Below are 72,089 nucleotides of genomic sequence, written 5' to 3'. Positions count from 1 at the left end.
GAACATACATCACTTCAAAATGTGCGGGATATGACCAAAACATACTTCAGAGGTTTAGCTATAACTTATATGGCAGAAATGGCCCAACAAATTAAAAGGGCAAAACAAAACTTTTTTGAAAATGCTAATAAACCAGGTAGATGGTTAGTCTATAAATTGAAAAAGGGAAAGGAGAAGAAATTAATAGACTACAAGATGGGAAAGGATGTTTACAATTTCAAAATGAAACAATAAAAAATAAAGAATTTTATGAAAAATTATATGATACAGAAGAAATCGCTAAAGAAAAAATATATATGGAAAAAGCCAAATTACCAAAAATACCTGAAAATTTTTTAAATATGTTAAATGAAAAAATAACAATGATGGAATTGACAGAGGCTATAAAAAGATGAAAAAAAATTGACAAGAGTCCAGGACCAGATGGGCTACCCGCAGAGTTCTATAAATGTTTACAAGACATATTAAGCTTATTAATGAAAGAAGTCTGTAATGTGGTACTATCAGAGACCAAATGACCAAATACCTGGACAGAAGCTCATATTACTCTAATTCCAAAAGAAGACTCAGATTTGACTCAGATAAACAACTATAGGCCAATAACACTACTAAATGTGGGCTATAACCTTTTTGCTTCAATAATAGCAAAGAGACTGAAAAGATTTTTGACTGAATTTATTCATCCAGACCAAAATGGATTTTTACCAAAGAGACAAATAAAAAATAATTTCAGAATTATTTTGGATACACTGGAATATTATGAAATGCATCTAGGGAAACAAATGGCACTAATTTTCCTAGATGCACAGAAAGCCTTTGATAATGTAAATTGGCAATTTATGACACAACAATTAAATTGTATGGACTTTGGAGAAAAATTTATAAATATAATCAAAACAATATATTTTAGACAAACAGCCAAATTAATTATAAATGAATTTTTACAGAGAATCTTAATATAAAAAAGGTACAAGACAAGGGTGCCCACTATTTCTACTGCTAGTTATATTAACTTTGGAAGTGTTGAATAGAAATATTAGATGAGATCCAGAAATTAAGGGAATGGAGATAAATGATGAAAAATATAAACTACAAGCATGTGCGGATGAAGAACCCTTGGAGACAAGGTCTAAATTACTGAAAAAAATAGAAGAATTTGGAGAAGTACCAGGACTGAGAATAAACAGAGAAAAGACTAAAATTACACTTAAGAATCTTACAGATAAAGAAAAAAATCAGTTGTCAGGAAAAATAAATCTCCAGATAGTTAAGAAAGTTCAATGCTTGGGAATATACATAACAGCAAGATGTGCAACAATAAAAGAAGACAATTATATAAAACTGTTAAAACAAATAAAACTAGGCTTGGAAAAATGGAAAAATTTATAATTGTCAGTGTTAGGAAGGATAGCTATGGTAAATATGAATGTTCTACCAAAACTACTGTTTCTATTACAAATAATACCTATAAAAATAGAGAATATTTTTGAGTTAAATGCATCGATTTTGAAATTTATCTGGCAAGGGAAAAAAGCTAGAATAAGACTGAAATTGTTACAAGAAACTAAAGAAAATGGAGGCTTTGGACTCCCGGACTGGGGCTTATAGTACCAAGCATGTGCATTAACATAGTTAAAGGAATGCATTGCTCTTAGACATAAAAGATTATTATACTTAGAAGGACATGACCTACAAGTGGGATGGCATGCTTTTCTCTGGGACAACAAAATTCACAGATATTTCCAAAATCATTATGTAAGAAATGCTTTATTTTTAGTATGGGAAAATATAACAGTGAAAATCTATATGAAAATAACAGGCTGGCTTTCAACAATGGAAATGTTCGCTCACCCAAATTTAATTAACCCTGAGAAAATTGTAATTTACAAAGGCATCTTGAATCCTGAAGGAAATTAAAAACTAAACAAGAGTTGGAAAAACAGGGCATTGAGTTATCATGGTGGCCTCATTTGCAAATACAAACGAGATATGAGAAAGATGTTAAAATATATGGTTTTTATAAAGATAATGTTTGATCAGGTATTATTGACATCAGATGAAAAACTGATTAAGAAATTATATAATTTTTGGTTAAGCTTAAAGATAGAAGATGAACATGTAAAGGAAACAATTATAACATGGGCTAAAAATTTTGGCACAATGTAGAGTTAGAAAACTGGCAAAATCTTTGGGGAACAAACTATAAAATAACAATGGCAATTGCATATAAAGAAAATTTATATAAAATGTTTTATAGATGGCACTTATCACCTGCTAGGTTAGCAAAAATGTTTAAAAATATGTCTAGCAATTGTTGGAAATGTAGGCAAAAATCAGGCACATCTTATCATCTTTGGTGGACATGCCCTAAAGCAGGGGTGTCAAACTCAATTTCATTGAGGGCCGCATCAGCACTGCGGTTGCCCTCAAGGGGCCGGGTGGGTATGGCCAGGGTGGGCGTGGCCTACTGGGTGTGCGTGGCTAGAGTGCGTATGGCCTACTGGGTGGGCGTAGGCAGCTCTACATCATTGGCATCAAGGGTGCCTATGGGGTCCTGGGCAGGAGTGGGACAGATCTGAGGGTCTCTGGCAGAAGGAGGGTCTCTGGGCCAGGGCCAAGGCAGTGGGGGCTGTTCCCTCACTGTTTCCAGGATGGCTTCGCGGGCCGCATGAAACCACTTCGCGGGCCGGATCCGGCCCCCGGGCCTTGTGTTCGACATGTCTGCCCTAAAGCAAAAAAAATGGACAAAAATTCATACTTGGTTAGAAAGAATGTTAAGAAAACATGTAGATTTTAAGCCAGAATTATTTTTATTAGTTATAATTTCAGGAAAATATGAGAAAGAAAATGTATACCTAATGGTACATGTATTAACAGTGGAAAGAATTGTTTTTGCGCAGTATTGCAAAAATAAAGAAACGCCATCTGAAGATGACATCATTAAGAAAATACTGGAATGTGCAGAAATGGACAGACTTACATTGAAGATTAAAGAAAAAGAAGATGCAGAATATTTTCAAATATATTTATTTTACCAGTGGCTGGAAAAATGGGGTAGAGATTAGGATTTTAATATATATTATTAAACTAAGACCCAGACAACACGTTGCTTATTAAGCACTTATGAAATGTAAACATTAGAAAAAAACTAATAAAAAACAAAACGCATGATTGGTTTCTGGGATGGGATAGCAAACTGAAGACAGCTCTGTGAAAGTGGAGCTGACAATCATGGCAAAAACCAAGGAACCCATGGGTAGACTAGTTTCTTGGAACATCTCCAGATAAGGAGAAGACAGAAGATTGCCCACGTATACTCCAGATCGCCCACATATACTGTGGCTGCTCCTCACAAGGAGATTGCAGGACAGTGGTTTTCTAAGAGTTTGAGGACTGAGAGAACAGGATTAGGCATCTTGCTTGCAATTATGGCAGAGACTTTTAAAGGACACTAAGTTCACAAACCTTACTTTCTAATCACTTTTGGAAATTGCTTATTAACTTTGGAATGACAAGTCTAAATGTTTGTGTGCCTTCAAACCTAAATGAAAGAAACCTAAATGAAAAAAAATAATTATAAGAATTTAAAGAATCTGAAAGAAAGAGTAAAAAGCTAAATAATATTTTGATTTTAGAAAGTTATAAATGGACTAAGAATCTGATAAAACTGAAATATTGAAACTTTTATAGTAAGATGTTGGAATAAATTACAAAGAGCAAACATCTTCCTGTGGGAAATAAATTCTGTTTTGGTTTTTACAAGACAAAATGAAGATAAACAAATCCATGATTTCAAAAACTGAACAATAGAGGGGACTAAATTACTTGAGTAGAGAAAAGATTTTCAAACCTGCAAAAGTATTCCAACAATTCCAATAGTGAAGGACACTTTTGAAGAATGGGATCAGAAAATAGTAGCCACAATATCAACAATATCAGTAATAATGCTTCTATGAGCAGACTATATGCAAAAGATGTTATTGAAGAAATGACAGATGTAGAACAAATTTCACCTGATAAAGATAGACATGGTATGAAAGTGATTTTACAACTAACATGCCCAGAGAATGACTTAGAAAAGAATGTTTCACTGGATTTACAAAAGAAATAGGCTGAGGTTTTACAAATTAAATGGGAAACACAAATGGCATATCAAGAGAGTGTGCTGGATTTTTTTTCCTATTGGATTTGTAAAAGAGGCTTGCTAAAATCTTGAAAAACTCTATGCGATGGGACAAAGATGAAATGAAGAGAAATCTAAGTCTATGACAATATTTGAATGAATTAAAATTAAGAGTGTTAGAAGTAAAAGCAAGGAATATAAAGTTGGTTTATTTGATTAAAGTTAAAATGCTGTTAGCTCTAGCAACCCTTTTTGAAATTTCCTTTGATGCCAGGATTTTTTAAAAATGATGTTTTATGGATTTGTTTATACATAAGAAGTAGCTACCCTGTGCTCTGGCCCTGATCATCTCCTGTCTGGATTAGTACAAAGACTTTTGGGGGTGCAGTGGTTAGGATGTAGTATTGTAGGCTAATTCTGCCAACAGCCAGAAATTCGATCCTGACCTGCTCAAGGTTGACTCAGCTTTCCAAGATTGGTAAAATGAGGAGCCAGATTTTTGGGGAAAATATGCTGACATTTGTAAAGCACTCAGAGAGTGCTGTAAAGCAATATGGGGCAGTATATAAGTCTAAGTGCTATTGCTATTCAGTTTCTCTTAGTAACTCAGTAGGAAGGAGACAATAGCAAACCCCTTCAGGAAAAAAAATGTTTCTGGGTCCAATTCAAGGTGCTGGTGTTGACCTTTACATGGCAAGGGACCGGATCATTTAAGACACAACCTTTCTCTGATTTCATATGCCAGTCCCATCAGATCTAATGTAGAGGGCACATTATAGATTCTGCCACCTAAGGAACTAAATTTTCCTGGTCCTAGGCCATGGGCTTCTTCTTGAAATATTCTTTTCCCCAAGGTCAGGCCGGCTTCATCACTTCTGGACTTCTGATGATCCTTCAAGATTTGGTTATGCCAACAGGCCTGTGACCTCAGGAGATTGGCAAGCTAGTAAGGTGGGCCTTCTATTATCAACATTACCTGTTCCTTTAAAAATAATCTTTTAATGTTCTTACTAATGAGGGTGATAACTGTTTTAAGATTGTATCGATTGTTTTATCTTTGTTGTATACTATATAGTGCCACATTTATATCATGTAAATTATACATGAGATTGAACAAAATATCAGATACCTGTAGCAATGTTTCTTCAGCTCATTGTCTCATAGCCAATTGAACTCAAAATCAGAGCAACTGATATCTTTGCTTTTGAGGACAGATCAGGGCAGAACTACCTGCACTGAGAATGCAAGAATCTGAATGTTCATCAGAGGGCAGCAGAAATATCAACTATTCTCTTTGCTGCCATCTAATGGTTGTCTTGATTCATTATTTTTTATTTGATTCTTTAACAAATGTTAGCAGCCCAGATATGTGTATCCTTTGCTGGCTGAGGAATTCTGGGAGTTAAAGTCTACAAGTCTTAAAGTTGCCAAGGTTGAGGACCCCTGTCCTAGGGTGTGGAAAAGATAAAGTCAAAGGGGGGCTCTCAGATAGGGACTCAGTGATACCTGACTTATCACATATCACTAGCTGAATGTATGCATCCTGTTAAATCATAAACTGTTTTGTCTGAGTGTATGTTAAAACAATCACATCTGGACTGCAAAAATCCAGACAAGAACTACATTGGGAACCCAGAATTAGAATTTTCCTTACATCTTTCCTGCCATCTAGTGGATGTCTGCATTTTTAGAGCCCACGTGTGATAGCCTATTTAGTATAATTTATTTCATTCATTTTAATGATTTATATAGCGTGTTGCAGGTCTAAGAATAGTATATACAGTCCATCTTCCCTTAAAAGATTATGTTATATGTCATGTGTGGAGTATGTGTGACATCTATCTCCCTCCTTCTACCCCAGGCTGAGGTGTGAGTTTTCCTTTTTTCACACAGTGGTATATCTTTGTGACTTACATTGTCTACCTGGTTTCATCCTTTGAGATTCATCAGATGTTGGTAGCCACATGTGAATTCTAGGAGGTTCAAACTCTCCACCTAACAGGTAATATTTAGAAGCTTTTGAGGAAATCTACTCTGAGAGCTTAAGGCATGCTAGACTGTCTGTACTATTCTGAAAGATTTTATATATTCCTTCCTGCAACTGCTGAGTACCAAGACCTAAGGCTAAATGCTAAACTTTATTATTATTATTATTATTATTATTATTATTATTATTATTATTATTATTATTATTATTATTATTATTATTATTATTAGGACTTATATGCCGCCCTATCTCCCGAAGGACTCAGGGCAGCTCACAACAATAAAACAGCTATAAAAAACAGTAATACAAATATTAAAAAAGAATTAAATGCACTCTACATATAGTATTCTACAGTGTGAAGGTCTAGTTCAATTCCCAGTAGCTGTTGTTAAGTGAATCACACTGTCATTAAGTGAATCTACCTTCCCCCATTGGCTTTGCTTGTTGGAAGTCAACTGGGAAAGTCAAAACTGGTGATTTCATGACCTCGGGGTGCTGCAACCATCCTTGGCCAGTTGCCAAGTGCCCAGATTCCAATCATGTGACTGTGGAGATACTGTGATGGTCATATGTTCAAGGATTGGTCATAAGCCACTTTTTTCAGTGCTACTGTAATTTTGAAAATTTGTTAAGCAAATGGTTATAAGTTGAAGACTACCTGTATGTTGCATGAACGCAGCCATTGTGAGTTGTTAACCTTGGTTCATGGCTAAGTATGCTACATTTCTAAAATATTTCCAATTTCCATGATATCAAATAAATATCAATAAAGAAAAAGCACATAAAGAAAAACTATGGCATTACACAATTCTAATTTTAATAGCAAGTAGGCTTGCTGGTAAGTAAATAATTAACAAATATTATTTATAAATGTAGGGACCAGCCAGGGGAAGAGAATAAAAAGAAAATAAGGAAATAATAAGATAGGTATAATTCTTCTATTCTATTCTGTTCTATTCTATTCTGATACGTTGCAAAGAAATCCAAAGAAGCTATGGGATGCCTTTTTCAGAAGATTTATGGATTTCAATAGCTATATAAAGTGAATCGCTTGCGCTGAGGATGAAGAGACAATTGTGTATTTAAGTAAGGACACCTATGAGAGATCAATGATGGTGCAGTGAGAAACATCACACAGCAAGCCTGAAGATCCTCTGAGAAGAGAATGGATGGAATGACATCCAAAATTAGTAGCTGTGTTGAACATCTAATATGAAAATAAGGGGGATAAACAGAAATACGCCATAAAGCCCATTCAAGCAGAATTGATCGCTGTATGGAGCATATAATCAGGGTAGAAGCAACCTCAGTTAGTGTCATAATAAAGCAGTGTAAATTCTGTCGAAATGAACAGATCCTACAAATATCCACACAAATTACATATGATCAAAAGTGTGCTTTTATTTTGGGTTGAACTTCAGTGGTACACAACAGTTTGGCTCTGAAAGAGGAATCTGCTCTGCTGTGTTCGTTTGCCATTAATTTCACAAAGGCCACTGTGTATTGTGAGCTCAAAGACCATGCTGGTACACACATTGTCTGCATCCGAAGTGTTCAGGCCAAAGCCAAATGCTTGATTTGATAAATGGAAGTTCATGGTCGCCACTGTGATCAGTGAAGTGCATTTTGTTCCATTTTGTGAGATCAAAATCAAAATAGAAAGTGAAGTTTAATCATCCCTCTGTTAGGTATTATGAACTTTTGAGAGTTTATCTGCAACCTACCGTTTAAGTGACACCACCAAGAAAAGAATGCTATTCTTTCTTTTTTATTGGAATATATTTTTTTATTTTATTGAAATCGTCCACAACTACATCATAACAATACATCACAGTGCTTATTAAAATTCTTTTAAAAAAACAAAACATAATAATATTCTAATAATTTAGACAAGTTGCTGTTATATTATATAATCAATACTTCCTGTAACCATCCCTTTTTGTCAACCATTCATACCACGGTCTCCAAGATAAATAATAATCTGTATCCCCCCTTATCTTTCAACAGCATGGTCAAATGGTCCAATTTAATTTAATTTAATTTAAATTAACTTATATACCGCCCTTCTCCCATAGGACTCAGGGTGGTTCACAAGTTTTTTTAAAAACAATACAATAAATTGCAAAAATAAAAACAATTAAAATGATTACACTAACCTTGAACTAAAAAAAACAATTACAATTAAAATACAGTTAAAACCCCAGTTAATACTCTCAGTCCAGGCCAAAAAGCTCGAAGAGCCAGGTCTTCAGGTCCCGGCGGAATGAGCGAAGGTCAGGGGCAGTCCTAAGCTGTATGGGCAGCTGGTTCCAAAGGGCCGGCGCACCCACAGAGAAGGCCGTCCCCCTGGGTATTGTCCGCAGGCAATCTTTTACCGGCGGTACCCTGAGAAGACCCTCCCTGTGGGAGCACACAGGACGAAGGGAGCTTGATGCCGGCAGCAGGTGTTCCCTCAGATATCCCAGACCCAAGCCATTTAGGGCTTTATAGGTCATCACCAGCACCTTGAATCTCACCTGGAGGGCAACTGGAAGCCAATGCAGCTCGCGGAGCAGAGGTGTTACATGGGAGTATCGGGAAACCCCCATCACAACCCGCGCGGCTGCATTCTGCACCAGCTGAAGCATCCGAGTGATCCTCAAGGGTAGCCCCATGTAGAGAGCATTGCAGTAGTCCAATCGGGAGGTCACGAGCGCATGAGTGACTGTGCGCAGGGCATCACGGTCCAGGTAGGGCCGCAACTGGCGTACCAGGGCATATTCCACACTCCAGATGCACACTGTGAATCAGCAAAAATGTAAAGGAACTAATCAGCCAGAAAGATATTAATTGTTAATTGTTCAGCAAATCCTTGCACAGCCAAACAGCCGCTCGATAAAGCAGTCAGGAGAAAAGCCATCTAAAAAAAGGGAGACTTTTTAAAAACAGATCGCAAAGTCCAGAATCCAACTTAGTTTTTAGATCCAAAAGAAAGTAAAAGTAAAATTCGCCACCATCAATCACTAGCTCAACTGCCGCTCCACTCCGAAGCTTCCACTCTTCCCCCAAGGAAAGCTGATCTCCAAGCCAGGCATAAACAAGAAAGTTCTTTATTGGGACTTGCAGACTATCCTTATCCACCCGCACTGCACAGCTGGTAATGTCCAAGTTAGTGGCGTCATGGTATTGGGGCCGCCATTATGGGGCCAGCTTTTTGCCCTGGGATCAGAGCCGTGCAACGATCGTCGGAGAGCTTGCACTGCTCCCCATGTTCTAGCACATCCACTCTTCCTTACCAGCCTCTCTGGGGCTGGCATCAGCCACGTTTGGCCGCAAATCAGTGAAAAGATCAAGCTGGGGGGGGGAAGAGAACTTTCCTCACCCGCTCGCCTGGTCTGCGACGTAACCGGAAGTCCCAAAAGAATGCTATTCTTGATCTCTCTTTCAATGTCTCAGAATTCATAAAAGTCTTTTATAGTTATGTAACATTTATTACTATTCTTACAAATATTGTTTAAAAAAATTGAACCAATCCAAATGCATATGCTTCCCAAATCTTTAGTAAAAAGGTAAAGGTAAAGGTTCCCCCGCACGTGCGTGCTAGTCGTTTCTGACTCTAGGGGGCGGTGCTCATCTCCATTTCACAGCCGAAGAGCCAGCGCTTGTCCGAGGACGTCTCCGTGGTCATGTGGCCGGCACGACTAGACGCCAAAGGCACACATACGCTGTTACCTTCCCACCGTGGTGGTCCCTATTTTTCTACTTGCATTTTTACGTGCTTTCGAACTGCTAGGTTGGCAGAAGCTGGGACGAGTAACAGGCGCTCACTCTGCTACGCGGCACTCGGGATTCTTTAGTACTGGAGCTTAAAAACATAATTTAGCTACACAGTTAATTTTGTTCTCTTACTAATGCATTTGAAATTATACACTAACATTGTTAAAATATTATTCCTCACCTTCAGTACTTATTTTTACATTATGTATAAGGCCTCCAGGAATGGGAAAAATAAAACAAAATCAACCTATTGCTATCTTCACTAGAAGAATAATCCATCTTCTATCCTATATTTCCATTAATTAACTATAATGAATATGCAAACCCAATCTTGATAAAGAGATTGGCTTTATGATACATTCAAGATAGTCGACTGATTTATTTTACTGACTACCAAGAACAACATTTCACTACAAAAATTTTCGGTTGGCACCCTCAACCTGGCTTTCCAGATGATCAGTGGAGACGTTTCCATATGCATTTGCCATGGAAATGTAATAGAAACATGGGAATAAAAATAACAACAAACAAAAGAGCGTACTACTAGAAAGAATGTTATATGCTGGTTATTCACATATCCCCATTTACAACTTAAGTACCAGAAACTTGAAATGTATCCATAAGAATTTTGTGAAAATTTTCCTTAATTTTCTGGAAGAAAAAAATGAAATATATTTATCAGAGGAGGAGGAAGGAAAAGGAGCAGGAAGAGGAGAAGGAGAAGGAGGAGCAGGAGCAGGAGGAGGAGGGGGGGAAGGAGACACTATCCAGAATCATAGAATTCCTGTGGTATTATGAGAGAATTTGGAGTAACAAGAATGGTACAGGCAAGAAAGATAAATGTAGGATAAAATCTTCAGTAGAACAAAGAAGAAAAAAACAGACTACACTAACATGAAGTGTATTTTGGCTGGCAGAATCTGAGGGCTCATAGAAAGAATATAAAACAGCCTGAAACGTACTGCACAAAAATAATGTAGTGAATTACATTACAGTATTTTGCACGTGAGGGACGTGGTGGCTCAGTGGGTTAGGACGCTGAGCTTGTCGATCAGAAGGTCGGCAGTTTGGCGGGTCGAATCCCGAGTGCTGCGTAACAGAGTGAGCGCCTGTTACTCGTCCCAGCTTCTGCCAACCTAGCAGTTTGAAAGCACGTAGAAACGCAAGTAGAAAAATAGGGACCACTACGGTGGGAAGGTAACAGCGTTCCGTGTGCCTTTGGCATCTAGTCATGCCGGCCACATGACCACGGAGACGTCCTCGGACAAGCGCTGGCTCTTCGGCTTTGAAACGGAGATGAGCACCGGCCCCTAGAGTCGGAAACAACTAGCACGCATGTGCGGGGGAACCTTTACCTTTACCTTTATTTTGCACGTGATAGATGCTTTCAATAGTACTTCCATATATAGATGTTTTCTATATGAAGAAATTTGTCCTCATTTACTAAATATAGAAACACACGATAGATATGCATATGATGGCTAACTTTAACCAGTTTAATCCAATCCAAGCAGTTGGCATTTTTTCTGCTATATCTCAGTTTGATGTCTGTTATATTTTACTTAAAAAAATCTGTTTCCATGAATTGAATTTTCCAGTTCTTTAAGGATGGTGCCTATTATTTCCTTTAAAGAGTTCACCAGCACCAGAAATGCAAACGAATAGTTGTTAATAATAGATTAGAAGAGAAATCCAAGCAGGTGAGTGCATGATTTTCCTCCTCCTTTTCTTCCTTCCTTCCTAACTTTTTAAAGGATCTTTTTTCCCTACTAGGGATACTATTTATCTCCCTGTAATTTACTAAAAAAGATTTAAAACAAAGGACTCTCTCTTCACTACTTATCTTCTTGACTGCAAACTCAACTCTTGTTGAAAGATAAATGTTGCAATCTGACTCAGATTGTAAGTGCACCATTTAGAGTAATAACTCAGAAATTCCACTCCTTCTATATTAGATCTGGCAGACAGAACAGGCTTTGAATCCTGGCTGCTGTGGGTCTCAGGAGGCAGGCTTTCTTTGCCACAACGCCCACCTTATATGGAACATTCTTCCTGACACCAAAGTTGGTCCTTCAAGATTTGGCTTTGTCATCAGCCCCTAGGGGTTCTAGAGGACCAGTGAAATCTCAAAATGGCTCTAGTATCACATTTAGTCTAATCTCTCCTGTACTGGATGGTTGTAGATAAATTTAATGACTGTTTTAATAACTGCCTTTTTTATTATTATTTTATTTTTGTGACCATGTAATCCTTTAATTTGGGTTAGAGTCGAGGAGACTGGATGGATCTGAGCGTTTACAGCACGGATGCCCTTCCTCACACCTACATGGAGTTTGCAGCAGATATTTTCTCTTTGCGCTCTAGGAGAGAAACATCTGCTGCTACCTAGAATTGATCTCTCAACCTTCCAAGTGGGAGGTGAGTGCCTTCACCACTAGGCCAGCACACCACTCTTTTTATATATTTATTGCCTGATTTTAATATTTGTATAATGCCTAGAGTCACTTTGTGTGAGGTAGGCAGCCATATTTTTTTTCTTCCTCTTAGTTGTGTCCAATTCTGAGACTGCTTGGATTTTCTTGGCAAGGTTTTTTGGAAGTGGTTTGCCACTGTCTCCTAGGGCTGAGTGAGAGTGACTGGACCAAGACTGGCTTTGTGCCTAAAATGGGACTGGAACTCACAGTCTCCTGATTTCTAGCCTGATGCCTTAACCACTACACCAGATAAATTTGATAAATAAATAAATACATACATATATAAATTATCACCCAGGTAAACCAAGTGTTTGCTATCAAAATTATCAGAGGTGACTTACAGCCATCTGTAACTGGCAACATAATCAGAAATAGCCTCTCTCCTTCTGATTGTCTCTAGGGGAATGTTAGGATATCACCTTCAGAATTGCTTACTTCCTGTCCTTCTGCCACTTAATCTCAGTTATGCAATCTATAAATATTGAATTCATATTTTGAACATATAGCCTAAACGTCTAACGGTAAGTAGGCAGTTTATGGTCATCATCCTGGTATGCAAGGTATAACTATTACTTACACTTCTCTTAAAACTGTTTGGAAAATGATAAGGTAAATGGTAAAGGTTCCCCCGCATGTGCATGCTAGTCGTTTCCAACTCTAGGGGCCGGTGCTCATCTCCGTTTCAAAGCCGAAGAGCCAGCGCTTGTCCGAGGATGTCTCTGTGGTCATGTGGCCGGCATGACTAGACACCAAAGGTGCACGGAATGCTGTTACCTTCCCAGCGTAGTGGTCCCTATTTTTCTACTTGCATTTTTACGTGCTTTCGAACTGCTAGGTTGCCAGAAGCTGGGACGAGTAACAGGTGCTCACTCAGGTGCTCACGCAGCACTCGGGATTCGACCCGCCAAACTGCCGACCTTCTGATCAACAGGTTCAGCGTCCTAACACACTGAGCCACCGCATCCAAAAATGATAAAGGTTAACATTAATATTAAATTATTCATAGCATAGTTCAACATTATGCATTAAAAAATAACCCAGCACTTTTTGCCTCCTAGAAAGTCATATGACTCATCTGGATGATTGGGTTTATCTGAAGCTAACATATTAATAACTGACATATTTAAAACTGATATTTATTTAAACTGAAATTTATTATTTGAAACTGACCCACATCTGGATGGTTGGATGATGATGATGATGATGATGATGATGATGATGATGATTATATTATTATTATTATTATCAGTGCTTTTTTTGTAAAAGAAAAAGGTGCCAGAACTCACACGTCATACAACCCGCCTTGCCTACCCTACAAGGTTCCATCCAAAAAAGGTGCAGGAACTCTGTTCTGAGCGTTCTATGAGAAAAAAAGCCATGATTTTTTATTATTATTATTATTATTATTATTATTATTATTATTATTATTATTATTATTATTATTATTATTATTATTATTATTAAAATGCTACTTCCTGTTGTCCCAAGAAGTCATCTAATTAACACCATGCTCATGACTGAAGTTCTGTCAAGCCCCACAATGCTTACAAACTAAAGAAGCAAAAATCACAGAGATTTCAGAAATGCGTCTTTAATCTTAATCTGGGATAACAAACATATTCTTGAAAGCTATAAAAGTAAATTCCCTGAGATGTGTAGAGTGAGTTAATTAAGGCAGAGTCCCTGAAATGCATTCTACCTATACATCTCACATCTGGACCATGCTGCCCTTCCACTTTCTTTCAAGAGCCTTTGATAGGTCAGTGCATTCTGGATAAATTAGAAAGAGAGAAAAAAATAACCTTTATGGTGTATGCATACACAGAAAAATATCAGAGATTTACAGTAATTGGCTCAAAACCTAGAGTTTGCTTCTACCCTTATGAAAATCTACGAAGGAGAAGTATTGAACTCATTTTCCCAAACAGAAAACCTACTTTACTTCATAAGAGTTTACTTCCAAATAGTAAATAAATATTTTAGTGTGACTACTGGGGCTGTGTCTGAATTCAATTTCTTTACAAAAAGAAATTGCATGTTTTTGAATGCAACATTGGGTGTGAATATAAAACCTGTCTGAATCTTTTAAAAGCAGCCATATAATTTTCTGGGATTTTGGAAGAAGGTGCATCTGTTTTCAAGAGTTGCATACAAGTGCTATGTTTGCACTGTATCCCCCCTAAACATCTTTTTGGAATAAAGTCGGAAGCAATTATTTCTAAAGCCTCAATGAGTACCTATTTAAACTAGTTTAAATATGTATATTATAACCTATGATATACCCTATACCACATAACCTAAGCAATATAACATCCAGTATAAATCAAATGCATCCACATTCACAATAGAGAATTTTCACTAAAAAATTAAACTTTTGAGTACAAGCCTTCATCTCTTTTTTTCATGAACTATCCACATGATTTTCATTTATTATTCATTAAGTGATTTTACCCCTTTGGGGATTTTGTTTAACTTTTAGCATTCCCTATTTTTATTGCATCTCTGATAATGCTTTTATTTGAACACATCCTGGTTAACTACATAAAAACAAAGACTGGCTTTATTTTTATTTTTTTTATTGAAAAGTTTTACAATACATTTTTGAATACAAAACCCCCCTCCCCCTCCCCTCTCCCCAACCCTCCCCAACCCTCTCCTCCCCTCCCCCCTCCCCGACTTCCCAGAGCTAAATACAGGGTATAAAAATACAAACAAACATAATCTAAAATATACAAACAACAATAAAATATTAAATTCTATCACACTTTAACTCTTAATAAAATAACTACAAGCTAGTTATACATCATATAAATCCGCTACTTATTCAAATGCTAAGTGAAACTTTTTAGTCCCATATTTATTCTGAATATAATCAATCCATCTCCTCCACTCCACAATGTATCTCTGTTGCGATTGGTCTTTCAAATACACTGAGATCTTTGCCATTTCCGCCAAGTTAGAAACTTTTAAAGTCCACTCTTCTATAGTCGGCAGTTCTTCTTTCTTCCAATATTGCTCTACTAAAAGTCTCGCTGTCATAATTAAATTCAACATCAACTTAGTATCTACAATGGTGGTATCTGTAATAATACCCAATAAAAACAGTTGCGGAGAGAACTTTATCCTTTTCTTAAATATTTTTTGCATGTTCCACCAAATTTTAATCCAAAAAGCTTTAACCTTTTTACAAGTCCACCATATATGAAAATACGTTGCATCCTCACAACCACACCTCCAACATTTGGGCTGGCAATTCGGATACATACTTGCTAATTTTTTAGGATCTAAGTGCCACCTATAAAACATTTTATAAAAATTCTCCTAAATTTTGGGCCTGTGTAAATTTTACATTTCTAACCCAGATCTTTTCCCAAGTATCCATTGTAATAACTTCTTGAAAATTCTGAGCCCACTTTATCATACAGTCTTTAACAAGTTCCGTCTCTGAATCAATTTCTATCAATGCAATATATATCCTTTTCATATGTGCTTGACCTTGATCTCTAATTTGCTTTAGAAGACTGGCTTTAGAATACTGTAAATAAAAAGTACCCTTCCATAATTTTAGAAGGAATGTTTCAGATTTCCAAGGGGAAATTCTCAAGATGTTCACTGACAGGCCATGTTCTTTGAAACAATTCCTGCTAAATGGTAGGCAGTAAACCAGCCTCCCTCACACAGTTGCTTTCTAGATGAGCTGCTACTACAACTTCCAGAGTCATTGGACATTCTGGCTGGAAATTCTGCATGTTGTAGTCCCAAGCCATCAAGAGGACTCCCAGTTTGGGAAGTTTGGGTCAGGCAAACTTAGCTTAATGGACAATTTCCTGATAATATACTGCAGGGATTTTCAAGGCAAGCCATCATCTCAGTCCAGGAAACCTTCAATGAAAATATCAATTTATACTACAGAATGCCCAGGATCCTGTGTTTACCTTATTTACTGTTTTGTTTAATTCTTTAAAATGTTTTTTCTTTCATTTCTTTCCTAAATACTACAGCTGTGCTTGCTTCAGATCTTGTGTATGCACAGATTGTCTCTGATCTTGTCAGGTGCAAAAAATCAGGAAGCAAGGCAGTTCAAATGAATACAGGTTTATTTCAGGCTAATTCTCTCTATAAGAGTCTGAACTACTAACAGTCAAGACAAATTTGCCGTAGATAAGAGACAACAGAATTCAAGGTGGGCTGGACTTAGGTCTCTTGTGGGTGGGAAAGGACTCAAGACTGATGATACATTTGACCCTTCCCTCAGGCTCAGCCTACTCATCTTCTACAGTTCTTCATTGAAGCAATGCTTCTTGTTTCAGATTTCCAACCACACTGAAAAATGTGTCCACTCCAAGGAATCCATTTATTAAAGTGAATGGGATACTTAGTTTCAAATAATACATTTGAAACTAAATATATATCTGTAATTTTCACCATATAACCAAAATATATGTGTAATTTTCACCATATAACCAGAATATCAGCAAAACACAATATATTTGTTTCAATTTGCACTGTTTGCCAGGTATAGTAGACAAAGGAAGTTTTGATGTGGGACATATGTTTATAAAATTATCATATTTGATTGAAATTCAGTTAAAACATTTCTTTTCTAGTCTTCATACTGTTGCTACTTTTTTGGGATTTGAACATTTGAAAGATGTTGTCCTGTGGAGCTAGTATTAAACATAATTCATCAAAAGAAGCCTCCTTTCCTGACCTAATCTTTCAAAATTATTCCTTTGTTTAATCTATTGTGGTTATTTAACATTTTAACTAAATCTGCTGGCTAGGTTTTGCTGCCAATACAGATAACAAAATCAGATCCTCATTCAATCTCCAGCAAGCTTTTCCAATCACATAAAAGACTTCATTTGTCTTGATAAGGTTTTGCCAGTATTTCTTTAAGAATTTTATTAAATATGATACAGATAAAACCTAATATAAGCTACAAAAATAAAGGAGTAAAAAGAAAAGATAGGGTGCAGAAAAAAGAAATGAATAAAAATTATGAATATTGAAATAAATAGAAAGGAAATATATAAAGAAGTAACTTCTTTATTTGTCACTACAAATATAAACAGTTTTAACAACTTAACAACTTAACACAACAAATGACCTCTTTTCCCACATCCCATTTTTTATCTATAAAGAAATCTATAAATCCTAATTTTTCAATCCTGATGCCAGCAAAAGTCCATTAAGGGTTATCAGAGATAGCAATATATCTATTTTAAACTTGATCAAATAAACCCTTATATTCCTTTTGTGTGAAGAATCCAGAGAAAAAAATATTTTGGGAAATATTAAAAAGGCAGAATATATTTCTCCAAAGGAATAATGGAGATTGTTTAAAAGGCAGAGACTTCTCTCCCCCCAGCCAGAAAACTCAGTAGAAGCCAGCTTTTAGAAATGCAGATCTAATAATTCATTCAGGAAGGTTGGGACCAGGAAGCCTAGAAGCTGATGAGATTAGGAAGACAAAGATCCCTAGAATCAACAACCACTCCCAGCAACATATGGTCAGCTTTCCTAGACCCAAGCTTCTGTTTGGCTCTGCTCTTCAATAAACTCCAACCTTCTTTCTAAAGCAGTCTCCATTTTGTTTATTCCCAGCTTGGACTGGACCCTGATGAAGATTTTTCTTTCAACACTTCCTTTCATTTCTAACAAGCTTGATTATGTCAGTTCCTTCAAATAACATAGAGCTTCATTTCTTTTCATTTTTGTCTTTTGTCTTCTTCAAAATTTTTCAAAGCTTTAATAAGATTCTTTTTTTAAAAAAAATCAATACACAAAAATTATCCAGGTCACTCCCCTGGTTTGTTCTTTGTATCTTTTAATTATTAAGACATTAGCCAGCTTCTTTTGTATGTCTGGGCAGCATCTGTTTCCATATTATTCTTATCACCTGTCATTTTTAAATCTTGTTTCAAATTAGCCTCAAACAAATTAACTTGTTATCTTGTTTCTTTTCCATCTTTTAAACATAGTCTAGCTATAAAGGCAAACATTGTTCTAAGTCTTTAAACTCATACTTTTTCTTAAGGATTGAATGAAACACAAGTTCTTAGTATTTGAAAAGTAATTTAGAAAAGTAATTTTAAAAAGTAATTCCAAAAGTGTTTAAGAAATGAGGCTCAAACAAATGTTATGCTCATATAAATATAGGCTACATTATGACTGGGAGCTTAATTGGAATTCCTCAAAACCCAGATGCTGGGCTCACCAGCTGATCACAAAAAACTCAGTTCTTGCAGTCTATTCATGAGAAACAGATGTCTAGAATACATGTGAACAATTTTACAATCTCCCCTTTCTCCAGAGAGATTTTACCAGCCAGAATCCAAACTCCAGCCACCAATCTCTGCATAATGCTCTTCCTGATCCTTCAGGGACATCCAGCTCACCACGTTCTCACGGAAGCTAGGTAACATTCTGCCAATTGTCAATATTCCTTTTCTGTGTAAGAAGTTGGAAAATCTGGTAAGGCTCAACTTCATTTTCCCAAGTGAAGCTGTTTAATTTTTTTTCCAACCAACCAAACTTCAGAGCAGAGCTTGATGGATAGCAATTGATTGGAATTAGACTGGGAAGCTGGTGTATTTGTTGGGGGTCAAAAAATCAAGATAATAGTTAGAAATTGCCAAACCATAACCATCAGATTTAGCCCCAAACATTTAGAGCCTCATTTTTCCAATAATTACCAATATATTAATCAAAAAAGTCATAGTCCAACATTTCAGTTGTAAAATCACCATATAGCATTCAAAAACACAGTTTTCATATTCATTACAAATTTCAGCTCAAAATACAAACACCAGATAATGTGGTCATAATATTTTCATCATTCCTTATGCACTTCCATAAAAATGGGATCTGAGTATACTCATTCCTTTTGGAGGAATTTACAAAAAGCAATTCCTAATCAACATCTGGAAAACTACAGATATTACAAGGTTTTTCTGTCTTGTTGGGCTAGCTAGTGACAATGACCTGGATAGTTCAAGTAGCACAGAACATGGCTGTCTACTTTTTTAACCAGTAATAGCAATTTGTTTTGATTGCAGCCATCTTAAAACAACTGTACTGAGTACCCATTTGCTTCAGAGTGATGCTTAAGCGGTCTGCTATTTGTGGTGAATTCAGTTGCTCCTCAAATAGAAGCTAGCATTACAAGAATGTAGAGTGGCACATTCTGTAACATTCCTGCCCAAACATCTCTCTCTCATACAATTACATAATTTCACTGAACAATTCTGGATGCCTTGAATGACTCCTTCTCTCAGTTCCATGACTGATGGAGATTTTACTGCTTAAAAATATTACAGAACAGTCCTCCTTAAGCCCCAGTTTGAGACTGGTTTGATGCTCATAACAGTAACCTTAGCATTCTAGAATGTCCACAACAGTCTCTATTAAGTACTGATATATAAAAAGCAGACCCCAAAGTATAAATAAAGTGTCTTTGTGTGCTCTGTTATAAACTGAAAGCTTCAAAGCAACAAATGAAACAGTTCTGCCTGAAAGCTGAACAGATGGTTGGAAAATGAAAGGGAAGATTAATCAACCCATAGAAAGGGGGCAGTTTAATAGTGTAGAGTGTATATATATTTATAGTAAGTTCCAGTGCTTCCTTCCAGCATTTTGTTCATGGTTCGTTGTGCATCTTGGCCAACATTGCTTTTTGCTGTACTTTGTAACAAGCAAACTACAAGGACCCAGAAGAATATAAATTTCAGCATTGTGACAGGACCAAATGTTATGATATTTTTCTTTTGCAATTACATTTTGTAATCCTTTAATTCAGGGTAGAGTCTGGGCGACTGAATGGAGCTGAGCGTTTATTGGCTGGATGCCCCTTCTGACACGTATGCAAAGTTTTCAGCAGATATTTTCTCTTTGCCCTGTGAGAGAGAAGCATATAAACGCCCAGGATTGAACTCTTAACCTTCTGAATGGAAAGTGAGCATTAGGCCACTCATAATGACATTATTTAATTATTTAATAATATAATTATTTAATAATATAAGCAAAATTCCATGCTTAATAACTTTAGTAACTCATGTTTTCATATCTTCTGTTTGATTTTTTTTAGATTGTTTTAGTCAAGAGATTGCCCTATGCTTTACATCTCATTTATTTGTCATCACCTTAAGGAATTTAAAAATATCAGGATGTACAAACTCAAACAAAAGTAGACAGAGCTCATCTTTAAGACTGATAACATTGTTGAAAAGATCAGGAAAAATCTGTGAATTTATAATAAACACTCAGCTAATATTAGTAATAATGTATATTCACACGCACAGACATATACAAACTCACATATGCATTATCATTATTTTATAATTGGGAAGGTCTACCCTCATAATTTAATTAAACTAATATATGTGAACAGATAGATATATAAAGCAGCCTTCCCCAACTATGATAATACCCTACTAGCCTTCATGTTTGTAAATTAACACACATATATTAATCAAATATATGGGATTAACACCTAGAAATCATGTTGCATTGCTAACGATTCTAGACCTTGAAATCTATATAGCTAAGAAAGCTACTCAGTGATCTTCCCTACATTCCATTTGGTGATGAATGGTAGCAATAACAGTAATAACAGATTTCTCATATTTTGAACTTTTTTTTCATTCTATGAAAAGAATTGAAGAGATGGAACTTTCCTGGGAGTCTTGGCACCTGGAAAAGAAATTCTCAGATGCACAGAATAGAATCCTTTCAATTACACATTTAATTACCTGCAGTAATCCATTGACAGCTAGCCAGTCTCAGGATTTTGCACTGTGGAAGCCTAGTTGATTAAAAGTTTTAAGGAGAAAAGCTACAGCTGTGGAAACTAGACTGTGGGCTCCCTTCCAATCAAAGAAGTATTGCAAAACTGTTACCAAGACCAAGAGCAAGTGGAAGGGAATATTGTCACAGTAGACCTGCTGACCAATTTCAGCCAAGCAAATTGCCACTCCTGGCTACATCTCCTCAGCCCTCCTCTTTTATGTGCCATGGATTATCCAGGAAAGAGATCTTGTTATATTTCCCAGGGAAAACACTGCTTTACAACACAATACTTGAACAGTTTCTGTTTACCTTAGCAGCAGACTACCTGAAAGATGGATGCTGTATGGTGAACCATCTCTCCTCAGGGGTGTATTCATGATTTGTATAGTGAACCATGCAGATGACCCCTGAGAATAAAAGAGAGGTTTCAGTACACCCTAGAGGAACCTCAAAGTTTGTAGAGGTTAGCAAACTATTCACTGAGAACTATAGATGTTCAGTAATTCAGTAATGAAGGGAAATATGGAATGTCAATTGAAAAAAATTGTAATGCATTATAATTGTGGTTTATATTTAAAAGAGAGAATGAAAGGCATTTTGTTACTGTTGAATAATAAAGTAAGTGATTGGCAAGCAGAGAAGGGAGAGTACATGAAACATATGAGAGTTGAAGCATTTGACAGTATAAGAGGGAGAAAAGAAAGGGAATAGGCTACGTGGGAAAGAATTTAAGGGATTATAATTCTCATTTGCATTCACCTCTGATTTCAGTTTACTGAGAACACATCATTTTCACTCTTTTTCAAACACTCTATTGAGATATATGCAAAAAACAAACATTTCAGAAAGATATCCAGCTATTCAACGATGATTCAGCAACTTTTTGAGTTCATACTCCAAAGTGAAAACAAATTGGAAACACCATGGACTCCATCCAGTTCAAATCATCTTGAAGCAATTGGTCATCTGGAATGTTCAATTCTTGGAACATTTACATAGCCTGGGAAATCCCTACCATGTTAAACAATTGTCAGTAAGTTCCAAGCTAAAAGAGGTAGAAATGGTCTAGGGTGAAACAGGATAGTTGAAAAGTATTATTCACATAAAGGACAGTGAATGTCTCTAATCCACCATGTCTCAATTCAAAACCCTCTCTGAAATTTCAGCCCAGTTGGTCATTGGAAAGTTCAATTCTGTTGTAAATCATTCAATTTCATTGCAACAGCCATGGTGAGGGTTAAAATATTTAAGGACACCTTGATGGAGAGGGGGACTACTGTATTCAGTGATCAACTGTCTTGTTTTAAACTCTGAAACAAATCCTTAAGATCAGAAAATTAATGGCAGCCTGGTCAGATCAAAGGGATGGACTCTCTCCTTTCCTAATTGGCAACAACTGAAGACATCAGAGAAAAACAAGAATCCTTTCGAGACAGCTTGCAGTTCATCTGAAGAGACACCAGGACTGGGGAGTACTTGGAGGAACATCAAAATAGTCATTTGGAAAGGAATATCACCACTGTTAACCTATTCTCCCCCTCAAAAATATGTTTGCATACTCTTAGACTTGATCTTATCTATAGCAATCTTCTAAATAATTGTGATGGAACGTGCACCTGCAGGAACAGATAGGGACAGTTTTGGCATCCCAGAGAGATACCTGGAATAAAAGACTTCACAGTCCTGAGCTGGACAGGGAAGGGGGAAGAGGTTCAAGGTAGCCACACCCAGGAATTTCTCAGGATATATATAGTAGTTTAGAAGATTATAGCTTTATTTTGGCAAGATTCTGTCCACTAGGTGTAAGCAAATAGAGGATTGCTTACAAATCAATTGGATTTTGCTGTGTCATCTCTGGGCCTGGACCTGACAATAAGTGGCCAACTAACCCAGGGGATACAGAGGAATCTGATTCCAATCATTTTCTCAGGAGTGTTTTTTTTTTAACAATACAAGAGGAATTTCATTTTCCCAAAATAAAGACGTGAACTGAGAATGACTATGCTTGGACCAACCTGAGGTGGGGAAGGGTGGGCTATTTCCTGAGCCTTAGACTCTGACTTTGAAGATATTTATCCATAGCCCATATGTGTATATATAGCAGATTACTCACATTCCTCCATCCTGATTGCCAGTCCCTTCCTCAACAAATTCTTAAAGAAAGCAGAAAAAGTCACAAGTGTGTGTTTGATTTATCCCAGGCCTTGTATTTCAGGCTGTCTGCCTCATTCTACCATTTCAGAGATAGTCTAGATTGCTACCAACAAATATTTTATCTCATCCGTATTTTGGCTATATATATATATATATATATATATATATATATATATATATATATATATATATATATATATATTTGTTGTTAGTTGCGAAGTCGTGTCCGACCCATCGCGACCCTATGGACAATGTTCCTCCAGGCCTTCCTGTCCTCTACCATCTTCTGGAGTCCATTTAAGCTCACGCCTACTACTTCAGTGACTCCATCCAGCCACCTCATTCTCTGTCGTCCCCTTCTTCTATTGCCCTCAATCTTTCCCAGCATTAGGCTCTTCTCCAGTGAGTCCTTCCTTCTCATTAGGTGGCCAAAGTATTTGAGTTTTAGCTTCAGGATCTGGCCTTCTAAAGAGCAGTCAGGGTTGATCTCCTCTAGGACTGACCGGTTTGATCGCCTTGCAGTCCAAGGAACTCGCAGGAGTCTTCTCCAGCACCATAGTTCAAAGGCTTCAATTCTTTGGCGCTCAGCCTTTCTTATGGTCCAACTTTCACTGCCATACATTGCAACTGGGAAGACCATAGCCTTGACTATACGCACTTTTGTTGACAGGGTGACGTCTCTGCTTTTTAGTGTGCTGTCTAGATTTGCCATGGCTTTCCTCCCAAGGAGCAAGCGTCTTTTAATTTCTTGGCTACAGTCCCCATCTGCAGTGATCTTGGAGCCCAGGAAAATAAAATCTGTCACTACCTCCATTTCTTCCCCATCTATTTGCCAGGAATTGAGAGGGCCGGATGCCATGATCTTGGTTTTCTTAATGTTTAGTTTCAACCCAAGTTTTGCACTCTCCTTCTTCACTCGCAACAAGAGGGTCTTTAGTTCTTCTTCACTTTCTGCCATTAGAGTGGTATCATCTGCATATCTTAGGTTGTTGATGTTTCTTCCGGCAATCTTAATTCCAACTTTTGATTCATCTAGCCCTGCCTTTCTCATGATGTGCTCTGCATATAAGTTAAATAGGCAAGGCGACAGTATACAGCCTTGCCGGACTCCTTTCCCAATTTTGAACCAATCAGTAGTTCCGTGTCCAGTTCTCACTGTTGCTTCTTGGCCCGCATATAGGTTTCTCAAGAGACAAATAAGATGGTCTGGTACGCCCATCGCTTTAAGGACTTGCCACAGTTTGTTATGATCCACACAATCAAAGGCTTTAGCATAGTCAATGAAGCAGAAGTAGATGTTTTTCTGGAACTCTCTAGCTTTCTCCATGATCCAGCGTATGTTAGCAATTTGATCTCTAGTTCCTCTGCCTCTTCGAAATCCTGCCTGTACTTCTGGTAGTTCTCGATCCACATACTGCTGGAGTCTAGCTTGTAGAATTTTAAGCATAACTTTACTAGCATGAGAAATGAGTGCAATGGTGCGATAGTTTGAACATTCTTTGGCACTGCCTTTCTTTGGAATTGGAATGTAAACTGATCTTTTCCAATCCTGTGGCCACTGTTGAGTTTTCCAAATTTGCTGGCAAATTGAGTGTAGCACTTTTACTGCATCGTCTTTTAAGATTTTGAATAGCTCAGCTGGAATACTGTCACCTCCACTAGCTTTGTTGTTGCTCAGCTTTTCTAAGGCCCACTTCACTTCACATTCTAGAATGTCTGGCTCGAGGTCAGTGACCACCTCATTGTGATTATCAGGGACGTTAAGCTCATTCTTGTATAGTTCTTCTGTGTAATTTTGCCAACTCTTCTTAATCTCTTCTGCCTCTGTTAGGTCCCTGCCGTTTTGGTCCTTTATCATGCCTATTTTTGCATGAAACGTTCCTTTCATCTCTCCAATTTTCTTGAAAAGATCTCTGGTCCTCCCTATTCTATTGTTTTCTTCTATTTCTTTGCATTTTTCATTTAAGAAGGCATTCTTATCTCTTCTAGCTATTCTTTGGAATTCTGCATTTAATTGGGCATATCTTTCTTTTTCTCCCTTGCCTTTCGCTTCCCTCCTTTCCTCAGCTATTTGCAAAGCTTCCTCAGACAGCCATTTTGCTTTCTTGCATTTCTTTTTCTTTGGGATGGTTTTGGTTGCTACCTGTTGTACAATGTTGCGAACCTCTGTCCATAGTTCTTCAGGCACTCTGTCTATGAGATCTAATTCCTTAAATCTATTTGTCACCTCTACTGTATATTCAACAGGGACATGATTTAATTCATACCTGACTGGCCTAGCGCTTTTCCCTACTTTCTTTAATTTAAGCCTAAACTTTGCAAGGAGAAGCTCATGGTCTGAGTCACAGTCAGCTCCTGGTCTTGTTTTTACTGACTGTATAGAGCTTCTCCATCTTTGGCTGCAGAGCATATAGTCAATCTGATTTCTGTGTTGACCGTCTGGTGATGTCCATGTGTAAAGCCTTCTCTTGGGTTGTTGGAAAAGAGTGTTTGCTATGACCATCGTATTCTCTTGACAAAATTCTATCAGCCTGTGCCCTGCTTCATTTTGTACTCCAAGGCCAAACTTGCCTGTTATTCCAGTTATCTTTTGGCTTCCTACTTTAGCATTCCAATCCCCCATGATGATAAGGACATCATTTTTAGGTGTTAGTTCTATAAGGTGCTGTAGAGCTTCATAGAACCGGTCAATTTCATCCTCTTCAGCACCAGTGGTTGGGGCATAAACTTGGACTACTGTGATATTGAATGGTTTGCCTTGGATTCGAACTGAGATCATTCTGTCATTTTGAGGATTGTATCCCAGTATTGCTTTTCCTACTCTTTTATTGACTATGAAGGCTACTCCATTTCTTCTGAGGGATTCTTGCCCGCAGTAGTATACCTGATGGTCATCTGAATTAAATTCACCCATTCCTGTCCATTTTAGTTCGCTGATACCTAAGATGTCAATGTTTAGTCTTGTCATCTCTTGTTTGACCACGTCCAGCTTTCCTTGATTCATGGATCTTACATTCCAGGTTCCTATGGAGAAAAAATCTTTACAGCATCGGACTTTCCTTTCACCACCAGACATATCCACAGCTGAGCGTCCTTTCGGCTTTGGCCCAGTCGCTTCATTCTTTCTGGCGCTACTTGTACTAGCCCTCTGCTCTTCCCCAGTAGCATATTGGACGCCTTCCGACCTAAGGGGCTCATCTTCCAGCGTCATATCATTTTGCCTTTTGGTACTGTCCATAGGGTTTTCATGGCAAAGATACTGGAGTGGGTTGCCATTTCCTTCTCCAGTGGATCACGTTTTGTCAGAACTCTCTGCTATGACCTTTCCGTCTTGGGTGGCCCTGCACGGCATAGCTCATAGCTTCATTGAATTATGCAAGCCCCTTCGCCACGACAAGGCAGTAATCCATGAAGGGGATATATATATATATATATATATATATATATATATGTATGTATGTATGTATGTATGTATGTATGTATGTATGTATATATATATATATATATATATATATATATATATATATATATATATATATATATATGTATGTATGTATGTATATATATATATATATATATATATATATATATATATATATATATATATATATATATATATATATATATATATATAAAATTCTAATAATGGCTATTATAATTTTAACCAGATCATCAACTAAGAGAGGCCCCAAGCATTGTTGAGAGAGATTTACAAATAGTATTTATAGTCAGACAGTCAAACAACAAAGACAACCAACAGGACCAAAGCTTTTCTGTGTCAAATAGACAAATCATTACAAAGGGGAAGCAGATTGGTATGTCAGTTAAACAGTATGCAGATAAACAAGAAACGGTTACTTTATCTGTTTCCGATATTTGGACAACAAGTGAATGCAACAAAGCAGACAAAAAAAAAAAGAACTGCTACCACTGAAGTCAAGAAAACACGGGATAAAGGCAAGATTGAATAAAGAGAGAAAAACTAGTAAAAGGTAATTTGTTCTCTTGGCAATCAACCATTTTTCTTGGCCAGGCATGCACGCGCACACACAGCTACACAAGTGAGTATGCACTCCTTTATTGATTTTTTCTTTTCAATAAGTAAGAAATGGTAATTATTCAGGAAAAAGTCACAAGAGGCAAATGTTTAAAAGCTTCTCTTTGTTCTGACAGCCATTTGCTATGTTGATGTGGTTGTAATATTCCATTCTTTAGCATTTTCAACAAGTATTCAGAAGAAAGGTAGAAAAACTCTTTTGTAGGTGATACTGTTGCTATGGTAATCATTTAAAGGGACACTTTTGAAGAGCTTGAAACTCTTGAAGGATTCAGAATGTTTAATTAGAAAAGAGCTTTCAGAAATAGAGAGAAAAAGGAGAAATAGGCAAGGACATTGAGTGTGGAAGCCACCCTGCCCTCTTTGTAGGAGAACATCGCTGTTGCGAATGCCACTTCTGCCGAAGAAAAAGACCGAAAACATTGTGCTGTTCTTGTTCCTGGAAATCCAGATGAAATCAAATTATATTACCTTTCCAGCTCAATACCTTTAAACAGCCTTTCATGACTGATTTCCTATTAATGGTTTTTTTTCTTTTTAATTTCATTTTTTTTTTGGCTTCACATTTTCATTCTATATTGATGGTTAGTGTGTTTGTGATTATTTCAATCACAATATGGTTTTTGGTAGACTGAGTGGATGAGGGCAAGGCAGACCATGAAAATCATTGTCAGCATCCTTAGGTATGACTCTGACTTTTATGAGAATTGAGTGGAGGTCAGAAAAGTGGAATGCTACCTTCAGAGTCTTCGAGCAAAGGAAAGATTTCCTTAGAAATCTAGAGAACAAGCAAAAATAAGGTGTAGTTCTATCTCTGTCATGCATAAATATAAAGTACAACCATGACACCTTGTAGCTACGTTGTACAGCTATTATTTACTTCATTTCTAGGATTGTCTGAAAGAATAGAATAGAATAGAATAGAATAGAATAGAATAGAATAGAATAGAATAGAATAGAATAGAATAGAATAGAATAGAATAGAATAGAATAGAATAGAATAGAATAGAATAGAATAGAATAGAATAGAATAGCAGAGTTGGAAGAGAGGTCTAGTCCAACCCTCTGCTAAGGCAGGAAACCCTATACAATTTCAGACAAATGGTTGTCCAAGCTCTTCTTAAAAACTTCCAGCGTTGGAGCATTCACAACTTTTGGAGGCAGGTTGTTCCACTGATTTTGTTCTGTCAGGAAATTTCTCCTCTGTTCTAGGTTGTTTCTCTCTTTGGTTAGTTTCCATCCATTGTTTCTTGTCCTGCCCTCAGATGCTTTGGAGAATAGCTTGGCTCCCTCTTTGTGGCAACCCCTGAGATAATGGAACACTGCTATCATGTCCCCCTTAGTCCTTCTTTTCATTAAACTAGACATACCCATTTCCAGCAACTGTTCTTCATATGTTTTAGCCTCCCGTCCCCTGATCATCTTTGTTCCTCTTCTCTGCCCTCTTTCTAGAGTTTCAACATCTTTTTTACATTGTGGTGACCACAAGTTGGCTACAAAGTGGGTTAAAAACACTATCTAACCCGTGAAAGAAGAATAAAATAATAGAGTCAAGGACTCCATCAAAACTCTAAACACCCATAAGAATAACAATAGGTTCACAAATTGCCCTAGTGCAAGTACCACTGGAACAATAAGGTCTTCAAAGTCTTCTAAATGACAGCAAGGTCGGCCCGTAAAGACCTCAGAAGGAATGCTGCTTCTATGAGCCATTAAGGTGACATTTCTTATTAAAGAAACCTGGAGCGTACCAACTGCGTCCAATCTTGCTGGATGGGAAGAGAACAATTGGGAAATGTTTGTGCCACAAGTAATCAGGTCCAAACTGATTTCTCTGAATTATTTCTAGACTTGTTCCATAACCTAAAAATCCAATAAATCTTAATAAGAATGAAAATAATCCACCAAATGAAACCCATGGCACAGAACTCTCAGGTCACATAGGCAAAATTCTTTGTGGATCCTAAAGAAACGTGAAACAAAAAGAAGGGGATTAAGGGACTGATATAAGAATCCTCTTTTCCTCTTTTTCATCTTTACACAAATATGTATTAACAGAAGGAGTGTGAAAAGCTGGAAGTGTAAGGAAGGATCCAAAACTATGTTCTATCTAAACATCTGCTTTTAACAGTCCTTCCAAAATATAAGAATCATATATGGATCCCGAACAAGAATGACTATGGTTCTTCTGAAGAGATGCACAGTTTAGTACTTGTTAATATTAAACTCACTTATTTTCTGTAGAGATGACAGAATATATTTTTGTTATTTTTCAGTATTATTTTTATTTTTTTAATCCACCTAAACTCTTTTTTTCTTGTTTACCTCTTTTCTCTCTCGTTTGGAATAATAAAGCAATACAATAATGAAAAAACATACAGGTTTGAACAAGTCCTCTGAGATTAATTGTACAAGTTTCTGCCCATCACTGTAAAGCAGAATTGTACAAAGCTTTGATAGCCAGTAATCACAACTGATAACTCTGGGAGACTGAAAGCTGTAAAAGAAAGACAATGTTAATATATAGAACATAGAAACATAGGGTTGGAAGGGACCTCTGAGATCTTCTAGTCCAATCCCCTGCTCAAGGCAGGAAACTTAAACCATCCCAGTCAAATGATGTCCAGTCTATTTTTGAAAACCTCTAGTGATGGAGCACCTACTCCAGGAGGCAGACTATACCACTGATTAATTGTTCTCTGTCAGAAAATTTATTCTTTCATCTAGGTCGGATCCCACCCATTATTTCTTGTCCTGCCCTCTCTTGCTTTGAAGAATTACCAGCAGCTTATCAAGTACTTAGGAGGCAGGGAATTGGCAACACAAGAAAACAACAGGCAACAACTTAATAGCCAGCCATCAACACCCCAATCAACCACTAAAAAGCCACACACAATAGGCACCATATAAACAGTGGTGGGATTCATCCAGTTAGCAGCAGTTTGGCAGAACCGGTAGCTAATGTTTTGTTGCCCAGGCCCAGAATGGACTTCTGAAGCAGCATCCACATAGAGAACTGGTTGTTCACATATTTGAATCCCACCACTGCATATAAATATCACACACAGAACAGCCCAAAGCACACAATCTGCTAGAGAGAAGTTCCCTGAAGGTGGGCTCCAGTATGATATTGAAAGGTTGGAAGACTAAACCTCTAGTCCTGGTGACCATCCCAGATTGGATCCTGCAACATTATCCTGAGACACGTATATTCACCTTCATTCTTTGGAGAATAAGTCATCCCCGTTTTCTCGTGACAGCCTCTCAAGTACTGGAAGACAGTTAAATTGGTGAACTATCTCATGCATAAAAGTGGGGATGAGTTTTTCACAGTCTGTTTCCACTTAGAAGGTGCAATTTTTCTTTATTATGCCTTTCGTATGATATTCACTCTTATTTAAAGTTTACCTTGCATTTTTCATTTATTTTTCCCTTCGATGGGAAGCAGCACAAATATTCAGCACATAAAAGCAATTCTGTGGCCGTTAATTCCTGCATCTTTCTGTAAAAGCTACAGCCCTGAAAGAAGACCATGGTGGGGAAAGGTCAGATGTTAAAGGTCAGATGTTAAATATTTAAGAGTTATTAGAGCCATACCTGCCCCATATCTCGTGGGAATGCAATAAAGTCAACTGCAGTTTAAAACATGGTTCCTTTCCTTCTATTCAAGGATTTAAAATTCAACATCTTCAAGCTTATAGAAGGTAGATATCAGAAGAATGGCAACGTTGAAGCAATTGGTTTGAAAGCAATTCTTCTCTCTCCCTCTACATCTCATCACATCTTTTGTCTAAATGATTGACAATGTCAATAGAAAACATATTCCATGTTGTTTCTCAGAGGAGAGCAGGCTATTCAACCCCAGTTCTTCATTTCCATTTTAAGCACTCTGCATAGTTCGAAATTGTTTATGGATTCAGGCCATCTCTGTGTTCCAAGACCATAAAAAGAAAGACAGAAAGGAGACCTTCCAAAAGTAGATTAGAAGCTCCAAGAGGCAAAAAGAGCTTCAAACTAAGTGTATTTGGATGGCTCTGAAGACAGAAGGGGGAGTTACACCCTTTGGGGGTTTTCTTTGTCTTTGTAGCCACACAGAGAAAATAATTTCCCATTAGTCTATTATACCCACTGACACTTTGGCTGTTCACTTGACTGGTCAAAATGAAAACATTTTTTAAAGCAAGTGAATGCAGCTGCAGTTGCCAAATTCACTCTAGTATTTTTTTTAATGACAAAAAGAAGAAGAAAAGATTTAGGACTGGAGAAGAATGCATTTTTAGACATTTTCTCCTAACTTCTACCATCTTGTTTTCATTGTTTGGAACATCCATGCTGTCTCTTTGAATAATATACATTAGGACATTTTTAAAGAAAAAAATGAATAGCTAAAACATTTTTATATACTTTCCCAGATGAGTTGTTGCTGTCATTATACGAGCTGCAATTGATTGGGGAATTAGAACCCTGATGGCACAATAGTTAGACTGTAGTATTCCAAGCTAACTCTGCCCACTGCCAGGAGTTCAATCCTGACCAGCTCAAGATTGAGTCAGCCTTCTGAGGTCTGTAAAATGAGGAACCAGATTGTTGGGGGCAATATGCTGACTCTGTAAACCACTTAGAAAGGGCTGTAAAGCACTATGGGGCAGTATATAAGTGCTATTGCTAGTAAATTAAAAAATGAGCCCATTGCCCAATTACACCTTTAATGTTTAAAGAGGAGACTTAGCAAGCTAACACTGGCCTGAAAGGAAGTGCTTCATTTTTTTTTGTTGTTGTTGTTAGCTGCGAAGTCGTGTCCGACCCATCGCGACCCTATGGACAATGTTCCTCCAGGCCTTCCTGTCCTCTACCATCTTCTGGAGTCCATCTAGGCTCACGCCTACTGCTTCAGTGACTCCATCCAGCCACCTCATTCTCTGTCGTCCCCTTCTTCTCTTGCCCTCAATCTTTCCCAGCATTAGGCTTTTCTCCAGTGAGTCCTTCCTTCTCATTAGGTGGCCAAAGTTTTAGCTTCAGGATCTGGCCTTCTAAAGAGCAGTCAGGGTTGATCTCCTCTAGGACTGACTGGTTTGATTGCCTTGCAGTCCAAGGGACTTGCAGGAGTCTTCTCCAGCACCATAGTTCAAAGGCGTCAATTCTTTGGCACTCAGCCTTTCTTATGGTCCAACTTTCACTGCCATACATTGCAACTGGGAAGACCATAGCCTTGACTATATGCACGTTTGTTGACAGGGTGATGCCTCTGCTTTTTAGTGTGCTTTCATTTTTTTTACCTGCCTATATAAAACAGCTTCTAATCTCACTTAGAAATCAACCTTCTTCCAGTGAGATTTAAAGAAACCATCAGCATAAAAACACCAAGTTTTTATGTAGGACAGAAGACCACTAAACTTGTCTAGACAATGTCAAATGTTCAGTTCTGATGCTTGAAGGACTATTACAGGTGATTAATTAATGTCTTGCTGTGCCACTTGTAGTAATCCTTGATGTTGCTCACTTTGTTGGTTTCATCTTTTCTATAACTTATTGCTTTAAGGTGGGAATCTTGCAGGACTGACAGGAGTATAATTTTTCTTGTAGAAGGAGCTGTCTTATTCAGCAAACTGAAACTGCAGAAGAGAACATTTGGTCCTTGCTTAAAAAAAAACCTCTGATTTTAAGAAGTCAAACTCATTGCCCCAGAATAATTTGGGGTTGTGAGACTTGCCTTGAGATTTCTAATTTCAGGTTAAAAAAATAAAAGTTAATATCCTGTGCCCATCTCCTTTTCTCATCAGACCTCCATATTGACTCAGGTATTTACAAAGATTTTTTTTCCTCAGCCTTGATTTATTTGGTGGAGCAGTGGGCTAATGCCTTGGTGGAGCAGTGGGCTAATGCCTCCTTAAGTAACGCCAGCTGCCTGCAATTAGTGGAGGTTCGCATCCCACCAGGCTCAAGGTTGACTCAGCCTTCCATCCTTCCGAGGTAGGTAAAATGAGGACCCAGATTGTTGGGGGCAATTAATCTGACTTTGTAATAATGCCGCTTGGGGTGTGTGTGTGAAAGCCCTAATAAGCAGGCATATACATAGAATGAAGGCTACTGCTAAGCTTGTAAGCCGCCCTGAGTCTTCGGAGAAGGGCGGGATATAAATGGAATTAAAATAAAAATAAAATAAATTTATTTTATTTATTTTATTTTATTAAATTTATATACTGCCCTTTCCCGAAGGACTCAAATAGGACTTAAATAGGATGCTAGGCAGGGACATGTATATCTGGCATCTTGGTTAAAACTGTTAATATTTTCTCATGTATTTGTACCAGTGGTGCTTTCTATGGTGACAAACCCTTTTTGGAAATGAAGTACTAGATTTAAATATGGTATTAACAACACAACACCATTTAGATACATTTATTACCTGTTTGTTGACTATTTTCAAGCATTTCCTGTATTTATAGATCTTGTGACGGAATATAGTCATCAGAGCATAAAATAGGAACGTAAACAAGCAAACATTCTCTGCAGATGTGTACAAGGACAAGGAATTCCCCCAAATGTACAGTACAGCTTTATAGCAAATTTAGAGCTTCTTTCTCATTCTCTCTCAAGCCATATTTCCTTACTGATTCCTTCTCACACATAACCTTTCAATAGTCCACTCCCATTTCTGTATTTAAGTAGGATCTCAAACTCTATATTTCTGAAATTTCCTGTTCTTCTCTTCCCTTTTCAGTTTTGCTTTCCATTGTATTACAAAAAGCTTGATTGCATTTTAGTGTAAACTCTCAGGAATACCTAAGCAATTTTATTTATTCTGCAAACCATAAGCATAAAAAGAAAGATTATAAGCATAGTGGTTAAACATGATTATACTTTTAGAAATAATGTGGATAAAAGGGACACGTGATTTCATAATATCAACAGTCAGAGGCTGTTCCATTAACGTTGAGTGGCATTGGCCTCAGAACAGACAAAAATGTTCTTCATTTATTAAATTTAGAGACTAAATCTCTACTTGAAATAATAACTTGAGCACTTGGAAGCATGCTCCCTTTAACTGATTTCAGAGTAGACATGTTTAAGAGGTGTTTTCGTAGTCCTATTCATTGTCTTCTCTTCTTAACTATCTTCCAATCGGTATACCTGAAATAAGATTTTCTCCTTAATATACCCATGCCACCAAATTTGGCTAAGAACAAATAACAGGAAGCATTTCTGATAGCAGACACTAGGAAGAGTATGGTGATAGAGTCAACACATTCTTCCCCCTTAAGACAGGATCCCAATTCAGAGATCAGACATGTAGACAATCCAGACTCTTGAACAGGCATTGTACATGTACATGTCTTAATCCACCCGCATTATGTACTTTACTAAAACATTGCTGTGGGGTTGTATAGAGAACAAAGGAGATGACTGTGACAGAGATATGCAAGATCTGTTACTAAAGCAATGAGGGGTGAAGCATATCTGAAGTTAACAACAGACAGAAGATAAATGTAATGGGCTCAAATAGATACTTCCCTAATTCACAAGAGTGTAAGGAAGGGGAAATGTAATCAAGAATGCAAGACTCTGTTATTATAGCCACTCTCAATGGTCATTTTAGCCTTTTTGTGGAGTTTTTTCCTGGTATGGTCCACCTTGTGGCTAAAACCCTGTATTAGTAGGCATAGTAATGAACAATCTTGCTGCATTCCCCATTTCATATTAAGAGTCAGGTGTCAAACCAGTTTGCTTTTGTGTGTGGAATCTGTATCTGTGAGTGAGCATATTGTCCTTCACCTCATGCAAAAAAGTTGCAGCTTGAAATTGCTGATATGCATCTTGTGTGGATTCAAGTTACAACTCTTTTGCATGAGGTGAAGGACAATAGGAATAAAAGACTTCATAGAAATGATAAGCTGAGGTAAATGTAACTGCCAAATGAACACAAAAAAGCAAAAATAGTATACTTGCCTCTTGCTTTTACACTTAGACAAATTATATTCTTCTACAGCACACCAACAGCCAAGATGTCCAATTTACACTAAGCTTTTTTATACCCTATTATCAAAGGAGAGTCTATAATACATATTTTACATGCCTCATTAAACTAGAGAAATAAAGGTTTTGCAAAATAGAGTTACCTTCCAACAGAAAGAAAACACATAGCAGTCATCACAGCCAGCTAAATGTACTAATTTATGGTGGCATCTTTTTTCAAAAATGATGTATGTCATGATGTCAAAGCTCTAATTCACTACAGATTAGAAACTTACATGACCGTATTATAAATAATTTTAACACCTTCAACAGTGCTGACTCCATGTGGTTATAAATACAGTAGTTCTCGCTTAACAATGATGGGACCAGGAACTCTGTCACCAAGCAATGTGTTCATAAAGCATGACATCATTTGACCACTTAGATAGTTCCAGCAGTTCTGGCAATTCCAGTTGCTGTCATTAGGTGAATCCCACATGGTCATTAAGTGAAACATCACATGATCACCATTTGCCAGCTCCTGCCATCTTCCTCATTGACTTTACTTGTCGGACACAAGCAACGAAGGCTGCAAATGATGATCAGAGTGACCAAGGAATGCTGTGACCATATTGTAATGGCAAACTAGTTGCAAACCATCCAAATTTCAATCACATAACCACAGGAACACTATAGCTGCAAATATGAGCAGTGGCGTAGCGTGGGTTGTTAGCACCCGGGGCAAGGCAACCAGAAGCGGAAATAGAGGGGCGGGCGGGCGGTGACGTCACGGCACTGCTGAAAAGACGCGCCCCACAGCGGCGTAGACTTTCCAAGAAGAGTCGCGCGCATGCGGGATGCTTCCGGGTCCCTCTTGAGGGCGGCTGGGCAGGGCTCCGACCTGCAAGAGCCACTGCATTCAAGCTCGCACGTGAGCCCCGCTAAATAAAGCCACACATGCGCACAAAGCTAGGCCGGCCGGCCAGCGGGTCCGTCTTCGCTCGGCCAAACCTGCCAGGGCGCCTGCGGGGCGCTTGCGGTTGGCCTGAGCCTGTGTCGCGTCGAGCGACCGATCAGGGTTCCGGCCTCAACTCTTAGAGCCCCGTAACAGGGGTGAGAATTTAGAGGGACCCTCGCAAGGGTGAACACCTTGAATATGGAAGGATTTTGCCCTTTGCCACCGACCCAGTGTGCCGGACGTTCCGACGGTCACACTTGGGAACTGCGATAGGGCAGGAACAGGATCCTAGGACAAACTGAGGCACCAACACAAGTTTGTTCAAGGTGAGAGAGCACAGAGTGCCCGGGGTGGATGGTGTTGCCCCCCGAACAGCTTTGCACAGCACTCTTTTATTGAGCAGTTTCATCAGAGAGGGGGAAGTACACACATGAGGAAGCAACGTATGGAAGGTCATAGGAAAACATAGCTCATTGCATACAACTGCTAATGAAGAGGGCAAAGGTCATCACAGGAAACAATAAAGCATAACTTATCGTATACAAATGCTAACAGAGAAGACAAGGGTTATCACAGGAAGGCATAACTTGAGGCAAGGACAATTACAGGAGACAGGAAGCCATATCTTGAGGCAAGGGCAATTACAGGAGACAAGTCTTGTTATATACAATTGTAAATGGAGGAGGCAGAGGTATTTGTTGTATACAATTGTAAATGGAGGAGGCAGAGGTTTATCACTAGAGACAGGAATGCAGAACTTTATAACTTTCAATATAGAAGGCAAAAAGGTCTTTGGGGAGGTTTATCACTAGAGACAGGAATGCAGAACTTTATAACTTTCAATATAGAAGGCAAAAAGGTCTTTGGGAGTCTAGGATAACTACAAGCCTGGGCGGAGAGTTGGCCGCTTCTATTTATTTTATTCAGTTTATGTGGCCGCCCATCTCACCTGCCGGACTCATTTCACTTTGCAAGAAAGCAGCTCGAGCGGAGTCAAGCCAACTCTGTGCAGCCCTTGGGGCTCCCTGAGCAGCTCAGTGCGAGCGCGCCCCCCCAAATGTTGCGCCCGGTGCGGCCAGCCCCCCCCTGCACCCCCCACGCTACGCCACTGAATATGAGGGCAGGTCTCCTCATTCAATGCTGTCATAGCTTTGGATGGTTGCTGAACAAGTGATGACTGAAAGAGGACTACTACATTTTTTGATCAGGGACACTGCACAGGATTACATGCACCGCTGGAGTCACTATGAATGTTTTCTTCAAGTATTAAAACAAGAACATCGGAAACTTTGAGATCCTCATAACCTCAGTACTTTTCTAATAGTAAAACAGATTCATACTTTGGCAGTTTCATAAATCTGATAAGGAACTGTACAGTTCAAGATGTACTGTTTATCCAGAGAAATAGTGTAACCTTGCTTGACTCAATTTATAAACTTGTAAAGAGACTGAATTTATGAAAAACAAAAAGAAAAATTGCACATAAATATGAAAAGGAAGGAAGGAGCCACACTTCTGTGCAGTAGTAAAGGAGCTTCCCACCTCAAAAGGAACTGCTTCATATTAAAGAAGGAAGTCATTCTTTTAATTTATTTCACTGTTCATTTTATAATGAAAAACAGCCATAAATCATACTTCTAATGAGGCCAATGAGAGATGAGCTAGGAAAAGAGATCTACAATCAAGGACAAGGCGATGGAGCCTTGTGGAGTAATGGGAAATAACAAGGTATACTTAGATGGATCTTTACATATATATTTAAATTTTAATACTGATGAGTGAACACAGACTTTCTGTATGTATTCCAACAGTACATTAATGTGATTCAGTTGGAGACAAGGACTTCCCCTGCAACATTGCTGACCTAGATTTCCTGCTCTAGCACCTGCATCAAAGCAGGTGAACACACCTTTCAAAGCTGGAAAAGCTCTGCAGTTAAAGCAGGAGGAGGTGGTTTCTCCAAACCCAGCAGCTCAGCCTTCTTGCAGTCCACCAGCCAGCTATTCAGCAGCCCATAGAAAAAGTGAGCCTCAAGGAATGGGACATTCCAAAAGCCTCTTGAGGTGGCCAGTCAGCATTAGCACTGATGATGTTACTGAATTTGCTTAATGAAATGGCTGCAAGAAAACAAACAAGCTCAGAGAGCACCAAGGAACCCTCATTTCAACACTGAACTACAAATATTCTCTTTTATTGATAGCACTAGGCTGTTCCCAATTCTTATGAGCCACTGCCTGCTCCACCAATAGTCGGTAAAATATGTCAGATTTCACACATCCTCAAATTGTGATGGTTTTTTTCCCCAGCCTGAGGGGGAAATTCCTACTTTAAAACTGGAACTCCATATCAGAATAGAGCTGGAAGGGACCTTGGAGGTCTTCTAGTCCAAGCCCCTGCTCAATCAGGAGACCCTATTCGAGACATGTCAAACACAAGGCCCGGGGGCCAGATCTGGCCCGTGAAGTGGTTTCATGTGGCCCGAGAAGCCATCCTGGAAACAGTGAGGGAACGGCCCCCACTGCCTTGGCCCTGGCCCAGAGACCCTCCTTCTGCCAGAGACCCTCAGATCTGTCCCACTCCTGCCTAGGCCCCCATAGGCACCCTTGATGCGAACGATGTAGAGCTGGCCACGCACACCCAGTAGGCCATATGCACTCTAGCCATGCCCACCCAGCAGGCCACGCCCACCCAGGCCACACCCACCCAGCCCCCTGAGGGCAACCACAATGCTGATGTGGCCCTCAATGAAATTGAGTTTGACACCCCTGCCCTATTCCATTTCAGATAGGTGGTTGTCCAGTCTTTTCTTAAAAACCTTCAGTGATGAAGCACCTACAACTTCTGAACTACTGAGAGGAGATAAGTCTGTCTCTCTCAATGAAACACAGCACAATAAAGAGGTTGCCATCATACTGTAGTCAGATGCTAATAAGCAAAAGTAATTGGAAAACAATGTCTCTCCTTGTCTCCTTCTCCCTCCTCCCCCACAACACACAGGTGATTTTAAGTCAGTGTGCTAGAGAAGTTGGTGACAAGGCTGGAAATTCATTTGTTCTGAGTCTTCTTCAGTGAGGTTTCTGCTAAAAAGCAGTGTTGAAAGAAAAATCTTCATCAGGGTCCAGTCCAAGCCGGGAATAAACAAATTGGAGACTGCTTTAGAAAGAAGGATGTAGTTTACTGAAGAGCAGAACCACAAGACATGTGGCTCTGGAGCAGCTGACCACATGTTGCTGGGAGTTGTGGGTTTTTATACCTTCTTGGGCTTTTGTGTTTGGAGTTGTTCCTGTGGCATGGACTTTGACCTGAGGTTCAGTGTGCCCTTTTGGTATTCTGATGGTGGTGGGTTAATCCTATTATGTCCTAAAGGTCATGTCCTGCTTCCCTTGGGCTATGGCTGATGGCTATGGCCTGACTTGAGTGGCTTTCTGCAGGCAGTATTTGCTCATGAATGGGGCCTCAGACTTTCTGAATGGGATTATCAAATCTGCATGTCTACAGACCTGGCCTCTGCCTGGGGCAGAGAAACTGGGAGGGTGGTGGTGGTGGTTTCTGTCTAAGATTTTCTATTATTCTTTTGGGAAAATATATTCCGCCTTTTTAATATTTCCCAAAATATTAACTTCTTTGTGGAGGGAGGGTTGACTTCCCATAGTAGCAAAGAAAAGAAAAAATGTTAGCATACCGCCCTATGCAAATATAACACCACTGCTCTGTGAGCTGCACTTGCTCTTAGTAGGTTCTGGGGGGGGGGTAATTCAAGGTGTAGGTTTACACCTATAAAGCCCTGCCTGGCATAGGGTCAGACTACTTGAAGAACTGCTAAGCTTGTAAGCCGCCCTGAGTCTTCGGAGAAGGGTGGGATATAAATGGAATGAAAAAAAAACTGTTTTTCCTTACAGAGTCATGTATATGAAATGGGCAGCCTATGAATTTACTAAATGAAAAGAAAATGAATAAATTTCTGCTCAGCCCATCAGATCTAACAAAGGCCCTCTATAAAACAATGTTATCTTATTGGATTCAGCAGTTGTGCCTTTTCTGTGGCAAGACCTGCCTGATGGAACAGCATCTCCTCCTGGGATCTGGATGGTCCCAACCCCATTAACCCTCCACAAGATTCTGAAGATGTGACTGCTTTCCAAGACATTCAGGCTAAGTTAGGGAAACAGTATTATATTAAAAAAATGAAGGCATCCCTGTGGGTTTTACTTCACTAGTCACAGTCAACTTTACAGGGGGTGTGTGCTCATCTCTATTTCTGTAAGCCATTGAGTCAGAGCTATTTAAAGATGATTCTGCCATCATGTGGCCAGCATGACATCACACCGCAGCACAGAGAGTATGGCAAAACACAGAACACTGTTACCTTCCCACTGAAGTGTTACCTATGGTATTTACTTGCATTTTAACATGCTTTCGAACTGCTAGGTTGGCAGGACCTTGAGTAAGTGACAGGAACTCACTCTGTCATGCAGTGGTATGACTTGAACCACCAGAGCATAGATCTTCTCTGGCATCTATTAAGCCACTGAGTCACTCTGCTTCCTTTGCGGGTGGGATTGCATCGTTTAGCTTGTGCATCATATTGTTTCTAACTGTTGGATTTTAAATCTTTCTAGGCCATCCAGAATCACTGCTGTGAAATAGGTCAGCATATAAACTATTTAAATAAATCCATATAAGGAATGCTGTATGTGAATTTGCTTGGGGACCCAGAACAAAATTGTAAACAAAGAAGCGTCTGAATTTTCTCTTTTAAATCATGAAGTAATCAGTTGTTGGTAAAGGTAAAAGGTAAAGGTAAAGGTTCCCCTGCACATGCGTGCTAGTCGTTTCCAACTCTAGGGGCCGGTGCTCATCTCCGTTTCAAAGCCGAAGAGCCAGCGTTTGTCCGAGGACGTCTCCATGGTCATGTGGCCGGCATGACTAGACGCCAAAGGCGCACGGAACACTGTTACCTTCCCACCGTGGTGGTCCCTATTTTTCTACTTGCATTTTTACGTGCTTTCGAACTGCTAGGTTGGCAGAAGCTGGGACAAGTAACAGGCGCTCACTCTGTTATGCGGCACTCGGGATTCGACCCGCCAAACTGCCGACCATCTGATCGACAAGCTCAGCATCCTAACCCACTGAGCCACCGCGTTGTTGGTATTAATGGCTATTTAGCCCTCTGGAAGCAAGCTTCTAAAGACAAGTGTGGCTCTTATATATGAGGATACTTTGATAACCACATCCTAATATTTTAATAATAGGAAGCATCTTCTGATCAACTGCTTGAAGCCGCTGCAGAAAAAATTAATGACAGTGATTTATGGAAACTCTTCTCTACCTGGACATTATCAGTATAATACTTGCTATAGGAATAGCACCATAAAGCTATCTTTTGGCCTCAGCTAAAGTCTCATCAACTAGCAGCACACGGACTGAAAACAAGGTTTAATCTTGTCTTGCAAGATGACAAGGGAAAATGCTGTCAGCTCAATAACATATTTGCCAGTGTCATGGCTTTTTTTCCTTCACTTTCAAATGAGGTGCCTAATTTCTCCATCAGGAGATATTGTGTCTTTTGATACTTCATATTACATATACAAGGCAGAAGATTATATGAAATTGGGCAATTTGGTGTGTTTTTATTGATACAGTTTTTGTAATCAGGAAATGCTTGTGGTAGATGCTGTTTTTCTATTAGGACTAACTGGAATGCATTGTGCCGGAATAGGTTTCTGAAAATAAAAGTGTCCATCAGAAGGAATGGCATTATGTTGTCCTGTCAAAATAGTAACCTGTTCTTAGAAAAAGAAGTTTGACATGAAAACTGTCATGGCTATGTCCTTAACATTCAGAATGATAAAAAATGCAGAGCTGGAAAACAGTTGCAAGTTAACTCCTAGATTCCAAGCCAAATGGTTTTTCTGTTTCCTAGATGAAAACTTTCCTGGGAAAAAAAGTGCAATCATTCTGTCACATAGCATAAATAACCCTTGTCTTCATTGCAGAGGTTGGTGGGAAGATGACAGACTTTCTAATTCAGTTTTTCTATCCTAGTGCCATCAACGATAAGAGATTTTGTAGACTAAATAAAATGAATGGTTAAAAGAACTAGGAATGTCTAGTCCAGGGGTAGGCAACCTCAGCTATTTTATGACTCATGGACTTCAACTCCCAGAATTCCTGAGTCAGCTATGGACTGGGAGTTGAAGTTCATGAATCATAAAAGAGCCGAGGTTGCCTACCCCTAGTCCACAGGTCTGCAACCTGTGGCTCCCAGTCCTCTGCCATGTGCAGTCCAAAAAAAAAAAGTGGGACTAAAAAAGTTCAACCAATCAATTCAAATATGCAGGGTAGGTGCATATCTTGCCTTGGCTCCACTCTTCAGTCAAACCCTGTTCTGCACATGTGCACACATTTTTGGCGGCTCCCAGTTTTTCCTTTTGTGAGGGAACCAGTTCCGAGTGGCTCTTTCACTGTTTCAGGTTCCTGACCCCTGCCCTAGTCTAACAAAGAGAAGGCTTAGGGGTGAGAAACCGATACTTTAGAATTGTAAACTACCCAGGTCACCTGATGGAGTTGGGTAGCTGTAAAAATTGAATGAATGAATGAATGAATGAATGAATGAATGAATGAATAAATCATCTTAGTCAATTTTTCCATCACTTTATCCTGTAATTAATCTAATAGAAAATAATAATAGATTCATGTAAATCTTTCATGTAAATCTTTCTGCCCAAGACTAATCCCGATTTGGTGGCCTGGACAAGTTTCTGGATATTTTGTCCCCAAATCTATGGATAATAATAATAATAATAATAATAATAATAATAATAATAATAATAATAATAATAATAATAATAATAATAATAATAATAATAATAATAATAATAAATATAAGAAGAAGAAGAAGAAGAAGAAGAAGAAGAAGAAGAAGAAGAAGAAGAAGAAGAAGAAGAAGAAGAAGAAGAAGAAGAAGAAGAAGAAGAAGAAGAAGAAGAAGAAGTTGGAAGGGACCTTGGAGGTCATCTAGTCCAACCCCCTGCTCAGGCAGGAAACCCTATACCATTTCAGACAAATGGCTGGCCAGTCCCTTCTTAAAAACCTCCAGTGTTGGAGCATTCACCACCTCTGCAGGCAGGTTGTTCCACTGGTTAATTGTTCTAACTGTCAGGAAGTTTCTCCTTAGTTCTAGGTTGCTTCTCTCCTTGACTAGTTTCCATCCATTGCTTCTTGTCCTGCTTTCAGGTGCTTTGGAGAATAGCTTGACTCCCTCTTCTTTGTGGCAGCCCCTGAGATATTGGAACACTGCTATCATGTCACCCCTCACCCTTCTCTTCGTTAATCTAGACATACCCAATTCCAGCAACCGTTCCCTGTATGTTTTAGCCTCCAGTCCCCCAATCATCTTTGTTGCTCTTCTCTGTACCCTTTCTAGAGTCTCGACATCTTTTTTACATCGTGGTGACCAAAACTGGATGCAGTATTCCAGGTGTGGCCTTACCAAAGCATTGTAAAGTGGTATTAGTACTTCACTTGATCTTGATTCTATCCCTCTGTTAATGCAGCCTAGCACTGTGTTGGCTTTTTTGGCAGCTGCAGCACACTGCTGGCTCATATTGAAGTGATTGTCCACTAGGACTCCAAGATCTCTCTCACAGTTAGGATCAGGCAGAACTTCCAGATCTGTTTATTCATGGACAAAATAAAGGATACCAGAAGCATGTTATGCTTACACTATGTCACTTTGGATAAATCTACATTTCAAACAATTTTGTGTACGTGTGACTGACTGTGTCTAATGTGCCCAAAAGACAACTTCGAAATTTTCTCTGTCTGCTCTTCAATATGCAATTACCGTATATACTTGAGTATAAGCCGAATTTTTCAGCCCACTTTTTGGGCTGAAAAACTCCACTTCGGCTTATACTCCAGTCAACAAAAAAAAGAACTGTCCCTTCGTTCGGAACAGGCTGCTGAGAGAAGGGAGCGGCAGAGCCTTGCAGAGCTGGCGGCAGTCCAGCGTTGTTTCTCCCCCTCGTGCGTGCGTGTGTGTGTCAGACCCACGGGAATGGCTGGTAGGGAAGCGGCATTCCGGCATTCCCCCCCTTCCTGTGTGTCGAGCCCACGGGGCTTGACACACAGAGAAACGCAACTAGCCATTCCTGCGGGTCTCACACACACACACACACACACGCCGCCGGGCTCGGCTCCTCGGCAGGAGGGGCAGCCCCCGCCACGCCCCCCTCCCGGCCCGCAGCGCCGCGCCGCCGCCGCTTCCTCCGGGCAAGTCGGGGGGGCTTGCGGGGCGAAGGCACCGGCCAGGGGGCAGGCAGGGTGGGAGGGTGCGAACTCACCGCCGCCGCCGCTTTCCCCCCATCTCTCGCTCGCCCGCTGCCTCGCCCGTTGCGCCCCCAACTCACCGCCGCCGGCGCTTCACCCCCATCTCTCGCTTGCCCGCTGCCTCGCCCGTTCCGCCCCCAACTCACCCGCCGGCGCTTCCCCCCCATCTCTCGCTTGCCCGCTGCCTCGCCCGTTCCGCCCCCAACTCACCGGCCGGCGCTTCCCCCCCCATCTCTCGCTTGCCCGCTGCCTCGGCCGTTCCGCCCCCAACTCACTCGCCGGCGCTTCCCCCCCATCTCTCGCTTGCCCGCTGCCTCGGCCGTTCCGCCCCCAACTCATCGGCCGGCGCTTCCCCCCCCATCTCTCGCTTGCCCGCTGCCTCGCCCGTTCCGCCCCCAACTCACCCGCCGGCGCTTCCCCCCCATCTCTCGCTTGCCCGCTGCCTCGCCCGTTCCGCCCCCAACTCACCCGCCGGCGCTTCCCCCCCATCTCTCGCTTGCCCGCTGCCTCGGCCGTTCCGCCCCCAACTCACCCGCCGGCGCTTCCCCCCCATCTCTCGCTTGCCCGCTGCCTCGCCCGTTCCGCCCCCAACTCACCCGCCGGCGCTTCCCCCCATCTCTCGCTTGCCCGCTGCCTCGCCCGTTCCGCCCCCAACTCACCGGCCGGTGCTTCCCCCCACCTCTCGCTTGCCCGCTGCCTCGCCCGTTCCGCCCCCAACTCACCCGCCGGCGCTTCCCCCCCATCTCTCGCTTGCCCGCTGCCTCGCCCGTTCCGCCCCCAACTCACCGGCCGGTGCTTCCCCCCACCTCTCGCTTGCCCGCTGCCTCGCCCGTTCCGTCCCCAACTCACCCGCCGGCGCTTCCCCCCCATCTCTCGCTTGCCCGCTGCCTCGCCCGTTCCGCCCCCAACTCACCCGCCGGCTCTTCCCCCCCATCTCTCGCTTGCCCGCTGCCTCGCCCGTTTCGCCCCCAACTCGCCGGCCGGCGCTTCCCCCCATCTCTTGCTTGCCCGCTGCCTCGCCCGTTCCGCCCCCAACTCACCCGCCGGGATGGCTTCGTGCTGACTGCTGACCTCACGTGTCTTGGGCTCCCGTCGGGATTGGGCGCGCGCCTGCCTCCTTCATGCGCTCTAGCGCCTTACGTTTCGCTTTCCTTCCCAGCCTTTACTTACGGTAAGCAGCCGCCTTTCTTTCGGAAACCCTGAGAGCTAGCTAGGTATTGCGCCCGGCTTGCCCGGTCGCCCGCCCGGCAGCGCAATCGTAGCGCCGGGTGTTTTTCCTAAGCTTGACCGGACGGAGTGGCGGTGGGGGGGAAAGCGCCGGCGGGTGAGTTGGGGGCGGAACGGGCGAGGCAGCGGGCAAGCGAGAGATGGGGGGGAAGCGCCGGCGGGTGAGTTGGGGGCGGAACGGCCGAGGCAGCGGGCAAGCGAGAGGTGGGGGGGAAGCGCCGGCCGGTGAGTTGGGGGCGGAACGGCCGAGGCAGCGGGCAAGCGAGAGATGGGGGGAAGCGCCGGCCGGTGAGTTGGGGGCGGAACGGCCGAGGCAGCGGGCAAGCGAGAGATGGGGGGGAAGCGCCGGCCGGTGAGTTGGGGGCGGAACGGCCGAGGCAGCGGGCAAGCGAGAGATGGGGGGGAAGCGCCGGCGGGTGAGTTGGGGGTGGAACGGGCGAGGCAGAGGGCAAGCGAGAGATGGGGGGGGAAGCGCCGGCCGGTGAGTTGGGGGCGGAACGGCCGAGGCAGCGGGCAAGCGAGAGATGGGGGGGAAGCGCCGGCCGGTGAGTTGGGGGCGGAACGGCCAAGGCAGCGGGCAAGCGAGAGATGGGGGGGAAGCGCCGGCCGGTGAGTTGGGGGCGGAACGGCTGAGGCAGCGGGCAAGCGAGAGATGGGGGGGAGCGCCGGCGGGTGAGTTGGGGGCGGAACGGGCGAGGCAGCGGGCAAGCGAGAGATGGGGGGGGAAGCGCCGGCCGGTGAGTTGGGGGCGGAACGGCCGAGGCAGCGGGCAAGCGAGAGATGGGGGGGAAGCGCCGGCCAGTGAGTTGGGGGCGGAACGGCCGAGGCAGCGGGCAAGCGAGAGATGGGGGGGAAGCGCCGGCCGGTGAGTTGGGGGCGGAACGGCCGAGGCAGCGGGCAAGCGAGAGATGGGGGGGAAGCGCCGGCCGGTGAGTTGGGGGCGGAACAGCCGAGGCAGCGGGCAAGCGAGAGATGGGGGGGGAAGCGCCGGCCGGTGCCTCACCCGCCGGCGCTTTCCCTCCCACCGCCACTCCGTCCGGTCAAGCTTAGGAAAAACACCCGGAGCCCAGTACTTCTAGTACTCCTGCACCAAAACAAAGACGCAGGTCATACGAAGCTGCTTTCAAACTAAAGGTTGTGTCAAGAGCAGAAAAAAAGACTCGGCTTATACTCGAGTCACCAACTTTTTCCAATTTTGGGGGGTAAAATTAGGGGTCTCGGCTTATAATCGAGTCGGCTTATACTCAAGTATATACGGTACATTATGCTGTATTTTTTTTCTTTCTCATGTAGATAGGAATCTTTTGAGAAGAATGAAGCAAACATTCTTAAAAATTGCAGAGAACTGATGCAATGAAATATTCTCCAGATATCAGACTTTGAGATTGGTTTTGTCGAGCATTTTCATTAACAACCCTGGATATAGAATGAAAGCCTGCTGATAACATTTATGAATAACACTGTTATCACTGCAAAGCATTATAACTATCACTAGGGATAGCATAGTTATACCACAAGATTTGGATTCTATATCACCCTAGAGCATACTAGATGGAACAAAACACAAGAGTCATATATGATGGAAGTAAACTATATGTTTGTGGAACTGCTTGCCGGTTGAGCTCCAGATGGCCCCCGACCTTCGCTCCTTCCTGTGCGATCTAAAAACGTATTTATTTGAGCAATCTGACCTGGTCTGATGGGTTAGGGTTGGGGGTTTTAATATGTTTTAATTATTGTTTTAAATTTTAAATTTGGGCATTATATTTAATCATTTTTTAACTTTTGTATTCTGTTTTTATATTTATTGCCCTGGGTCCTTCGGGAGAAGGGCGGTATAAAAATATAATAAATAAAATAAATAAATGAATATTTGGAATGATGTACATGGAGGTAAACAAAAGTCTTCATCTTATAAAAAAGACAGTTTGGTACAGTGGTTAAAGCAACAGGCTAGAAACCAGGAGACTGTGAGTTATAGTCCTATCTTAGGCACAAAGCCAGATGGCTGTCCTTGGACCAGTTCACTCTATCTCAGCCCTAGGAAATAGGCAATGGTAAACCACTTCTGAAAAACCTTGCCAAGAAAACCTCAGGGATTTGTCCAGGCAGTTTCTGAGAAATGGACATGACTGGACAGAAGAAAAAATAATAATTTTATAAGCTGGTTATTTCTAATCTATAAACAGCAACAGACAAGAGAGCAGATGACTATGTGAATTATCCACAAAGAGGGATAACCTACAATAAATCCCAATTGTGAGGTGTAAGTATTCTTTTCTATTTCTATAAAATTTACATTTTAATGTAAGTTTTTAATAGTGTTACATAAAAATGCAAGTAGCCATTGATACATCTTTATCAAGGTTGATAATTATATACAAGAAGTATGGGCTGCAATGGGTCTCAATATTCAATAGATTGGATTTAGGGATCCAAAAACTTCTTAAATTATAGACTTGAGTAGATGATCCTTGTGCATCAAGCAGAGATCTGTCTAAGAGAGGGATCAGTGGGTTAACTATAGAGACCAGCTATTATGTCTCGCAATAGATGGAGGGAAATTGTACATTCCTTCCTTAGCTGCAGCTAAGATGAAACATATAACTCACCCTTCCCTAGCTTTGTTATTTTTCCTACCAACAAATCTTCAACAGAACATAAAATATAAAACTGGAACAATGAGAAGGGTTTGTATTCTAGGCAGGGAACAAGTAACTAGTACTCCTTATATTGACCTTTTTAAAGATGACAAGAGTGGGAAAATTACAGCGTATCCCAAAGTTCTTCAGAAAGCTAATTTAATATTAAGGTTAAAGAATTTGCGTTCTCTCTGTGTGTGTGTCTCTGTCTCTGTCTCCATTTCTCTCTCTCTCTCTCTCTCTCTCTCTCTCTCTCTCTCTCTCTCTCTCTCTCTCTCTGTGTGTGTGTGTGTGTGTGTGTGTTTGTGTGTTGCATGCAATACGACATATACACAAACAATCTTAAGTGGCAGCCCTTGGCTGACCATGCCTGCCCTTGTCTAGAATCAGGCCTAGTTCTCATTTCATTGTGATTCTTCCAGGGCTGAAAGTTAGCATGGGAAGTTGAAAGGAAATCCCTGGAAGGTAGTAGTCAAGCACTTCTGTATTAGGTCAAGAAAACTGAATGGCTTTGTCCATGAATTCATGAGGATTCAGTTTGAAGGACCATTTCCTTTTGGATAGAGGAACTGAAGGCCACAGATAGGACATTACAATAATAAAATATAGACTAGCAGTAATATCTCTGTAAGCCAGATTATTTTCATAACAAAATATTAATCGCCCAGAAAAATTGACTCCTCCAGAAGGTCAGGGCTAAAGTTAGTAGCTCTGATAAAACATTAGTTGAAATGATCACCCTGAACTTTTCAGTGCATTTGATTGATACATTACAAGAAACAAAATCAAACACAATGGAATAGCCCAAGTACATTATCCAGAATTTATTAACAAGGCCATGAACTAATGTCAAACAGAACTCCTAGCGACTATATGAACATAGCCACACTATCTATTGCTAACCGTACAAAACTGGCTTAGCATTACTTTTTTGTAGTGTTTTTCTGATTTCCCAGCCTAGTTTACAGTTTTGTGATTCTTTGGTGGTTCCCTGGCAGCACTCACCAGGTCTGATCTTGCTTCAGTTTTGAGGCCACCAAGATTGCCATATCCAATTGCAAAAGACCTTTCAAATGAGGAGTATATTTTCACCATTCTTCTGTATTAATATGGTAGATAAGGAGCCCTGGTGGAGGACCGATTAAAATGCAGCATTGCAAGGAAACTCTGTCCATAGGCTGGAAGTTCAATGCTGACCAACTCAAGGTTGACTCAGCCTTCCATCCTTCCAAGGTCAGTAAAATGAGGATCCAGATTGCTAGGGGCAATATACAAATAATGATTGCATTGTAAACCAACCAGAAAGTTATGTAAAGTACTATGGGGTGGTATATAAGGGTAACTCCTATTGCTATTGCTATTGCTTGAGCTACTGGACTAGGAACAGATAGATCATGCTAATCACAGACAGTGAGTGACTCTGGGGCAGCCATTTTAACAGTAAGAGCATGTAGCACTATGAGCTCCTGAGGAAAAGTTCAGATAAAAATTTATCAAATAAATACACGTATCTGCTTTCCTCCTATATTTCCTCCCAGATAAACTCATCTGGTAGAGTATATCTATGAGTGTATGTCATGCTAAATATACAAAGGAGAACCATGCATGAGAGAATGTTAGTGTGGCTCCTTCTGCACATTTTTAGCCCCCAACCCTCTTGAGAAAATTTCAATTGGGCTATTGTTAATCTCCAAGTAGAATTGGGCTAAGAAGAACAAAGTTCCTGTGCAGGGAAGTAGTTATGGAGCAAGGAAATGAATCATTGAAGTATCATGAAAACCAAATGAAATAAGATAAATTATTCTGTCCAACCTCTGCTTTGTGTTAAACTCTACAGATTTCCAACATCATGTCTACTACTAGAGAATTACATTCCATTTCTGATTGTACAATCAAATGTGATCCATCATGAGCTGATAGCAATGCAATGCTATCACCAAGTCCTAAATATTCTTCTTCTCTGTCGCATTTGACTAATGGTGGGGGGAGGTCCCTTAGGTCCCTTCTCTCACTTTAGCTATCAGTAAAAAAAATGTGTTCTTCCAATGTTTGTAGGCATTTGCTTTTTCTTTTGACAATTTGTAATCTTTTCTGTCTCCTAATTTGTATTTCCTTTAGCTAAGCTTGGAGAAAAACCCCTGAATGCAGTTAACATTGGCATGCAAGTCAACAACCTTGCCACCATCTCACATTTTGGTAGAGATAATGTACTTTATCTCCTGATCTGATGATACCATGAAGAAAAGTAGCTTCACACTCTTCAGTTTTATTGGAGGTTTCCCCAAAGCAATCAGTCCTGTTGAAATCACCCACGTAGCAAACTATCTGTCAGCTCTCCTGGGTAAACCAGACAGAAAACACAGCTAATGAGCTAATTCTACTTTATTGCAAGGCTACATTAATAGAATCTTGCAAATCTTAAGACAGAGATCCCCAACCTTTTGAGAACTGGCACCAAGGACCAGTTCTGTGGAGAGAGGTTTTTCTGCAGACAGAAGGGGGCGCAGTTTCATGTACTGTCTGCATCCCACAGATGGGGCTTTACTTGTTTGCGCGGACCAATTTCTGACATGCCGCAGCCACAAACCAGGGATTGGGGACCCCTGTCTTAAGGTACAAAGTACTGCCCTTTTAACTGCCTGAACAATTAGGGTTGGACTTTTCTAAGTTTCCTCTGACCATTAATCTATTGGGGCATCTGTGTCTCTTGTCTCACTGTTTCCATCCACACATTTCATCACACTATTATCTCAATGAATTTTGATATCCTCTATCTCAGACATGTCAAACACAAGGCCCGGGGGCTGGATGCGGCCCGCAAAGTGGTTTCATGTGGCCCGCGAAGCCTTCCTGGAAACAGTGAGGGAATGGCCCCACTGCCTTGGCCCTGGCCCAGAGACCCTCCTTCTGCGAGAGACCCTCAGATCTGTCCCACTCCTGCCCAGGCCCCCATAGGCACCCTTGATGCGAACAATGTAGAGTTGGCCATGCCCACCCAGTAGGCCATACACACTCTAGCCATGCCCATCCAGTAGGCCACGCCCACCCTGGCCATACCCACCCAGTCCCCTGAGGGCAACCGCAATGCTGATGCGGCCCTCAGTGAAATTGAGTTTGACACCCCTGATCTATCTCATTTAGGAACTCAGGGCAGCATACATAGTGTTCCTTCCTCCTATTTTTTTTCCACAACAAACATGTGAGGCAGGTTCTGCTGAAAGAGAGTAACTGGCCATTGGTTACCCAATGAGCTTCTCTAGCTGTGATCTAGGTCTTCCCAATGTCCCTCCTCTGGACCAGTACATTTTGAAAAACAAAATAGAGCAGAAAAAGCTTGAAAAGAGTTGCAAACATTATTCAGTATATATTCCAAGTGATTTTCTGTAGAGATTCTCAGTCATCCAGGTCATGGTTGTCCCAAGGGTGTTTGTTTTCACAAGGCAAATGTACTTTCTTATTCTTTGAAGATGTTTTGCTTCTCATCCAAGAAGCTTCTTCAGCTCTACCATCCCCCCACCATGCAATCAGAGCTGAAGAAGCTTCTTGGATGAGAAGCGAAACGTCTTCAAAGAAAAAGAAAGTCCAGTTGACTTGTGAAAAAATAAAGCACCTTTGGGATTCCAAGTGATTATGGTTTTTTTTATTTGTTCATGGTTTTATCTTGGCTTACTTTTTAATATTATATCATCATCATCACCATGTTTAATTTTTATTTTTTTAAAAAAAATCTTAAAAAGCACTAAGATCGTGTGCATGGCAGTGATATATTTTAAATCAACATTGGGAAGAGGGCAAGATTAGGAGGGAATGTATAATTTTTGCCTTAAAGAATTCAAACATAATGCTTTAATTCTCAGTGGTTGAAATTTTTAATGGTTGGATTTTTCCACATACTGTATCATTTCAGAAGTGGGCAAGATTTCAATTTTCAGCTTTTCCAATAGACACTTCAGGGACATACAGCTTGATGTGCTACCTTATGTACCTAATTTTGATTCTCCTCCTCCTTCTTTTAAATTGCTTGTGGATTTCCCAAGGAATTTCTAACTTATAGATTACCTGAAAGTTTCTGAATATTTCACAATATATGCCAAGTGCTGCAACCATTGAATCATATAGACTGCCTGAGAGGAAAGAAAACTGCTAAGTGAAGAATTTGATTGGAAAAGTTTTCTTTTGAGAAAAGCAGAAATGTGCCGTACATCAAAGTCAGGAGCCCAGCCTTTCCAGACTAAACTATTAGGATGAATTAGAAATTGCCAGTCTTTGTTTTGCCTTCCAGCTTTGTAACTCATTTTAAATTTGGGATTTTGCCCTTTATTTTAAACTAAATTAGTTTGCCAGTGCTATTCATCGTTGCATCCTGTCATTAAGGTCCCTGGACCTTTTCATGGCAATGCTAACCCTCTTAGACAGGTTTAGCAAAAATAAACATCTCATTTTTATGTCAGCTTGATATAGAGGTATTATTTATTCTACTTGCATCCTGTTTTGGATAGAGAAAAACTGCTCACTGAGGAACTCAAGCTGGTTAGCCTTCAGTATCTATCTTGTAGATGAATGTCAGTGACAAGAGTGGGGATCCAGAAATTATTTCCTCCATTGTTATATTAGTTACTGACCCTGAAGTTTCCTTTGCCTTCCAGGATCTAGCTCTGCTTATTTCTTTGAAGTAAGTTCTTCTTTTTCAAAAAGCATTGGATGCATTTTTTTCATATGCTTTTTGCTTGGGACACATGCTGGCTGTGTCCACAGAACTTATTTACTTGCATGAAACTGAATCATGTTTTATTTTATAAGCCCAATTGCCTAGCTTTGTGCCACGTACCAAATAATAAGCTAAATACTCAGGTTATGTAGCTGTCCAGTTTCAGCCTCCAAAGGGGGGCTTCCAGGTTGGAAGAAAGAACACACCTGTTTATTTATTTTTTATTTATTTATTTTAATCCCATTTATATCCCGCCCTTCTCCGAAGACTCAGGGCGGCTTACAATTCAAAGCACAAATCAATGTGCTTAGCAATAGCCTTCATTCTATGTATATGCCTGCTTATCAGGGCTTTCGCCTCCCCCCCCCAAGCGGCATTATTACAAAGTCAGCTTATTGCTCCCAACAATCTGGGTCCTCATTTTACCTACCTCGGAAGGATGGAAGGCTGAGTCAACCTTGAGCCTGGTGGGATGCGAACCTGCACTAATTGCAGGCAGCTGGTGTTAGTTAAGGAGGCATTAGCCCACTGCTCCACCAAAACTCATGGCTCCACCAAGGCTATGACTCTTCAAAGGAGTTGTGTTTCCTAGGGCCACCCAGATAGGTGTTACTTTCAGTTCGTGTCCTGGAGAAGGTGGAACTCTGGTAAGTACATAGGCTGGGTTTGTGCAATACCTGGAGTCCCACAGATTAGCCACTAGAATTTTAGCTCAGCACATCACAGATAGTCCTTGACTTATAACCATTCCTTTAGTGACTGTTCAAAGTTACAACGGCACAGAAAAAGAAGACTTATGAACTTTTTCACCCATACGATCAGCATCCCCATGGTCACGTGTTCAAAATTCAGCTCCTGGACAACTGATTCATATTTATGGTACTTTCAGTATCATGTAATCAGCTTTGGCAACCTTCTGAAAAGCAAAGTCAATGGGAAAGCTGGATTCACTTAACCATGTTACTAACTTAACAGCTGCAGTGATACACTTAACAGCTGTAGCAAGAAAGGTCATAAAATGGGGGAAAACTAAATAAACAATTGTCTCATTAGCAGCAGAAATTTTGGGCTCAATTGTGGTTGTAAGTTGAGGACTATCTTTATGTGAATCCTGAAATTTGAGCCGTAAGTTGCTCTCCATGGTACTAATAGATGTCCCTGATGTACACTTGCAATACTAATAGAAAAGAATATTTATAGCTCATGGTTGAACTGTGGGCTCCTTGGTAACTCTCTGAGCTTGGCTGTTTTCTTGCAGATGTTTTATTACCCAACTAGGTAAATTGGTACTAAATTGGGTGATGAAACATCTACAAGCAAACAACCAAGCTCAAAGAGTACCAACGACCCCATTTGTAGTACTCTATAGTTATAATTGTTTCAATTAAAGTTTGGAATCATGAATTTTCATTATACACACATAAAGGCCACCATGTCTTTGAGCAGGACCTAGAATTAAGTGACCTTTGATTTTATCTGTATGTTGACTTTGCTCTAATAAAACATTTAATAGAAAACTTTTTGTGACATTTTGAGAGTTTTCTTTGTAAATTTTTGGGTCAGATTTTTATTGGCTTGTTTAAATTAGTGTTTTTAAAAGGACACTGTAACCCAGTAGCTGTAGAAAAGCAAATTGATAGAAAACATAGTCAGACAAAATTGTATATGTATATGTATATGTATGTGTATATATCATACATGTAATCCTTTAAAATAATATTTTTCTTTGCTGATATAATTGGGTTTATAGATTTTCTTAAATTTATATTGCATTATCAAATAGCCTCAAAGAGACATATCCTCTATGGCAGGGCTGTCAAACTGCCGGCCTTTGGGCCGGATGTGTCATGCCAAAACCACACCACCAGCTCCAGCAATGGGGGAAAAAGTCGTGATATGTTGCGATATGTCACGTGACGAGGTGAGTTTGACACCCCTGCTCTATGATTTATTTTATATTTTCCACCATTTTTCAATACATTCAATAAAATCATATAAATGTTGTATTAAAAAAAACATGTCCCACTGAGTACAGTAAAATTCCCAAGTAAGCATATACAGAAGTGCAGTAATTTCAAAATCCATATAATAGGCATTGGTATACTGACAGCTCCATTTAATAGATTTTTTGAAAATAATTTATTCTTAGGCTGCACTTTCCTAGCGGAGCATTATTTGATTGGGTGCCATGGAAGTGTTTCTATGCAGCTCTTTATTTTAAGGATTATCCCTTATTTCAGGACATCATCGCTTCATGGAAGGCAAAAATATGTGCCTAATTTTGGAACACTCCAGCTAATGTTACATTTCATAAAACAACCACGCTAGCTCTATTGTAGCTATTACTGTAGGAATTTCAATGAGGCAACTTTGGGACAATGCAAGGCTTTGTCTTTTTTTGGAACACTTTATTTCTGCTGAGACATTTGTCACCAGGCTGTGGAATAGTTTCAAAAGGTCGCCTCTAACATCTATTCTCAGTATTCCATTAAAGGAGGGGGGGAAGGGAGGGAGGGAGGGAGAGAGAGAGTGTGTGTGTGTTATGGAGCTAAACGGACTTAACCTATGTAGTAAACAATTGCACAGACTGGCTGTTTGTAGAACAAATTATTACTCAGGTGGCTCATATACATTTGAAATAGGTCTCTAAAGGTAAAAGGTAAAGGTTCCCCCGCACATGCGTGCTAGTCGTTTCCAACTCTAGGGGCCGGTGCTCATCTCCGTTTCAAAGCCGAAGAGCCAGCGCTTGTCTGAGGACGTCTCCGTGGTCATGTGGCCAGCATGACTAGATGCCAAAAGCACACGGAACGCTGTTACCTTCCCACTGTAGTGGTCCCTATTTTTCTACTTGCATTTTTACGTGCTTTTGAACTGCTAGGTTGGCAGAAGCTGGGACGAGTAACAGGTGCTCACTCTGCTACACGGCACTCGGGATTCGACCCGCCAAACTGCCGATCTTCTGATCGACAAGCTCAGAGTCCAAACCCATTGAGCCACCGTGTCCCTTGAAATAGGTCTCTATTTCCTCCTAAGTGAGTCTGCAATTAAAAGAAGACCAGCAGTTGGTTTGTTGGACTCTCCCAATATCTTCTGCTGCACATCTTCAAATTGTTGCACCTTGAAGGATAATGATGAACAAGCTATTGGGCCATTAATCTGCTAAATGACTTGCAATAACAACACCGATCTTGGGTTGGACCATAGTATTAATGAAGATATGATCAGAACTCCCACCATCTCTGGCCAAAAGACCCAACACTTCGGAATAGTAGTTCACCAATATCTACCAGCTCTCAACTCTGCATCACAGACTCTATTTTCAGCAGACACCATTCAGCTTTTTTGGGTTTGTTAATAATGTAACTCAAATTCCAGTCACTTCCTCCTGTGGGAAGGACAGAAAAATGTTCCACAATTCCCTGTCAGTAAAAGAGGCCAAGCCAGAGAAGCAGCCTCTCTATTGAACATAGAGATTTCTTAGACCTGGCTACTGATGAGTCTAGATACATGGTTCTGGTGTAAAATACAATCATATAATGAAACAACTTTCTCTTAGGATAATTCGCAAAGCTTACCTAGACCATGGGGAAACTGTAGCAAGCCTGCACAGTGATATTCTGTGGAGGAAACATTGTTTCATTATTGTAGAAAAAGGAATAGTAGAACCTGGGAGTGGAGTGAAAAGGGGGAACAGCTTAGAATCCCTACATAGCTACAAGTGAACTAAATCCAATCCCCTCTGAGTGCAGCTGGCCCTTATCTAACTCTAACCAAATGTTGACTGTTACTTGAGAAGATCCCTGTGTGTGTAGGCTCTTAGTAATAAATTAGCTTAACTGAACTTCCGCATGGTCTTTTGCATCTGACAATTATGGCAGTTTCTACCCTCATGCCCAAAAGACAGGATCTGGTTCTTCTGTATTATGAAGGTTATCACAGAAATGAAATCAACTGAAGGGAAGGGAGGGGAAGGAATATGTGCACCATTTTTTGCATTTCTATCTCTTTTTTGCCAATAAATAGGGTGAGGAGGAATCTCTAGGCAATTTTCAACGTCTTGTATTTTGTCCAAGAAAAGTTCTTCTATTTGTCTGGCTAGTGAACTGAAAGAGGTGGACCAAAAATGAATCAATGTAATTTCCCCCCCCCCCAAAGGAAAAGGCTAGCTTAATAATACCTAGCTGCTATGTCTGAGCAGACACAAGCAGCAGAGTGATGGTTGTGTGTCAGCATCTGACAAGATGAAGATGCAGTAGAAAGATTATATATTACCTTTAGATAGATTTCTGTTAACTGGTTCTTGCAAAATTGTGTCAACTTCATTTCTCTCTCTCTCTCTCTCTCTCTCTCTCTCTCTCTCTCTCTCTCTCTCCACCCACTTCTTTAGTATGTCACTGGAGAGGGGAACCATATTTTCCTACATATTTTGTTTTCATAAAAAGTGACATGGTGACAACATACAAACTGTGCTGAGCTTAATTGCATGGTGCGAAATGTATTCAAGTTGAAATGCGAAAATTAAAAGCAATAAATATGTGCTAAAATGGTTAATCGATCCATCCATCCATCTGATAGGTCTCAAACCCCACAACATCCAACCAAATTAGACCCTTCTACATTTCCTTGGTTTCAACAAGAAGAAATTAAGTGGATACAGATGGGCAGAATTGAGATGCAGTAGTTTTTTTTTCAGCTGTATGGTGGCTGTCCATATATATAGTTTCTCCCAGATATGTCCTTGGGTATTTGGCATAGCATTAGAGCAGATCAAAGGGAGTTGGTGGAACCTGTAGGAATTTTCTTTTGTCATTCCTGCTTCCTGTTCACTCAAATGCCAACTGCTTTAAATTTTGTACTGGGTGCTTGAGATAGTGCTCTTATATCTTGAGTTGGTGGGAAAGAACTGCATGGTCCATAAGGTCCTACAAGAAGAAAGTCAAGGTACTCTGGAATCTGGAATGTATTAATACTTTCAAGGTGGAAGGTGGGATGAAGCAAAGGCTACCCCTAATGGGATGCTGGCCCATGACACCTCTCCATATAAAGCATTGTAGAAGGGTGAAAATGTCATTGTGGCTTTTCTTTTGGAGAGAGGCTGAATTTTTAACAGGTGATTAATTGGCCTGACTTTCCAAGAGAGGCAGAACTCCCAAGGCATTATGGGAATATGGAAAGGCAGCATTGATCACAAATCACGCATCACTTGTGTGTGTGAAAGAGGCCAAGTTCATCATTAGTGGCTTTATTGGAAAGGACAATTAAAGCCTACGTGAAGCACAATAATTAATTCCTGATTCTTACTTATGCAGACTCTGAGTTCAGAACCAACTGCAGCTCAGTGACAGATAAATGAAAATATTTTCTGCTTTTTCTGTTGCCAAAGGGTGTTTACCAGGCAGTTACACTTTGCAAATCAAGATCAGGGCCTTGATTTCTGAACACTTTTTGCCACAAAAACCTATCTGCTCTCCCTCCAAGGTTTTTCTGACACCAGGCAGTGAGGCTTTTACCTTGTGGAATGTGGGATAATTTTAGTTTTATTCTGGCTCGTGGTTTACTCTCTCTCTCTCTTTTATACACTCAATATTTATAGCTTATTTTTACTGTATTCATTAGACTATCATGTCTACAATATTTTAAGCAGTTTTGAAGGGTAAGTTAAAGCAGTACTACATAATAAAGTAAGTTAATGCGTGGAATAAGAGTTTCGTTAGACTTCTGTTCAGAAATAGCCCAGCTGAGAAATAACACCTACTTCAGGCTTCCAGTTCCGGATCGCGGCGCTGGTGGGTGACCAGGTCAATTGCTCCTCCTGCCGTCCAGTTTTCTCTTGCCGAGGGACCCCTGAAAGGGGTTGAAAGTCACCTTGGAGGGGCGACGAGTGGGGAAGTGATTGATCGCAGAAGGGCGGCGCCCTTCTGTTTGATCCAGAGCAGCTCTTTGCACCAACAGAGAAAAGATCGGCGACTCCCATGGCCCATCATTAATGCCGTTTCCAGCCGAGGCCAAACTTACAACTAAGCACTTGAAAGCACCACAGAGGAACTGGGTGAGATCTGCCTTCTCTTTAACCCAAGTATTTTTCTTTTTCCTGTAAAAAGCTTTTTGAAACTGCATTCCCCCTGTGATGAGAGAGAGAAGGGAATGGTTTTTTTTCCATCCTCTAAAATGGCAGTGTTTGATTACACTGCGGTAATAAAACCCTGAAAAATTATGATTAAATAATTGGACTTACATCCTTCTTACATTTGGCGACCCCAAAAGTTCCTACTTTCATGGGAACCTGCTAAAAAGATGAAGAAGAACTTAAATTGGATAAAAGCCTAGCCTCTCTGAAAAGGATTGGGGACATCTTGTGGTCAAGCTTGGTACAGCAAGTGAATATCCCTGGCAAAGAGATCTGTTTACAACTTAGATTTCTCCTTGGTATTATCTAAAGATAAAAAGCTGAAGCAGCTGGGAGGTGACATTGGCTTCTAAGAACTGTGGAGGTGAACATCTACTGACTTTTGTTTAAAAAATTAGCCTCCACTAAAGGACTATCTATAATTATTCCAGAAATGGAGGGGGACCAGCCACAAACTTCAATTGATTATAAGCTTATACTTGAAAAAATCCTTGAAGGTACTAAGATAATTAATTCCAGACTGAAAGATAAAGGCGCTAGCTTGAAACTATAAACTGAAACCCAGATTCCAACTAAACAACTTACAACTCAGAAAAAAAAACAAAAGTGGAAGAAATCAACACTAAGACAGAGGACCTTAAGGAACAACAACAATATATTGAAAACTCTAATAACCAAATCCTGATTGCAACCAAAGAACCTACAACTCAAAAAGTAACAGAAGTGAGACTTCCGGGTGGCAAGGCATCGCCAGAGACAGCCATTTCCAGGCTGTCAGCCCCACGGCTTTGTAGAATCGCCGAAAACAGCGCCAATCAGCTGTTTCGGTGGTTTGGAAGCCCCCTCCTCGGGAGAAGAGGAGGGGGCGAGTACCCAGGTAGGGGTAGAGCTCTCCGGGGCCGCCAGAATGTAAAGTTTTGGCGGCTGAAGAATTGAGCCCCCCCGAAGCCTGGGTTTGCTCCGGGCTGCGCAGCGTTTCTGCTCCGGGCTTTTAGGAGCAGAACAAGACATTTGCAACCATCCCTGCCAGCAGGAAAGAATTTTGGAGAACGAGGATGCAGGCAGAGTGATACAGGAGATTCAGGTGAAAGTGGACTTTTGATCTTTAGCTCAATGGATTTTGCAGACTTTGAAAGTGAAAGTGCGTAGCAGGCAATAGTGGGGGAAAATGGCGGCTAAATCTTCCAAAGTTCTTAGAAGCGCAGGGGCTTCCCCGGTGCAGCAGTCTTTGTTGCAAGCTTTATTGCCCCCTGCACCTGCACCTACGCCAGCCCTGAGAGTTAAAGATTTGCAGAATGTGATGCAAGAAGCTTTGGAAAAGCAATCTCAGCAAATAGCTGAGATTATAGATGAAAAGCTGGATGAGACGTTAAGAGAAAAACTAGTTGAGGTTATGGATGAAAAGCTGGATGAGAAGTTAACAGAAATAAGGGCGGACATTTTGCTTGCATTTCAAGGCATGGCTATACGTATCAAGCGTTTGGATGAAAGAGTGGAAGATCTCAGCCAAAATAATATCAGATTAGATGCAAAAATGTCAGAGACTGAGAATGTGGTGGATAAAATCGACAGTGACTTGATCTTGGTGCAGTATCACGAGATGGAGTTTGCTGTGAGGATCAGGGGCTTAAAAGAGAATCCTAAAGAAAATTTGAAGGAAATAGTCTCTGAGGCTCTGGAAGGGGTGCTGGGGCGGCCAGCAGATGGAATTGTGGAAGACATAGATAAAAAATTTTGTGTTAATTCATGGATTGCAAGACAAAGGAAATTACCCAGAGATGTGGTGGTTTATTTTACAAAGAGAGCAATCAGAAATGAAGTCATTCAAGCTTCTTACAACACTAAGTTTGTAATTGCTGAGCAAGAAGTCCTGGTTTTAAAAGAGATCCCTCCAAGAATTTTAAGGAGAAGAAAGGAGTTTGCTTTTTTAGCACAAGAGCTCAGGCGACGTGATATCAAGTTCAGATGGGAGATACCAGTGGGTATGGTGGTGATGCATGAAGGCACGAGACATCGTCTTACTACAGTGATGCAGGCACGTGATTTTTATAGTAATGTTTTAAAAGCAACCCCCATGCCACTTTTGGAATCTACAAAGAAGAATGGCGAGGGAGAGCCTCAAGGTGCTGAAGGAACAACGCAGACAGATGAGAAAGCTACAGGAGTGGATCAAATTTCAGTATCATCAGAAGAAGCTAGAGACCAGAGGATGACGCATGCTGCTTTGAGACGAATGAGACGAGAGCAAGAACAAGACCAGCAGAAAGTCATGGAACCTCCAAAGCGTACCTATAGCGAAGCTGTGGGAGGGGCGCGACCTAAGAATGTAAAGGGGATTCTGGAAGAAGCGCTCCAAAAGCTTCGGGTCGCTAAGGATGGCGACTAAGCTTCTAACTTGGAATGTTAATGGCTTAAATTCACCACAGAAGAGAAAGAAAATCTTTCAATATTTAAAACAATTTAAGATTGATGTTATTTGCTTACAAGAAACACATATTAGAGTTACGGACCAAAAGTACTTATTAAATTCAAGACTGGGTACACAATTTATTGCTTCTGCAATGAATAAGAAGAATGGAGTGGTTGTTTATATTAAGAATACTATGACAGCGGAGTTAATTGAAGCAGATAAACAAGGAAGATATGTTATAATAGATTTGTTAATAGAAGGCAAAAAAATGCTTCTGGTTGGATTATATGCTCCTAATCAACAACAAGCAGACTTTTATAGTTTACTACACAGCAAGATTATTCAGTTGGATTATAAATCTTTTATTTTTATGGGAGACTGGAATGGTGTCTTGGATGTACAAATGGACAAGAGTGGTTCTTTTAGAAGTACTCCAAGTCATGCTAAATTGCCTAAATCTTTTTTTTATATGAAGGATGATTTGGAGCTGCGAGATATTTGGAGAGAAAGAAATTTGCAAGAAAAGGATTATACTTTTTTTCTGATAGACATCAATCTTTTTCTAGGATTGACTTTATATTAATTACCAATGATTTCTTCTCTAGGATTAAGAAGATAAAGATTTGTCCAAGAACTATGTCTGACCATAGCCCAGTCTGGCTAGAGATTGATAAGGATAACAGAGATAGGCGTTCCTGGCGTCTAAATGAGAACCTGTTTAGAAAACAGGAAAATGTGGAAGAATGTAAACAACAGATGAAGGTCTTTTTTGAAACTAATATGAATAAGGGTACTTCTATGGAAATGGTTTGGGATGCTAGTAAGGCATACATGAGAGGTGTGTTAATATATTTGAATAATAAATACAGATGTAATTTGGAATTTAGGAGGAAAGAATTAGAGAATGAAATTAGGGAAAAAGAAAAGGCCTTAATTTTGAATCCATCGGATGTGAGGATTAAAGAGGTTATTAATTTATTAAGGGGACAGTTTGATAAGTTGATGGCTGATCAGGTGGCAACTAATCTACGGTTTGCTAGACATAATACTTTTTGTAATGCCAATAAACCAGGTAGATGGTTAGCTTATATGTTAAGGAAGAAGCAAAGGGCTTCTAATATAGATAAAATAGAACACAAGGGTAAGGTAGTGTAGCAACAGAACCTTATTAAGGAAACTTTTGTTGATTTTTATTCTAAATTATATGCTAGAGATAAGATTAACAAAGCAGATATTGATGTATATTTGAGGAATGCTAGTATTCCGGTTCTTACACAAGAACAAAAGGAAGAGATGAATCAATTGATAACTGAGGAAGAAATTCTTTTAGCAATTAAACAATTGAAAGTGGGTAAAGCGCCAGGGACGGATGGATTGACTGCTGTGTATTATAAAAATTTACAGTTTGAGATGATAAAGCCATTAAGGGAATTGTTTCAGACAATTCAAATGGGAGGAAGGGTGCCTCCGTCTTGAAAAACTGCTTTTATTTCTTTGATTCCGAAGGAAGATCAGGATGTTACTCAAGCAAGAAATTATAGACCAATATCACTTTTGAATACGGACTACAAGATATTTGCTAAGGTTTTAGCTAACAGATTAATGAGGGTATTGCAACAGGTAATTCATGGTGACCAAACTGGGTTTATAAGTGGTAGACAAATGAAAAATAATGTGAGGCATATAGTTGATTTGTTGGAATTTCTAGAAAGAAACAACCAGATCCCTGCTGCGCTGATCTTTTTGGATGCTGAAAAAGCCTTTGATCAATTGGATTGGCAATTCTTGATGAAAGTATTAGATAAAATGAATTTTGGGGATAAATTTTTACAACCAATTAGGGCATTATATCAAAAGCAAACAGCCCGTATAATAGTAAATAACAGTCTGACCGAAGTATGTAATATTGAAAAGGGCACAAGGCAGGGGTGTCCGTTATCACCTTTATTATTTGTTTTAACATTGGAGATATTATTGATTAAAATACGGGATTCGGAAAAAATTAAGGGAATTCAAATAAGAGATCAGGATTACAGATTGAGGGCATTTGCAGACGATCTGGTTGTTACGGTGACCCAGCCAGAAAATTCTGTTGTAGGATTGATGGAGATAATAATGCAATATGGGAAAGTTTCTGGATTCAAGGTTAATATACAAAAAACTAAAATGCTGTCTAAGAACATGACAGTATCACAAAAGGCTGTTTTAGAAGGGTTAACTGGATTTGAAATTGTCAAAAGGGTTAAATATTTGGGGGTATATTTGTCACCCTCAAATGCAAAGTTATATAAAAATAATTATGAAAAGTTATGGGGAAAAGTTCAAAAAGAGTTGGATAGCTGGAAAAAATTACAATTGTCTTTGTTGGGAAGAATTGCAGCAGTGAAAATGAATGTCTTGCCAAAATTTCTATTTTTATTTCAAATGATACCTATTCTTAAAAAGGATTCAAACTTGGAGGAATGGCAAAAGGGTATTAATAAATTTGTGTGGGCAGGGAAAAGGCCACGAGTCAAATTTAAGATCATGCAGGATACGCGTGAGAGAGGTGGTCTTAAAATGCCCAACTTTAAATTATACTATGAAGCTGCTGCTTTGTCAGTGATAAGTGATTGGATTAATTTAACACAAGGAAGATTATTAAATCTTGAAGGTCATGATTTGTTATTTGGCTGGCATGCATATCTATTGTATGATAAGAAGGTGGATAATATGTTTAAGGTGCATATTTTAAGACATGCTCTGTTGCGAGTTTGGAAAAAGTACAGACACAAGTTAAATTATAAGATACCTCTATGGGCAATACCGAAACACGCAATAGAAAATATAAATGTTGGGTTTAAACATGATGTGACTACATATAAGGAAATTTTAAGTTTGGAAAGGAATGTATGGCATTTGAAGCCGTATAACCTCTTACGAGGAGAAAAGATTGTTCAAACCTGGTTTCAGTATGGGCAACTACAGGCCAGGTGGAAAGAAGATCAGAAAATAGGTTTTTCAATGACTGATGAAAATTTGGTAAAGCAAATTAGAAATCAAGGTCAAGCACATATCAAACGGATATATCTTGCACTGATAGAAATTGATTCAGAGACAGAACTTGTTAAAGATTGTATGATAAAGTGGGCTCAGAATTTTCAAGAAGTTATTACAATGGATACTTGGGAAAAGATTTGGGTGAGAAATGTAAAATTTACGCAAGCTCAAAATTTAAGAGAGAATTTTTATAAAATGTTTTATAGATGGCATTTAGATCCTAAAAAATTAGCAAGTATGTATCCGAACTATCAGCCTAAATGTTGGAGGTGTGGTGGTGAAGATGCAATGTACTTTCATATATGGTGGACCTGTAAAAAGGTTAAAGTTTTTTGGATCAAAATTTGGTGGAATATGCAGAAGATATTTAAGAGAAGGATAAAGTTTTGTCCACAATTGTTCTTACTGGGTATTATTACTGACACTACTGTTGTGGACACTAAGTTGATGTTGAATTTAATTACGGCAGCAAGACTTTTAGTAGGGCAATATTGGAAGAAGGAAGAATTGCCGACTATAGAAGAATGGACTCTAAAAGTTTCTAACCTGGTGGAAATGGCAAAGATCTCAGCGTATTTGAAAGACCATTCGCAACAGAGATATATTGTGGAGTGGAAAAAATGGATTGATTACATCCAGAATAAATATGGGACTAAAAAGTTTCATTTAGCATTTGAATAAGTATTGATGTGATATTTATATTGCTTGTAGTCATTTTACAAGAGTTAAAGTGCGATAGACTTAATAACCTATTGTCGTTTGCATATGGTAGATTATGGTTGTTTTTACTTTTATACCTTGTATTTAGCTCTGGGAAGTCGGGGAGGGGGGAAGGGGAGGGAGGGAGTTGGGGTGGGTTGGGAAGGGTGGGTGGGTTGGGAAGGGGTGGGTGGGTGGGGAGGGGTTTTGTTTTGTTAAAGATAAAATGTACTGAAAAACTTTTCAATAAAAAAAGTAACAGAAGTGGAAGAAAGTAATACCAAAACAGAGGATGCTAAAGATCAACAAGGACAGCTTATTGAAAACCAAGATAACCAAATAATAACTATAAAATTGGATATAACTTTCTACTTAAACCAGAAAAAACCAGAGGAAGAAAAAGAGCAGACCAAACTGAAGATAAAGATATCAGAGCAAATACTGAGATTTGAACTATCAGGGCAACAACTTAATGATTATAAATGGACCAGTCTTTTCAGAAAATTGATGACTAGATGGTCTCCTTTGATTCAAGTAACAGGTGCCAGAATGAAGGGAGATCACCTAAAGGCATTGGTATGGAAACCTGGGTGGCAGAAAAAGAAAGGTAGAGTTAGGTTTAAAAAATGATTTACTAGAGAGATCCTAAAGATTATATTGCTAGTAAGGTGTGATGTATTAGGATGAGAAATAGAAAATGTTTATGAAACAAAATCAGAATATATTTATGTAAGTAATATGTGTATTCTAGACATTATAACTCTTGGGTAGTGAAATAAAGGAAATTTGGGTTATGGATGTTATTATGGATGTTAAAGGTTAAATTTTAATACTGTAACTAAAAACTAAGAATTAGGTAAAATTTAAAAACAGGACTTGGATATGTCTAAATAACAATAGATTGATAAAAGTTTTAACTGAGCTTATTATGGTTAGATATTTACTAGTTTAAGTATGTTATATGAAAAGTTAAGGGAAATAGAGAAGGAATTTTTGATAATGTAACCTGAGATATGTACGAAAAATTTTGTTACTGAATTATTGATTACCCATTCACCACGATGCTTTCTAATTACTTGGATGCTAAATTCGAAAACTAATAAAACTTGTTATAAAAAAAGAAACAACACCTGCTACCTGTTAATTGGGCAGATTGGTGGGGCCTATCACCCTTTGCATTGACTTCCCTGAGTAAGGGAACCTGTGAATTGGGAAAAGGTAAGCTAAGGCTCCAATATAGGAGTGGGCCACTTTACAAAGGACTGCGTGTAAAAGAAGACTATTTGAATGTAAACCATTTGTAAAGCCCTTGCTAACTGCCTAACAAATGATAATATAAAAATCAAACATGACACTCTGCCTGTAGGACTCGACTTTGACAGATGGAGCTGTGTTTAAATAGCTTCTTGTTGCCACTTCCAATCAGGGAAAATACACAAAAGCGAAATCCCAAAGGGGAAAGAAAGGTGTTTCGATCTGGACACAGGCTGGAAGAGGGGTAAGAGCAAAGAGCAGGCAGAATCCAGTTCCTTTACTGTGGAGTCAGTATAAAAAGGGCTTCTGAGAAACAAGAGATTAATGAGCGGTGGGGCGAATAAGAAAATTGATATTATCTGTGCTGATAAAGAGCAAAAACTTCATTGCATGCACAGTCTGTGCTACACAAAGGGGCTGGGCTGGATTTTAGCCTTATAGGGAGATTCCCCCCCCACACACACACAAAATTGTTCACAGACTCCAACAGCTAGGTTTTAGGAATGAAAATCAAACAGATGTCTAATAAGACCAAAGAAGATGATGGCTATGGTTTGTTTCATTATGCAAACTAAATAAGTCACTAGCATTGGTGATGTTAGTTAGTTTGGGTAATGAAATGTCTAGAAGGAAAAAAAAACCAAGCTCGGAGAGCACCAGGGACTCATTTCAACCCTGAGCTACAAATATTCTCCTTTACTGATACCACATATGGGTGTCAAATGCTTCAGAAAGCATGCAAATGGGGAAAAATTGCTGGTAGGCAGACTTCCACCAAGAAACAACTTCTCTTCCTGCATCAATGCCTGCAGCAGCATACCCTACCTACCTTACTGGCACTGATGATGTTACCTAGTTTGGGTAATGAAAAATCCGCAAGAAAACAACCAAGCTCAGAGAGCACCAAGGACCCCTCTGAAGAAATATAAAACCAGTATTATCTATACTCTGGAAGAACATGTATATATTCAGATAATGGGCAAATTTGACAGCCAGTTAATATGATCCGTCTTGCACTCGGAGAGCAGATTCCTCTGAATGCTTCTTTTTTCCCAATTCACTGCAGCCTATGGGTGGCATACATTCAAAAAATCAACAATTCTATCCAGATAAAAGCTTATGCTGCAACAATAGCTAGGAAGAGCATTCTTCCAGGACTGCAATTGTTAGCAGTTGTTTGATTTGTATCATGTAGAAATAACTGAAGACCAAAATGACTGCCCTTTAGTTGGTAAGAGCTCTCAGCTAGATAACCAGTTTAAACCAGACAGATGAAAAGAAGAAGAAAAAAGAGTTGTGTTTTTTGACTACAGTAGATTACCTCCTACAGCATATTAGCAACAATTCTGTTTTATTTATATTTATGCCCTAACATAGTTGACCAGTTCTAAAGCTATTTGCACCGAAGCGAAGGATCTCAGAAGAGGTAATATGTCAACTGAAATAATGATGAAAATTAATTGTAATGTTCATTTTTAATGTGCAGGTTTAATGATGATATGCTGAAAGTTTTCATAATTTTTAATGTCCTATTAGATGACAACATAAATTCATCATTTCAGGCGTTTTCAACTCTTATCCTGACCTGCAAAGCTGAGACCTGATATGGGTTCCTCATAAGTTTATGAAGATAAGGAAGGTGTGTGCACATTTGTATAATTCTGAATAAGTACTGCAGTTTTGCCATGCTTACTTGCTAACCTTCTAGATTTCATTTAGCTGTGTTATGCATTCTCCCAAAGTGATCAAGAAAAACAAACGAGTTATGTTAACTTTTCCTTCCTGTACTGCTTTCAGCAATAGTTTCTTAAACATGTCCATGTAGTTTCCTTTAAAGTTGTATGGAAACAGAGTTTTTCACCATCTTCAAGGGTTTTTTTCCCCAATTTCTTAATCTAACTATATTTGTTTGTTTGTCTGTTTATCAAATTTATTGGCCACCCATCTTACCACAGGGTAACTCTGAGCAGCTATAAATCTAGGGTTTTGTGGGGGGTTTTTTGATGCTCTTCTAGTAATCAACTCCTATCTTCTTTGAGGTTTTTTGAGATTGGTAGGAGATGATAAGACAAGGTGATTATTTCTTAAAATCTTGAGAAGGTTTCTTATGGCCACAGAGAAAATTCTGAGATAATGCAGACATTATGACTTTTATGCAAAGGCAGTGGCACTCATGTCAGAATTCTCAGCTTGTGCAAGTTAACTGCTCTTATTTGACTTATAACTGTGCAATTGTCCAATGTTGAATGTGTGTCAGTATCTGACACTGTACCTTTTAGTTTGTAGATTGTAGGCAACACTATATTAGCTTGGAAAGTACTATCCAAATGAGTTATTTGACAAAAAACATGTTTGGCTGAGTGTATATGCTAAAAGATTGAAAGACTTAGTGAAATATACAGTGGTGATGGCAGATTCTGAATGTTAGACATGATTGTTTAGCTAATTTGGAAATTGCAATGGTGAATGTTGGAGGAAAAAATGGACATGGAAGAAACAAGTGAAAGAAATGAGAATGAAAATAGAACAACTGTGGGAAGATGAATGTTCTGATTAAAAAAATTGAAGGATAGATTAGTATCCAGACAGAAAGAATGGAGCATAAGGAAAAAGATGTGGAAGTTGCATGAAACAGAGAAATATATGACAGAGTAAATCAGAAATAAGTTAAGCTAGATTAATAGAAAGTGTGACAATAGATGCTTTGTGCAGTGCTCTGATGACAGTGGTTGTGGATGAGAACAAATATCTTTAGAAAAATAGACTGCTAGAAAACAAGAAGGCAAGAGAAAGTTACTATATAATAAATATACCTGGAAAAAGGTAGATGTAATGAATGAAGTTCGAAAAAGCAAAGAACAGTTATGATTAAAAAAGGGAAGAGGTAAGTTTTGATGGAAAGAATATTTTGTTTGCTCATGAAAGAAACTTAATAAGGAACAAAACTAAACATAAAAATATGAGATATTTGGGATGCAACATAGGTGAGAAAATGTTGGACGAAATAGATTGGAAATGCGTACAAGAATAATTGTTATCTTACTCTTTGACATGAGTAAGACTGAAATGAATGTTATAAATGTTAGCATCCAAAAATGATGAAAATAAAGTCTTACATGCTCCGAGAAAGTTGAAAAAGGGAAAGATTGCAGATGTAGATGGCATTGTGTGGAAACATATTAAGGTATAGATGCGATATGCTTCTGGAATGGTTGTGCAACTTAACATTTCTGAGGATTGGATGACTGCTATTTTTGAGGGGTCCTTGGTGCTCTCTGAGCTAGCCTGTTTTCTTGCAGACGTTTCATTACTCATAGTGACTAGCGCTGATGATGTTACCTGGCTAGGGTAGTGAAATGTCTGCAAGAAAACAAGCGAGCTCAGAGAGCACCAAGGACCCCTCATTTCAACTCTGAGCTACCAATATTCTCCTTCATTGGTACTGTTATTTTTGCTGAAAATTTGGAAAAGTTGCAAAAACTACAGAAGTATTTGCTGAGCTTACCTGGGAAATTGGCAGGATCCTGATTAAGAGTAATTGAGAAAAATCTGAAAAATGCATACAATAATATTCTATCAGAAAACTTTTAATCTGCAATATAGGAAATGCATAGACCACAATTTTGTTCTTTAGCAGATCATTGTAGGAATACATGAAATAAATTTTACTGCACTTGTGTATAATAAAGTGAACTGGCTTGAATTATGCAAACTGGAGTATAGGACTAGTTATGGGTGCAAAAAGAACAGTTTGTTTAATTAAATTTATATATTGCCTGATTGCCAGCTACGCTGGGCAGTTAATACAATTAAAGCAACCACAAGAATACAGTACAGGGAATGTCGAGCAGAAAGTAGGATAAGATGTGCATTGTCTTCTTGATTTTTCATGTATTTATGGATAAATGTATAAGGAATGGCTCTGGTTCTGTAAGAGGCATGATTGACAGTGTGAATGCGGGTGTATTTTTATATGCAGACTGTGCCTCGCTATTGTCTGACAATAGCAATGATTTGCAGCAAGTAGATAAGATAGATTGCATGATGCAATGGGAAATACATACTTGAAAATTATGTATCAAATGTATCAAAGAGCAAGGCGGTTGTGTTTGACAGGAAACATGAGTGAATGTTTGAGGCTACATATAAATGACAAAAAAACAAAAAAAGAAAACAAAATCGGAGCAAGTACATAAATTTGTGAACCTTAGTAGTAAAGTTAGAAAAATGGATAGGGAAAAGTTAAGAGTGATAGAAAGAAAGTGGAAAGTATGTGGTCTGTAGTGAGGAATGAAGCAATGCAAAGGGCTGGGAATATGAATGTATTTCTGCTCACTTTGTTAAATCAAAGTGACAACTGGGTATGTCAAGGGGAAAAAAAAACGCAAAGTGATATCTTGAATGCAGCAAGAACAGGAGGCTTAAGAAAAGTTTTCAATAAAGCAAGAAGAAAATGGGTCAAGAATGAATGGGCTCCAAAGGAAATGTAGATTGATTTCAGAAGTAAGTACTGGTGTGGGGATAAAAAGTACGCTGAAGTGGTTTGATTTTATAGAGACAATCACTTATGGTTTCATCACAAAACAACTATATGAAAGAAAAGGAAAGGAGTTTGAAAGCAAAAAAAAGTCTTGGTTGGAAGTAGGTGATGGGATCCTGAAGAGGACTGTTGAGAGTTTTAAAGAAAAAAGGCAATGTATAAAACAGGTGTAGATATGATGAAAACAAAGATGGTTTGCAAGGAAAGAAAGCTAGGAAGAGGTGTACTGCATGTAGTAGTATAAATTAGATACATATACGTATATACATAAAAATTTACACAAATAATGAGTTGTCACAGTTGCGACTACAGCTTGTGGATGGCCTTAGGTTAGGCTGATACAGGCAATAAGGTTTGGCCCGTATTTGGGCCTGGCAAGGTGTTCTAAAATACTTAACAAATACTTAACATATACATATATACATATACATTTTATGCCTTTCATTTCTTTGATTTCACTTTTTAACCAATTCAGATAGCTGCCATTCTCAACATGTGACTCTAGGTGGCAATCAATATTAAAAACAAAAATAGATTGGAAAATAATGATAGAAACAATTACAACAAGTGCAAAAATTAAAGGACACAGCAACTGAGAAAAATATCACAACCATCCATCGTTAATACTGTGCAACCAGGAGATGGGTCCCTTCACTCACTCAAGGCCACAGGCCCAGGTATTTATTACTTCTTATACTTTTTCTCTCTACTGCATAATATTGCTTTCCCCAAAATGCAATATGATCAATGTGTATGTATATAGGCAGTTCTCCAAAAGCAAAATATTTTGTATATGCACTCCTTTTAACCAACTCAAATAAACAATTTTGCAGCCAATTGTTCATATAACTGTTCTACTA

This window comes from Vipera ursinii (genome assembly GCF_947247035.1).
Source record: "Vipera ursinii genome assembly, chromosome: 1".
NCBI classification, from domain to species: domain Eukaryota; kingdom Metazoa; phylum Chordata; class Lepidosauria; order Squamata; family Viperidae; genus Vipera; species Vipera ursinii.
This window is presented reverse-complemented; position numbering follows the sequence as displayed.